The following is a 50,611-nucleotide window of genomic DNA, read 5'->3' as shown; positions in this document are numbered from 1 at the left end:
ACTGAGGTATGCTGGGAAAGGGTTACTACTTCTATATATACTTTTTTTGTTGTTGTTATTTCTACTGTCCCGACCCGCGGGACAACAACGGGGGCACGCAGGAACCACCTAAGAGAATGAATCAAACAAGGAACGCGGAAGAATGGAGGCAAGACAAGGTTCTGATCAAGCCTCAGTTTTATTCTCTGAAATGGCTGTATTTATACAGCAGAGACAAAGGGGGGCAGGGCCGCCCATGCAGGGGGGTCTTTGGTATGGCAACACAGGATTGACTAATTGCCAGAGGCGGTGTGACATTCCAAGGTGCAATATTCAAAGGCTGGGCTATCTAGGGGGGGAGGATCAGGAAGGGGAAGAGGCAGGAAGACAGGAGATGCTAAACCCCAGGTTAATCTTATCTTCTGGCCAAGCCCTCAGGGCACCACACAACCTCTGCTAGAAGGAACCCAATTCCATTTCCTTAAGACTGAGTTGCTTGCCTCAACTCTGCTAGCTCCCAACATTCTACTTAATAATTCCCTGAAGTTCTACAAACCCTCATTTAGTTCAAAGATATGACCTGCTTAGAAGCCTGCAAGTAAGACAGAGTCCTTTCCAATGGGACATAAATGCACCAAAGTAAAGCAATGGCTGTCCAATATGACAAAATTCAAAAAGTGGTATAGTTGTTGATTTAAAATTTAATTGATAAAAACTTTTATTTTGTAACATTGAGACAACAACCTTTTAGTACAACAAACAATTCTATCTAATAAAGAGGGAATATGTTATCGCGTTTACCCTCATGCCATCACAAAGATGGTGCACCCACATCCAATAAGGAGGAATATGCTAATTGCCTGCCCTCAAAGATGGTGACACCACAGGCAAGCCTCGAATGACAACTGCCTAGTCAATGCCTGGGGTGCAGGCAAGCTTCACATGTCCCTGGCCTAGCTGCCCATGGCCAGCCCGAGGCACAGGTAAGCCTCAGATGGTGGCTGCCCAGCCGCCTGGGGCAGCCCAAGACTCAGGTAACCAGGGTCGGCCCAGGTTTGCACTGCCAGAAGTAGCAGCAGCAGAGATGTTGTAGGGGTGTAGCCTTCCCCTGATCACCAGGTCGCCTCCTGCCCCTGAGGGCTCCCAGACTGTGAAAGGGGGTAGGCTGGACTGAGGGGCCCCATCCAGTGCATTAATTTTCATGTACCAGGTCTCTAGTTTGTATATAGAGAGCAACATGTGGCACATGGCTTATTGTAGATGGTTATTAAGCATTGAAAACAATTTATAAACCTCTAATATGAAATGCAAAACACCCGGAGTGTAAGATGCAGAGTGAAAAAGACATCTCACAACTCCCAATTCATTTCACAGAGATCACAATAAAAGTGAGAGGCAAGTGACCTAGTAATTAATGGGCTAACTTAACAGCTGCATCTGGCTGTAACGCTGCTGCACAGTAAGGGGCCATGCCTTCCTCACTTGCAGTGGCCTCACTCTCTGGTATTACTGTCTGTTGCATGCAGAGGGGCTCCCACCCTAGATTTCTAAGGAGTTTGGAGAGTCTTTCTCTGCCTGAGGAATTAACCCCTTCTTAGGTGCTGCAAACCTTTAATCCTGACTTTAGTGAAGCAGATTGATTTAAAAAACCATTCGGACTGGGAGTGAATTCTCTGAAAGGCTAAAAACTTCTACAGGAGTACTGGCAAGAGTGCTAAGGGCTGTTCTTAATTCCTGTTACACTTGATGGGAAGATCTAGGGCCATGCTTATATGCAAGGAGTGGAAAACAATTGACTGGCCTCACCTGTATTAACTCTTGCCTAGAAATTTTCCCTTTATACTAGAGAGGCCTGCACAAATGGAGACTGAAGAGTTAAGCTTAATGGGACCCGGTCTGCAGATGCAGTGGCCTCAACTTAGATCTTCTTTACTGAGCCCATTTGCCTTCCTGCCTCTAAGATAAAATATCTATGAGATGTCTGGGTAACTTGTAACTTCCCGTTTTCTGGAGCCTCTGGGGCACAACCAAATGTGATGGGCACCAGGACAGATGCCTCAAATTCCTTCTTTATCATGTTAATTGTTCCTACACTCACCTAAGTACCTGTCCATCATTTTACTTTTTATCCAACCCCAGGGGTTTCCCATTGCTTTGCTTTCTTCCGCCTCCTTAATCCATCACCAATGAATTTCATGTAACCCACCCATGTCCCTCCTTTGATTGCAATGTATAAATAGAAATGTAACCCACCATTCTTCCGAGCATTATCTCAATCCATTGAGGTTCTGCTTCCCGGCATATGTCGACAGTTTGGCTCAAATAAACTCACAAAAATTCTTTACAGGTTTCAATGTGTTTTTTGTTTGTTAGTTTTTTTGTTTTTGTTTTTTCTTCTCGTTAACAGAAAGAAACCTCTTTTGTCTAAGAAGTATAAAGTTGTTACTGACCAGCCAGTGAGGCTGCTTGGTGAGGCTAGCTGCTGTTAGGTGTTGCTGTATTATGGGGAGGATGTATTACTGACCAGTAGGCTGCTGCTGTGGGAAAGATGTATTGTTACCTAGCCAGTGAGACTACTATATGGGACTTTGCTTTGAAGAACTGTTCTGTCTAGTGGCTCCTTGTTAGCAATGGCTACATGGCCACTGGCTTCTACAATAAAGACTCTCTTATATACCCACAACTTCTCACGGCTTCCCTGTAAAATACTGGCTGTCCCTATGATCCAGACCCTGGCAGAGGGGCTCTAACCTGACAATTACTGTAGTGGAGCAAGGTGATGGAACTGAGTTCCAACACTCAGCTGTTGCAACAATCAAGACATTATCAGAGCTCCCCTGTGGCCTTCATATCCAAAAGCATTGAAATCCGGTGTGCAAAGGGATTGATTGCTGCCTCCCAGTGAATGAAATCCGATGATAAAACGCATCAAAATCAGTTTCATATTGAACAAGACCTGTTTTTGCTCCTTTTGCATCCAACTCTGTTTTCCAAGATGCTTCTCATCTTCCCACCAACATCTGACTCAATCAAACGCTTTTATCCGCATTAAAAATAATAATAAAGTTAAAGATTCTTTCACCTAGCTTGCCAGGTGCCAGTCATCTCCGTAGATGCAAGGGCTCCTAGGTTTTAAGGACCTATTCCCCACCTTTCCTACCGCTGCCTCTTCCCTCACATAAGGCTCCCTGCTTCACCACCGGCCCAGTCTCCAGGTCCCAGCCTCACCACCGTCCCCTTCAAGGCCCCATCGCTGCCTCCTGCCTTCCTGCCTCCTCCTGGGGCACTTGCACCGCTCCTGGACCAGTGGCTGCTGGAACGCCGGAGGGAAGACCTCTTGTGGGGACTGTGAGAACCACATGAGCCCACAAAACCTCATTGCCTTTCCTCCCCTGCCGGGTCACGTGCACAGAAATCGGGCCAGGCGCGGCCTCTGGTGCTCCAGAGCCCCAAATGACCAGGGACACTCCACCTCCATGGATTGGGAGGCCTCGACTCAAACCCCGGGCCACGCCGCTGCTCCGGCCTCGCTCCAGCAGGAGGTGAAGGTGTGGGAGCAGGGCGGTGAGCGAGCCCGTCGGGACGCCGCGGCCTGCGCAGCCCCGAGGGCCTGCGTCGCTCTCCCGAGCCAAGGTTCTCAGGAGCGGGACGCGGAAGAGACGTTGGCGGGCGGAGTTAGCGGTTGTCCGGAGGACGGCTTCACGGAAACAACCGCTTCCAAAGCCAGAGCCATCAGGGGGAGGGGGTGAGGGTGGGCCGCCTTCCTCACTTCCAGGCCCCGGGCGCCGGCCATCCGGGCGCCGTGCCCACAGCGACCGCCCGCTAGGCGGGCCGGGCCCCGCCCGAGGAGCCGCCGCCGCCGCCGCCGCCGCCGCCGGCCCCGCCCGGCCTGAACGCCCAGGGGCGGCGGCCTGGCTCGGGAGCCAGCGGTGAGGAGGCCGGGGGCGTGGCCGGGCGCGCAGGCCCGCTGCGATTGGCGCGGAGGCGCCCGCGAGGCCCGGCAGCGCCGCTGATTGGCCGATCACAGACGCGGGGCGGGGGACGGGGTTGATGGCGAAACTAACCAGCGCTAAGGGCCCGAGCCCGGGTGTGGGCGTCTCAGTTGGAATCCTGCTGCCTCTCCCCCCCTCCCACCCACCCCACTCAGGCGGCCCCTCGCTCCCGGTCCCCCAGAGCACTCCTAGTTGTTGGAGACCAACATGGCCGGGAAAAGCGAGGCCCACTGTGGAGAGGTCGGAGGGCAGGAGCGCCCTGCTGGTCACTCGGAAGGCATTGCCTTACCCGCAGGGATGTATCCTGGTCTTTGCTGGCCAGAGGGCGGGGGATAAGCCTCTGCAGAGAAAGACTCGCTCTGTTTAGACCCCCAAGAAACGTGGCTGCTCTCTCCTTCCGGCCGTCCACCAGGTCTTGGAAGAAAGCCTCTAGGGATTCAAGTCGCTGTTTTGGTTTAAAGCAGCTTTGATAGCTTACGCCCCGTGGCTAGCACCCTTTGAGCCTAATCATTGCAGGAAAGGCCATCGTTTTAATGCTTCCTCTTAGAGCTGTATCCTTGGAGGCCCTGGTGGACGAGGCTGACTAACTGGCTTGTCTCTTTCTCCTTCCTGAGGCAGCAGCCGTGGACACTGAGGTGATGCATCTCAGCAGCTCTAAGGGCAGAGTAGTCCTGGCTCCAATGTCCCGAGGTTCTGATGGCCGTCAGAGGACAAGAGCTCAGCTTGGCCAGGATCCCCCACAAAGAACAGTGCTAGGGGTGCTAACTGAGAATGGACAGTACAGGAAGACCTGTGACCAGGTAATGACTGAGAAACGCTGGGGAAGCTGCTTGTTGAGAAGGGCTCTCCTGTCATGCTGGGAGGTGGGGTTTCTCTTGCAGCTTTACTTACAAATTCTCCTTGAGTATTTCAACCCTGGAATCTGGATTATTGGGACATTGGATATTTTAAGATCATCTTATTGGGCCCTTTTTACACCTAGAAATAGTAAATAATTATTTCCCTTCCAAAATCGAGGAAATAGGTCTAGGAACTATTTGGATTAAGTATATGTAAAGTCATTTACGTGCTGGATAAAAGGAAATGTTAATACCCCCAAAGAAACTATAGAACTGGGGTTACTCCAGGTCAGAGCAGTGTGCAGACTGATTTAGACTGTGCCTAAAGCAATCCTGGATAATCTTCACCTTATTCATTGGGGTGTGTTTAAAATTAGGATTGGATCAGGCTAGACTAGATTATTTCAAAAAGTGATTTGAAAGCAGACCTCTCCCCAGTACTGATAAAGGGCAGTTGGCTATTATATATTGCTTAATTGATTCCTTAGAATTAGATTGAACAAATTCAGACATTTAAATACAAATGAAGGAAGGGGGAGGAGGAGAAGGAGGGAAAAAAAAACACAAATGAAGGGTTTGGATCCTTAAGAATGGATTTTCAGGTTTAGAAAAAACAACAGCAAAAACCACACACACACACACACACACACACACACACACACACAAAAGCTTTCCCAAGTCTGTTATTAGACAAAATCCTGATAACCGTGCTTTTTAAAGCCTGTTTGCACACTTATAGTAGAATAATGCTGGCATTAGTCAGTGAGGTAGGCAGGCTAGATATCATTTCCATTTTTAAAATATATATATTTTTTACTTACTGCTTTTATTTTTATTTTTAATATATTTTATTGATTTTTTACAGAGAGGAAGGAAAAGAGATAGCTAGAAACGTCGATGAGAGAGAAACACTGACCAGCTGCCTCCTGCACACCCCCTACCAGGGATGTGCCCGCAAGCAGTACATGCCCCTGACCAGAATTGAACCCGGGACCCTTCGGTCCACAGACCGACACTCTATCACTGAGCCAAACTGGTTTTGGCTACTTACTGCTTTTAAAGAGAGAGAAAGGGAAAAAGAGAGGAGGGGAAAGGCGGAAGAGAAAAAGAGAAAAAGACATTGATTTGTTCCATTTATTTATATATTCATTTGTTGTTTCCTGTGTGTGCTCTGGCTGGGCATCAAACACATAGCATTGGCATATTGAGATGTTGCACTAACCCACTGAGCTATCAGGCCAGGGCTATTCTTTCCATGTTATAGGTGAAAAAATTTAAAAGGGAAAGAAAGGCCAAGGTTGAAGCAGTGGGAGAAGGCATAGTAGAAGAGACCAAATTAGAAACCTCTCATCTAGTGACCTGAGCATTCATGTATTTTTGTGGCATCTAATTAGTTGGAGAAAAATACCCAAAGTGATCTGTTTAAAGCTTTGGAAAAAATTCAGAAGTTGTTTTTAACAAACTTAATTTGTTTAGCAATGTTTGCTTCTTTAAACTTAAAGTCTAAAACCTGGTTATTATGAATTGGTACTATGCCTTTTCTGACAGGTCTAACCTCTTACATTGCCTGCTCTACCTCTAAATGTCCCTGCTTGATTTTTCTACAACCTTCTTAGAAATTTAATGCTTCACAACCTCCACCTCAGTTAATGGCTTTGTATTCTATTTTCCTAAAAATATGAAAGCAACCAAAAGAGAATTTTTATATACTCTTATGTGCCATATACTCTGTCATCCAGATCCTGCTACATGACTCATGTCCCTACTTATATGCAAGATGAACTCCTATTTGTGCAATACACCTTACTCTTTTTTTTCTTCTTCTTCTCTTCTTTTCTCTACTGCATCAAATGCTTTAGCAAGTATAATTTTTCCATCTTAAATATCTTTCAACTACAAAGCTCTTTGCACTGTCTGTCTCATTTATAGAAATATTTCTTAAGAGTTTGTTTATCCCTGAGAGAACCAAGATGGTGGCGTAGGTAAGCACCTAAGCTGCCACCTCGCACAACAATTTCAAAACAATAACTAAAAGACAGAATGGGCATCATCCAAAACCACAGGAAAGCTGGCAGAGTGGGAAATCTACAACTAGAAAGAAGGAGAGCGGCCCATGGATTGTATTGGGTGCCACAAAGCACAGAGGTAGGGTGATGTGCTCGCAGAGACGAAGTGTGGCCAAATGCCTGGCTGGCGGGAGGGGAAAGGAAGTCCCCTGACTGTACTGAACCCCAACACTGGCTGAAACCCTGTGGATGCAGGCTCCTATGGGTAGCGTCCGGACTGTAGAGAAAGGCACCTGGAGACTCAGAGACTGGGAGACTGGGGGAGATGGGAGCTGCAGTGGGCAGGATCTACAGTTGTACGCGAGTGAGTGTGCACAGAGAGGTCTGAAACAAGGAGTCAGAAGCTCCAGACTACCGAGACCCAACCCAATTCCGGGCAAGCCCCTGGGGCACCCACGCTCTTGCATGGGGAATCTGGATGATCAGGCAGGAACTCAGGGGAGCACACAAGGGCAGGGCTGATGGGAAGCCAAGACTATCAGCTCATCCCTGAGACTCCATGCCATCCAAGTTGAGCACAGAGGCTTTTGCATTCTTGCAAGTCTGATCCTATAAGACTGTCTCCAGTACAGAAGGTATCCCAGAGTAGACACAGCTGATACTCACATCCAATTGGTCTGGAGGTCAATTCCTCCCAGGGATACCAACATCAATCAAGACTTAACTAAAACAAGGCTGTCACGTAGTCCACAAAGGGGAGCACCAAGAGTGTCTACCTCAGGTAACTGGGGAGGCTGACCCACCGGGCCATATAGGACACCAAACACACAAAGCCATCCTTCCAACTCTGGGAAGCAGCAAAAATGCCGAGACAAGGAAATAGATCTCAAACAAAAGAGATGTAAGCGAACAAAAGACTGGATATAGAATTCAAGACCACAGTTATAAGGTTTTTCAAGAATTTCCTAGAAAAGGCTGATAAATTTAATGAGACTCAACTAGAAATTAAACATAAACTGACTGAAATAAAAAATATACAGAGATCCAATAGCAGACTGGAGGAACACAAGAATCAAATCAAAGATTTGGAATACAAAGAACCAAAGAACACTCCTCTGGAGAAGCAAGAAGAAAAGAGAATCCAGAAAGTTGAAGATAGTATAGATAGTATAAGGAGTCTCTGGGACAACTTCAAGTGTACCAACATCAGAATTATGGGGGTGCAAGAAGAAGACAGAGTGCAAGATATTGAAAACCTATTTGAAGAAATAATGTCAGAAAACTTCCCCCACCTGGTGAAAGAAATAGACTTACAAGTACAGGAAACATACAGAACCCAAAAAAAGAGAAATCCAAAGAGGACCACACCAAGATACATCATAATTAAAATGTCAAGGGCAAAAGACAAAAAGAGAATCTTACAAGCAGCAAGAGAAAAGCAGTTGATTACCGATAAGGGAGCACCCATGCAACTATCAGCTGATTTCTCAACAGAAACTATGCAGGCCAGAAGGGAGTGACAAGAAATATTCAAAGTAATGAATAGCAAGAACCTGCAACCAAGATGACTGTATCCAGCAAAGTTATCATTCAAAATTGAAGGGCAGATAAAGAACTTCACAGATAAAAAAAAGTTAAAGGATTTCATCACCAAACTAGTATTATATGAAATGCTCAAAGATATTCTTTAAGAAGAGGAAGAAGAAGAAAAAAGTAAAGAAAAAAATTATGATCAACAAAAACATATATCAACAAGTGAATCTAAAAGTCAAGTGAATTAAAAATCTGAGGAACAGAATAAACTGGTGAATATAATAGAATCAGGGGCAAAGAAAGGGAGTGGATTGATAATTATCAGGGGAAAGTGGTGTGGGGGGTGCAGGAAGAGACTGGATTAAAATCGTACACCTATGGATGAGGACAATGGGGATCGGGGAGGTAAGGGCAGAAGGTGGGGTGGAAACCGGGTGGAAGGGAGCTATGGGGGGAAAAAGAGAAACAATTGTAATAATCTGAGCAATAAAGATTTATTTTTTTAAAAAGTTTGTTTATTCCATCTGCCATTAGGGTGAGAATTTGGGATGTCAGGTTCACTGCTGTATTCTTGGTGATTAGAACAGTGCCTAGCCAAGGTAGCATGCTAATGTTTGTTGAATGAATACTGTCTGTCTCTATTTCTTGTTCACTTTTCACTCAATTTTTAGTCTTTTACCCTTAACTGATCATTCTTTATTTCTAGAAATAGTTTTATTCTTACTCAGCTTGGAGAAGACCACTCTATCCTGGATTTTCACCTATCTCCTTGGCTACTCCTCAGTATTCTGGTTCTTCCTTATCCTGTCTCTCAAAATGAGAGTGCTCCAGGACTTAGTATTTGATCTGAGTTTGCACTCAGTCCCTTACACTCTTTTTATTTTTTATTTCATTGTTTAAATTATTACAAATAGTAGTACATACATCTTCTTTCCCCTCCATTAACCTCCCCCCAGCCTCTCCTAACCCCCAGCACATGCCCTCACTGCACCCCCCCCAATGTCTTGCGTCCATTGGTTATGCTTATATGCATGCATGCAAGTCCTTCAGTTTATCTCTTAACTCCCCCAACCCTCCCCAGCCTTCCCACTGTAATTTGACATGCTGTTTCATGCTTCTCTGCCTCTGTATCTTTTTGTTCATCAGGTTATAATGTTCTTTATTATCCATAAATGATTGATATCATGTGGTATTTATTTTTCACTGACTGCCTTATTTCACTTAGCATAATGTTCTCCAATTCCATCCAGGTTGCTGCAAATGGTAAGGATTCCTCCTCCTCCTCTTTTACCTTTTCCTCCTCCTCCTGCTCCTCCTCTTCATCTTCCTCCTCCTCCTCCTTTTTTGCAGCATAGTATTCCATTGTGTAGATGTACCACAGTTTTTTAAACCACTCATCTGCTGATGGGCACCTAGGCTGTTTCCAGATCTTTGCTATTGTAAATTGTGCTGCTATGAACATAGGGGTGCATATATTGTTTCTGATTGGTGTTTCTGTTTTCTTGGGATATATTCCTACTAGTGGTATTTCTGGGTCAAAAGCAAGTTCTATGTTTAAATTTTTAAGGAAACACAATACTGTTTTCCACAATGGCTGCACCAGTGATTGAGAGTTCCTTTTTCTCTGCATCCTCTCCAGCACTTGTCATTTGTGGACTTGATAAAGATAACCATTCTGACAGGCGTGAGGTGGTACCTCATTATTTTGATTTGCATCTCTCAGATGATTTGTAACTTTGAGCATGTTTTCATACGTCTCTTGGCTTTCTGAATGTCATCTTTCAAAAAGTGTCTATTTAGATCAGTGTTTTTCAACCTTTTTTGGGCAAAGGCACACTTGTTTCATGAAAAAAATCACGAGGCACACCACCATTAGAAAATGTTAAAAAATTTAACTCTGTGCCTATATTGACTATATATAAAGTAATTCTCTTGAATAGGAATCAAATAAACACAAAGAAAGTATTTTATAATTACTTTATTATGAAATATTAAGTAAACAAAATAGTGAAAAATTATAAAATTCTTGTCTTGTCTGCACCTACGGCACACCAGGCAAGTGTGCCGCGGAACAGCAGTTGAAAAACGCTGATTTAGATCATTGGCCCATTTTTTTAAAATATATTTTATTGATATTTTACAGAGAGGAAGGGAGAGAGATAGAGAGCTAGAAACGTTGATGAGAGAGAAACATCGACCAGCTGCCTCTTGCACACCCCCTACCGGGGATGTGCCTGCAACCAAGGTACATGCCCTTGACCGGAATCGAACCCTGGACCTTTCAGTCCGCAGACCGATGCTCTACCACTGAGCCAAACCGGTTTCGGCTGGCCCATTTTTTTTTAATTGAATTGTTTAGCTTCCTTTTGTTAAGTTGTATAAGTTCCTTGTGAATGTTGGAGATTTAACCTTATTGGAGATAACATTGGCAAATACAATATGTTCTCCCATGCAGTGGGCTTTCTTGTTGCTTTGTTGATAGATTTCTTTCCTGTGAAGAAGCTTTTTATGTAGATGTAGTCCCATTTGTTTATTTTCTCATTAGTCTCTTTTGCCCTAGGATCTGTGTCTGTAAATATATTGCTATGACTTACATGTGCAATTTTGCAGCCTATGGAGTCTTGTAGTATTTTTATGGTTTCCCTTATTACATTCAAGTTTTGTTTTGTTTTTAGCTATTTTGAGTTTGTTTTTGTGTATGGTGTGAGTTGGTAATCTAGTTTCATTTTTTTGCATCTATCTGACCAGTTTTTCCAGTACCATTTATTAAAAAGACTGTTTTGACCTCATTGTATGCTCTTACCTCCTTTGTCAAATATTACTTGAGTATATGGCTTGGGTCAATTTCTGGATTCTCTATTCTGTTCCATTGGTCTATATATCTGTTTTTGTGTGCAAGTACCAAGCAGTTTTGAGAACAGTGGCTTGGTAATATAGCTTGATGTCTGGTATTGTGATTCCTCCAACTTTGTTCTTCTTAGTATAGCTGTGGCTATTCAGGGTATTTATTTTTATTCCTGTTGAATTTTGGGAGAGTTTGTTTTAGATCTTTGAAATATGCCATTGGTATTTTAATAGGTATTGCATTGAATCTACAGATTGCTTTCGGTAGTATGGACATTTTAATGATGTTGATTATATCAATCCATGAACATGGTATGTTCTTCTATTTGTTTATGTCTTCTTACTCTCTCTTTTTTCCCCAAAGTCTTGTATTGATAGTTTTCCGAGTACAGGTCTTTTACATTCTCAGTTAAGTTTATTCCTAGGAATCTTTTTATTTTTTTTTATTTTTTATTTTTTTTATGCAATGGTACATGGCATTGTTTCTTTTCTTTTCATTTCTTTCTGTGAGTTCATTATTGGTGTCTAAAAAGGCTATAGATTTCTGGGTGTTAATTTTGTATCCTGCTACATTGTCAATTCATTTATTAGTAGTTTGTTTTTTTTTTGTTTTTTTTTATGGAGTCTTTGGGGTTTTCTATGTATAGTATCATGTCATCTGTGAATAAACACAGTTTTACTTCTTTTTTCCAGTTTGGATGCCTTTCATTTATTTTTCTTGTCTGATCACTATGGCTAGTACTTCTAGTACTATGTTGAACAGGAGTGGTGAAAGTGAGCTTCCTTGTCTTGATCCTGTTCTTAGAGGAATTGGGTTTAGTTTTTGCCCATTGAGTATGATGTTGGCTGTATGTTTGTCATATAGGGTTTATATTATGTTGAGGTATGATCCCTCTATTCCCACTTTGCTGAGAGTTTTTATCAAGACAGAGTGTTTTACAAAAGGATTTTGTAAATACTTTTTCTGCATCAATTGATATGTTTATGTGATTTTGTCTCTCAGTTTGTTTGTGTGATGTATCACATTCATTTATTTGCAAACATTGTACCATCCTTGCATCCCCAGAATAAATCCCACTTGGTCATGGTGTGTGATCTTTCTAATGTATTGCTGAATCAGATATGCTAGAGTTTTGTTGAGGATTTTAGCATATATGTTCATCAAGGATATTGGCCTATAGTTCTCTTTTTTGTGTGTGTGTGGTGTCTTTATCTGCTTTTGGGATAAGGGTAATGTTGAATTCATAGAAAGAGCTTGGAATTGTGCCTTTCTCTTGAAATTTTTAGAATAGTTTGAGGAGGATAGTTTTAGTTCTTCTTTGAATGCTTGGTAGAACTCCCATTGTACTTTATCTCTGCTCTGATCTTTATTATTGTCCTCCTTTTGCTTATGCAGGTCTTTTCTTGTTGCTCTCTTTCTAACTCTTTGAGTTGTGTGATTAGATAAATTTTTACCATTGTTTCTTGTGGGCTTTTTTTGTTGTTTGTTTGTTTGTTTTTTTGAGGTAGACCTGTCAAGCTATGAACTTCCCACACTAGACTGCTTTCTGAGATTCTGAAAATGGTGACTGGCAGGAATGTAGGAAAGGAAGAGAGTGTGAGAGAGTGAGGGAACAATAGAGGAGTCTGTGGATGTTTGTGGTGTGTGTGTATATGAGCTAGGCACAATTAGATTCTGCAGGTCTTCCAAGTGGCTGCCAAACTGGACAGTCTTAGACAGCGGAGCCATGCTGCCACCATGCACACTTGGGACAGCCAGTGCGGGCAGCAAGAACATGCCATCTTGAAAAATGGAGCTGCTTGAGACTAGGATCCTGACCTTAGCAACACAGTCTGATTCTCTGAGCAGGTGAGAAGCAGCACTGAGCACTAGTGACTTGACTGTTTCTCATTGCAAGTGCCTGGCATCCCTGATTCCCAGTGCCTTTGCAATAAGAGCCAGTAACTCCAATTCTTGGTTCATGCACACACAGGGACCCTGGTTCTTGGCATGAGGACACAGCAAGCAACAGACTGTGATACTCAATTCTTGGCGCAGATACTGAGGGACTCTGAGTTAAGGCATGTGCTAGGGGACTCTGATTTTAGGCACCAGCCAGCAGGGCCTCTGTTTCTGCATGGCACAGGTGGGGTCCATGATTCTGTGTGCAGGCATGAAGCCACACTGAGTGCCTATGACTCTGATCCTGGGTGAGCCTGGCTCCCACCAACCCATGGCAGCCACATGTTCAGGTGTCAGAGCTCCGTAGGTACAGTTGGGTGGTGAGAAGCTCGCACATTCACATGGCCCCAGGCCCACACAACTTGATGTTTGAACCTTCTGGTGATAGTCAAAATGGTGAGACTACACAATCATCAGAGAAAACAAAATGAGGAATCACTAAGAAAGAAAGTTAGTGAAATGGAAGTATGCAACATGACAGAAAAAGGATTCAGAGTAATGGAGATACAGAAGATGGATGAGAAAATTGACAACCTATGCAAAAATCAGGAAGAAATAAAAAGTGATGTAGCTATAATCAAAAAGACCATGGAAAGTTTCAACAGTAAACTAGAAGAAGCAGAAGACCGAATCAGTGAGTTAGAAGATAAGGTAGAGAAACAAGCTCAATCTGAACAACAACTGGAGAAAAAAAATTAAAAAGCAGGAGGAGAGCCTAAGTGAGCTTTGGGACAACATGAAAGGAAGTAACATGCATACAATAGGGCTTCCAAAAGGACAAGAAGAGCAGCAAGGATTAGAAAATTATTTGAAGAAATAATGACAGAAAACTTCCTGGATATGGGGAAGAAAAAAGTTACACAAGTACAGAGTCCCAAGCAAGATGAATCCTAAAAACCCCACACCAAGACATGTCATAATTGCAATGCAAATGTTACCAACAAAGAGAGAATCTTAAAGCCTGCAAGAGAGAAACAGAGAGTTTCTTACAAAGGATTCCTCCATCAGATTATCAAATGATTTCTCAATAAAAACACATCAAGCTAGAAGGGAATGAAAGGAGGTATACAAAGTGATGAAAAGCAAAATACTGACTCCCAGAACTCTATCCAGCAAGACTATCAATTAATATTGAAGGGGATATCAGGATGTTTGCAGACAAAAAAAAGGCTAAGGGAGTTTATCACTATGAAGCTTGTAATGCAAGAAATGCTAATGGGAAAGCTGTAAAAAGAAGAAATAGGGAGGGACCCAGGTATAAAGTACAGAAATGGCTACAAACAAGTACCTATCAATAATAACATTAAACCTAAATGGATTAAATGCTCCAATCAAAAGACATTGAGTGAGTGAATGGATGAGAAAACATGACCCCTATTTATGCTGTCTACAGGTGACCCACCTCAGAACGAGGGACTCACATAGACTGAAAGTGAAGGGATGAAAAATATCTATCAGGCAAATGTAAATGAAAACAAAACAAAACAAAACAAAAAAACTGGGGTAGCAATACTTAAATCTGACAAAATAGATGTCAAAGTGAAGACCATAACAAGAGACAATAAAGGCCACATAATAATTCTAAAGGGATCAACAAGAAGATATAACTCTGATAAACATTAATGAACACAATACAGGACCATCAAAATATATTTTTTTAAAAAGAATTTTTGGAACATATCAAGGAAGAGATTGACAGCAACACAATCATAGTAGGAGACTTAATACCCCATTATCATAACTGGATAAATCCTCTAGACAAAAAATTAGCAAAGAAACATCAATCATAAATGACTCACTAGATTAGATGTACTTAATAGACATCTTTAGAACATTCCACCCCAAAACTACAGGATATATATTCTTCTCAAGCACACATGGGACATTTTCAAAGATAGACCACGTATTGGGACACAGGCAAATTCTCTCCAAATTCCAGAGGATTTAAATATCAAGCATATCCTCAGGTCACAATGGTATAAAATTAGAAATTAAAGTAAAAATCACAAAAATTCAAATACTTGGAGGCTAAATAACACATTATTAAACAATGAGTGGGTTACCAAAGAGATCAAAGAAGAAATAAAACACATCATAGAAACTAACAACAATAAAAACACAATAATCCAAAATCTTTGGGACACAGTGAAAGCAGTCCTGAGAGGGAAATTCACAACAATACAGGCCTACCAAAAAAAAAAAAAAAAAAAAAAAAAAAAAAAAAGCCCAGTGTGATCAGAAGGAAGGAAATAATAAAGATCAAAGAGAAAAAAATGACCTAAAGACCAATACATAAAGACCAATGAAACCAAGAGATGGTTCTTTGAAAGGATAAACAAGATTGATGAACCTCTTGCCAGGCTCACCAAGAAGCAAAGAGAGAGGGTCCAAGTAAACAAAACAGAAACAAAAGAGGTGAAATAACAACAGACCCCACAGAAATATGAAGAAATGTAAAAAAAATAATAATACTATGAGCAATTTTACTCCAACAAACTGGTAAACCTAGAAGAAATTGACATATTCCTAAAAAATATGACCTTCCAAAACTCAACCAGGAATAATAAAAAATTCTGAAAAGGCCAATAACTATGGAGAAAAGGAAGCATTAAAAAAATAAAAACTTCCTACAAACAAAAGCCCTGGACCAGATGGCTTCACAGGGGAGTTTTAGAAAACATTCAAATAAGAAATAAAACCTAACAGCCTAGGTGCCCGTCAGCAGATGATTGGATCAAAAAACTCTGGTACATCTACACAATGGAATACTATGCTGCCATAAAAAAGAAGGAATTCTCATCATTTGCAGCAACCTGGATAGAACTAGAGAATATCATGCTGAGTGAAATAAGCCTGTCAATGAAAGAGAAATACCACATGGCCTCACTCATCTATGGATATTAAAAAACATTATAAACTGACAAACCAAAAGATAGATATAGAGACAGTAAAGCAACAAATAGACTGTAAAATTACAGCGGGGAGTAGGGAGATCTGGGGGAGATAAGAGATCAACCAAAGGACTTGTATACATGCATATAAGTACAACCAATGGACACAAAACTCTGGGGAGGGAGGGTATGTATGGGGGGGGGCAATGTTAAAATATGTACACAGATAATAATTTAATAAAAAAATAAATAAATAAATAAATAGTAAATAAATAAATAAATAAAAGATAAAAAAAAGGGGAAAAAAAAGAAATAAAACCTATCTTCCTTAGACTATTCAAAAAAATTCAAGAGGAAGGAGCACTTCCAAGCTCTTATAAAACCAGCATTACCTTAATCCCAAAACCAGATAAAAACAATACGAAGAAAGTGAATACAGGCCAGGGTCTCTCATGAACATAGACGCCAAAATCCTCAGCAAAGTTATAACAAATCGAATCCACCATTACATTAGAAAGATTATATGCCATGACCAAGTGGGATTTATCCTGGGGATGCAAGGATGGTATAACATTCACAAATCAGTAAATGTGATACACTACATAAACAAACTGAGATATATCATATTATCATATCCATTGATGCAGAATAAGCATTCGACAAAATCCAACACCCTTTGCTGATAAAAACTCTCAGTAAGGTGGGAATAGAAGGTTTATATCTCAACATAATAAAAGCCACATATGACATACCTACAGTCAACATCATACTCAATGGGCAAAAACTAAAACCATTTCCCCTAAGAACAGGAATAAGTCAGGGATGACCACTCTCCCCACTCCTCTTTGACATAGTACTGGAAGTACTAGCCATTGCAATCAGACAAGAATAAAAAATAAAAGGCATCCAAATTGGAAAAAAAGTAAAATTGTACTTATATTGTACATAGAAAAACCCAAAGACATGAATAAACTACTAGGCTTAGTAAATGATTCAGCAATGTAGCAGAATACAAAAATTAATATCCGGAAGTCTATGGCTTTTCTGTACACTAATAATGAACTCACAAAAAGAGAATTGAAAAAAGCAATCCCATTTATCATTGCAACTAAAAAATTAAAAATTAAGATACTTAGGAATAAACTTAACCAAGGAAACCAAGGACCTGTCCTCAGAAAATTTCAGGATGCTAAAAAAAAGAGATAGTGGAAGATATGAACAACTGGAAGATTATGCATGTTCATGGATTGGTAAAATCAACATAATTAAAATGTCCATAATACCCAAATTCAATGCAATCTCCATTAAAATACCAACGGTATACTTCAAAGACCTAGAGCAAATTCTCCAAAAATTCCTCTGGAATAAAAAAAGACCCCGAATAACTGCAGTAATCTTGAGAAATAAGAATAATGTTGGAGGGATCACAATAGCAGATTCAAGATATACTTCAAACCAACTGTTCTCAAAACTGTCTGGTACTAGCACAAGAACAGACATATAGACCAGTGAAAGAGACAGAAAACCCAGAGATAGACACAAACCAGCATGCTCAATTTATATTTGACAAGAGGCAAGAGCATACAATGGAGACAAGACAGTCTCTTCAATAAATGTTGGGAAAGCTGGACAGATACTTGCAAAACAATGAAAATAGATCACCAACTTACACCATAAACAACAATAAACCCAAAGTGGCTAAAGGACTTAAACATAAGATGGGAAACCAAAAAATCTTAGAATTAGCCATAAGCAACAAAATAGTAGACATTTTTCATAGCAATATCTTTATAGCTCCTAGGGCAATGGAAACTAAAGAGAAAATAAACAAATGGGACTACATCAAAATGCAATGCTTCTGCATATAAAAAACAAAACAAAACAAACAAACAAACAAAACAAAAAACACCAAAAAACCATCAACAAAACAACAAGAAAACTTTCTGAATGGGAGAACGTATTTGCCAATGTTATCTTCGATAAGCGTTTAATATCCAACATTTACAAGGAACTCATACAACTTAACAAAAGAAAGATAAATAACCCAATCAAAAATGGGCAAAGGACCTAAATAGACACTTTTTGAAAGATGACTTTCAGAAAGCCAAGAGATATATAAAAACATGCTCAAAGTCACTAATGGTCTGAGAAACGCAAATAAAAACAATGAGGTACCTTCTCACACCTGTCAAAATGGCTATCATCAACAAATGACAAGTGCTGGAGAGGATGCAGAGAAAAATTAGCTCTTCTTCACTGTTGGTGAGAATGCAGACTGGTGTAGCCACTGAGGAAAACAGTAGGGCATTTCCTAAAAAAAATTTAAAATGAAACTTGCATTTGACCCAGTGTACCACTAATAGGAATATATATTTAAAAATACAGAAACACCAATCAGAAAATATATATCCACCTTATGTTCATAGCAGAGGAGTTTACAATAGCTAAGATTTGGAAACAGCCTAAATGCCCATCAACAGATGAATGAATTAGAAAACTGTGGTACATCTACACAATGGAATACTATGCTGCTGTAAAAAAAAATAAAAAAAAATAAAAGGACTTCTTACCATTTGCAACTACATGGAGGTTATCTGGAGAGCATTATGCTAAGTGAAATAAGTTAGTCAGTGAAAGATGAATATCACATGATCTCACTCATTTGTGGATAATAAAGGACATTACAAACTGTTGAACAAAATAGAGGCAAAGAAGCATTTAACAGACTGTCAAACTACAGTGGGAAGGTAGGGGAAGGTTGGGGGAGTGGGGTAAGAGATAAATCGAGCCAAAACCGGTTTGGCTCAGGGGATAGAGCGTCGGCCTATGAACTGAAAGGTCCCGGGTTCTATTCCGGTCAAGGGCATATACCTTGGTTGCTGGCACATCTCCAGTAAGGGGGGTGCAAGAGGCAGCTGATCGATGTTTCTCTCTTATCGATGTTTCTAACTCTCTATCCCTCTCTCTTCCTCTCTATAAAAAATTAATAAAATATATTTTAAAAATTATTCTTTTTTTTTTTTAAACATAAACCGAAGGACTTGTATGCTTATATATAAGTACAACCAACAGATGCTAGAAACTAAGGGTGGGGGGATGTGGGCTGAGGATTGGGGAGATGGGAGGGGTGGTCAGTGACAGAAAAAAAGAGACATATGTACTAATATTTGTAATACCTTAATAAAATCTTTTTTAAAATGTTAAAAATAAAAGACTGCTTTCACTGTGTCCCATAAATTTTGGATTGCTGTGTCTTCATTGTTGTTTGTTGCCATGATGCTTTTTATTTCATCTTTGATCTCTATGGTAACCCAGACCTTGTTTAATAGCATGCTCTTTAGCCTTCAGGTGTTTTTGATTTTTTCATTGTAATTGATTTCTAGATTTTTTGCCATTGTGATCTGAGAAGATGCTTGATATGATTTCTATCTTTTTGAATTTGAAGAGACTTTGCCTGTGTCCCAATATATGGTCTATCTTTGAAAATGAACCATGTGCTCTTGAGAAGATTGTATATTATGTGGCTTTGGGGTGAAATGTTCTGAAAATGTCAATTAATTCCATCTGGTCTATAGACTCATTTAGGATTGATGTTTCTTTGCTGATTTTTTTATTACAGTGTTTGTCCATTGGTGATAATGGGGTAGTAAAGTCTCCTACTATGATTGTATTGCTGTCAATCTCTCCTTGAATATCCTCCAGAAGTTTTTTTAATGTATTTTTGTGCTCCTGTATTGGGTGCATTTATGTTTACCAGAGTTATATCTTCTTGTTGATTGCTCCCTTTAGGATTATGAAATAGCCTTCCTTATCTTTTGTTATGTCCTTCACTTTGAGATATAATTTGACAATATATAAGCATTGCTAACTTTTTTTCTTCATTTGTATTTGCCTGAAAATCCATCCTTTCACCATCAGTCTGTATGAGTCCTTTTTTCTGAGGTGGGTTTCCTGTAGAAAGCAGATATATGGGTCATGTTTTCTTATCCATTCAGCTACCCTTTTTATTTTGATTGGGGCATTTAATTCATTTACATTTAAAGTTACTATTGATAGTTACTTGTTTGTCACCATTTTTATTTTTTATGCCTGTGTTCCTTCTTCTCTTCATATTTCTTCTTTTTATAGCAGACACTTTAGCATTTCTTGCATTGCAGATTTGGTGGTGTTAAACTCCCTTAGTTCTTATTTGTCTGTGAAGCTCTGACTTCACCCTCAATTTTTATTGATAGCCTTATTGGGTACAGTATTCTTGGATTCAGACCCTTTCTTTGCATGACTTTGTATATTTTATTCCATTCCCTTCTGGCCTGATGTGTTTCTTTTGAGAAATCAGTCACTAGTCTAATGGGGGATTCTTTGTATGTAACGTTCTGTCTCTCTTTGGCTGTTTTTAAGATTGTTACTTTGTCATTGGTGTTTGCCAATTTAATTATAATGTGCCTTGGCTTTGGTCTTGTGGGGTTCATTTTGTTTGGGACTCTGTGAGCTTCTTGGGCTGGTGTGAGTTTTTTTACTCCTGATATCAAGTAAGTTTCTGTCATTATTTCTTCAAACAGGTTTTCTATTCCTTGCTCAGTTTCATTTCCTTCTAGCATCCCTATTATGTGGATATTGTTTCATTTCATGTTGTCCCAAAGTTCCCTTAGGCTCACCTCTTGTTTCTTAAGTTTTGTGTGTTTTTTTTCCTAGATGCTGCCTTTCTTGCGTATTTTTCTTACCTTGTCTTCTGGCTCACTGATGCAGTCCTCTGCTTCTTCTAGTCTACTGTTGATGCTTTCTGTTGAATTCTTTATTGCAGCAATGACATTTTTCATGTCTTCTTGGTTCTTCTTTATTTCCTCTTGGTTCTTACACATATTGTTGAATTTGTCTTTCAACCTTTTCAGCGACCTTATAACCATTTTTCTGAATTCTTTCTCTGACATATTGTTTGCCTCCATTTCATTTACTTCCTTTTCTGGTGATGCCTTTTTTTCTTCAGTGTGTGGGTTGTTTCTTTATCTCCCCATGATCTCTCCTCGTTGGGTGTCTGGTTATGTAGATCTCTCTCTCTTGAGTTGTGTTAAAGGCACAAAATACAACAAGGCCCAACACACAAGGCAATGAACACAAATGTATTCACAATACTATTGTAATAACTTCAAATAAAGGTGACTGCCAGAGAAAAGAGAATTAGGGTTTAAAAAAGTGCAAAAATTATATTGAGAAGTGGGGGGGAAAGTGAGAGAGAAAAGAAAGAGATTAAAAAATAAGGGAACAAACTATTTTTATGGGGAGAAAACTCTAATACAATAGAACAACAACTAATTCAAAAAATGTACAAACAACTAACACCCAGATATGAATGCAAACTACAAAAAACAACTAAAAACAAGCGAGGAGAGAAAAAAAAACGAAGAGAGAGAGAGAGAGAGAGAGAGAGAGAGAGAGAGAGAGAGAGAAAGAGAGAGAGAGGGTCACACAAGCAAAAAAAAAAAAACCCATAAATATAATCAATAATCAAATAACAACAACAACAATAGGACAGAGAGAAAGAAGGGCAAATCAAAACAAAATAAAACAAAAAACATATATTTAAAAAACTACAACAAAAACAAAATAAAGGGAAGAGATAAAAAAAAATTTGATATTGAAGAAAGAGAAGAAAGAAGTATGTATGGACTTGGAGCAGGGGATTTGAAATTAGATATATAAGTATGATCAATTTTTAACAGGGGGTAAAAGGAAGAAATAGGAAAAATCTAAAGCAGGAATATGGTAAGAGAAACAGGACAATAAAAAGGATAAAAGTGAGGAAGAGAGTGTTGGCATAAAGGTAAAGTTGAGATAGAGTAAAATGCTGCAAACTAAAATTGAAAATAGAATGTAAAACACTAATCCCAAAATAAAACAAAATAAAGAGAAAATAAATTGAAACTTTTAAAAAGGGTAAAAAAAAAATAATGGCAATAATACTGAATAAAAGTAAAAATATAATAATTAAAAAGGTAAAATCAAGTGAGATAAAAAGAAAAAACATAGTTTCTTAAGTAAAAGATAAAAAATGAAAATGTGCAGTAGAGAAAATCATTCACTTCCTCTATTGTTCTGTTTGGCAAGCTTGTTTCTTGTCAAGTAGTCTGGACAGTATTAAAGTTCCCTGCATTCCACAGCTCCTCTGTGTGGTAAACCACAATCTTGTTTTCAGGCTTGCTATTTGTTTCTCAGCCTGCCTGCAGTTGTATTTACACAAGAGTCAATTTATAATTCAACCCTTGGGTGGCAGTGTTTCTGTATTGACATCAGAGGCTACAAGTCCTCTCTACCCAGTATTTAGAATTTGTCTTCCCTGCTGCACTTAATACTGGTTTGGGGGTATGGACTGCCCCAGAGCTGGTTTTCTGATTGTTTCTCTCCACAAAAACACCTTCCCACTGCAGTCTTTGAAAGTGCTTTTAATTGGTTGATCCTATGTACTGGGCTTAGAAATCAAAAGCAAATATTTAAAGAGAAAAAAGAACCAGAGTAAGTGCATAAACTCACAACTTTTTTCACCACTGCACTGCGCGTGACTCTGTTCACATCTCTGTGCATGTCTCTCCCCCCTGGCACAGCACAGCTAGTATACTGGTAAAGCTTCAGACTGCCTTTTTGTGCCCAGTCCAGCTATAGGTTGATTTATAGAGTTTCCTTCTGTCAGCAACCGAGTGGACCCCCTTTCACATTAGCATACTACTCTAGCTCCAAGGGCCGCAGATTTTTGTGGGGCATAGACTTCCTCTGAACCTCTATACCCCACTGTGTGCATTTCTCCCTCTAGCCTGGGTCGCAGACTTCACCTTTCTCAGGGTGAAATATGACCTTTCTGTGTGAAGGTGCAGAGCTCGTTTGAGTCTGTGTATTCACACTCCTTGGTCCTTGGGTGTTGTGGTTGGAGGATCCCAGGAGATATCCAATTCTTCCCAATTGAAGGTAAATCTAGGCTTCAGATCACAGCTACTCTCCCTTTCAAGATGGTATGGTGTCTGCAATGCCAGTCACTCTGAGAGAGATTTCAGTAGCAGTGGGGAGCCTGGTCTGGCAGTCCCCAACATTCCCTTGGAATATAGCTGTTCCTCATTCACAAATAGACACTCCCCATATGTCTACACACTCCGCTTTCATTCTCTCACTAGCACACCATCTTGCAGGCTGCCTTCCCATCAGCAGCTATCTTTAATCTCTCAGTTCCTTACACTCTTCAAGTCTTTTAACATTAAATGCCATGACTCATACTATTTTTTTCTTCTGTCTTGACCTCTCAACTATGTTGCAGGTTCACATATTCAGCAGCCTACTTGACCGCTCCATTTGGATCCTTGGATCATACAATAGGCACTTCAAACATGTGCAAAACCAACCCTACCCCCAACCTGCTCTTCCCAAATCTTATCATCTCAGTAAATATGATATCCATCCTTCCTGTTATTCAGCCTAAAAAATTTTTCATGCTTGACTCTTGTTTTCCTCCTACCCCACATCTAATTTTGCTGAAAAATACAATTAGCTTTACTTTTAAAAGTGTCTATAATATTTCTCATCTTTTACTAATACTACACTGGTTCAAAATCCTGTTTTATCTTACCTGGAGTTTGAAAGTTTCACAACTGGTCATCTTACTCACCTTATTTGCTCTCTATGCCTCTGCATAGCCAGGGTGAGCCTTTTAAAACATAAATCAGATTGTTCTTTGCCCAAAACTCCCCAGTGACTGCCCATCTCAGAATAGAAGATAATCCTTAAATGGCCTATAATAAGGCCTACATGATCTGGCTTCTCTTTTCCTTTTAGTTTCTCTTTCTCTCATGACCTACATACACTACTCTCTCACTCTGCCCCATTTATTTGTTAATGTGTCTCTGATGACACACTTCAATATCAGGGCATGTACCCAGGCTGTTACCTCTGCCCAGAATGCTTTTCCCTTTTTTTAATCTGTGTAATTTACTCTTAGCTTGTTCATATCTTTGTCCAACTATTATCTTCATAGGGGCTTTCCCCAGCCATATTGTTTAAAATAGCAATGACTCTTTTCTTTCTGTTCTTCTTCTCCAAAGCACTTATCATTTGATCTACTATGTCTTTTCTTATTTGTCTTTCTCCTGTACTCCCAACTAGATATAAACTCCATGAGGGCAGTTTGTTTTGAACATTTGGTTCATTGCTAAATTCTGGGCACCTTGAACAATGTCTGGCACATAGTGGACGCTCAGTAAATGTGTAATGAATGTATGTCTTGATCCATTTACATATATATATGCAGCAAAAGTCATGGTAGTAATTTGGAATTATGATTATCTGGATATAGTAACCTGTGTTTTTGGTCCTTTATAGTTCATGTGATTTTACCAGAATTTCCATAAAGATTTTTTTCTTGCCTAGATTGTACATACCTAGATTGTGGGTTCAATCCTGTAGGGCAGTGTTTCCCAAAGTGTGGTATGCATATCCCCAGGGGTATGGGAAGAGTTTGGTGGGGTTAGACGTTGCACCGGAGTTTGGTGGGGATATGCACTGCACCGTGCTTTGCTGCACCTAATTCTACGTTCTCATGAGTATGAGGGGTACTCAGTGTTACGAAAATTATAGAAGGGGTACAAATATGTCAAAAGTTTGGGAAACACTGCTGATTGATGTTTATTTCTCTATCCATTCCCTCTCTCTCCCTTCCACTATCTCTCTAAAAATCAATAAACATATCCTCAAGTGAGGATTTTAAAAAAAGATTTTTTTTCTTACTAGAGTAGACATAAACTACATATTTAATTTACTAGATGGAAGGGAAGTATGGAAACACATAATTTGAAAGGAGTCTTAACAGTAAACACCAAATTAATTATCCTATATAATAAAGAGATAATATGCAAATTGACCCTCACACCCTTGCACAAGATAGCTGCCCCATGTGGTCAAAATTGGCCACCACAAGAAGGCCTGCAGGGGAGGGCAATTGGGTGCAACTGAACCTGCAAGGAAAGGAGAGCAGTTGGGAGGGCAGTTGGGAGGACCATGCCTGCAGGGAGAGGACAGTTGGGTCAACTGGGTTGGCAGGGAAGGGCAGTTGGGGTTACTAGGCCAGCAGGGGAGGGCAGCTGGGGACAACCACGCCTGCAGGGGAGAGCAGTTGAGGGGACCAGGCCTGCAAAGGAGGGCAGTTGGGGGTGACCAGGCTGGCAGGGGAGGGTAGTTGGGGATGACAGGGTCAGCAAGGGAGGGCTGTTGGGAATAGTGAGGCCTGCAGGGGAGGGCAGTTAGGGGCCACCAGGCCAGCAGGGGAGGGCAGTTGGGGGTGGTCAGACTGGCAGGAGACCAGTTAGGGAGTGATCAGGCTGGCAGGCAGGCGAGTGGTTGGGAACCAGCAGTCCTGAAATGTGAGAGGGATGTTCAACTGCCGGTTTAGGCCCTATCCCTGTGGGGCTCCCAGAGTGGAGAGGGTGCAGGCTGGGCTGAGGGACACCTCTCCCAGTGCATGAATTTCATGCACCAGGCCTCTAGTAAATGATAAAATGTTAATGCAATAGCTAGACCTAGCATTTGCATAAATATAACTTAAATTCATAAAGCTTGCCCACCTGCCCTGGTTCAGCTGACCTTCAGGTCATCCAACATGACTCATCTTAATGTGCACTAATATGTAATGCATTACAGTTGGTTATAGAGGGGACAGTTTTTTCCATCATTAATGTTATAGGAATAAAGAACAGGGAGAAGCATTTGATTGACTGTTAAATTTCTCCATCATGTCATACAAAAAGATTCTATGTTAAGAGAATTTAGTATGCCAAAACCGGTTTGGCTCAGTAGTAGAGCGTCGGTCTGCGAACTGAAAGGTCCCGGGTTCGATTCCGGTCAAGGGCATGTACATTGGTTGTGGGCACATCCCCAGTAGGGGGTGTGCAAGAGGCAGCTGGTCAATGTTTCTCTCTCATCGACATTTCTAGCTCTCTATCTCTCTCTCCTCCTCTCTGTAAAAAATCAATAAAATATATTTTAAAAAAAAGAGGCAGCTGGTCGATGATTCTCTTTCATCGATGTTTCTAACTATCCCTTTCCTCTGTGTAAAAAAATCAATAATATATATATATATATATATATATATATATATATATATATATAGAGAGAGAGAGAGAGAGAGAGAGAGAGAGAGAGAGAGAGTTTAGTAGTATGTGTTTCTAATATCATCATATTTCTAATTAACTGGGTATAAAATGGGAACTTTATAGGGGCCTGCTGACTTAAAGTTAACTGTTTAAGGGGGAGGACTGTAGGAACTCAGAAACTATGCATCAAGAACTGTGCTGGGTACTTATAAAATCCTGTAATGCTATATAAGCATGAGAGCCAATGTGCAATCCCTTTGTCCCCCTTTCAGTTTGAAGAAGAGTTTTAGTTTCATTTGAAGAGTTATAGTTTCTTTTTTCTAGGATTTTTAATTCTCTTTGATAAATATTTTAGGAAGATGAAAAATTTTAGATATGTCAAATGTAGAAAGAGATAAAGGAGAAGTCATATTTTGGAAGCTTTATTTTCTGAAATTATATTGCAGAAATAGATATTTCAATTTAAGATTCCTCTTATTTTCCCATCTGTTGGCTTGAGTCACACAAGTTCACATCACCTATTAGTCTTTGGGTGGCCTTTAACAAAAAATCCTTTTCTAGGCGATCACAACAGTTAGGTGTTTCTCTGGATCAGAAAATGTCTTCCCTCAAGCTGGAAAGAAAGCACTCTCTGACTGTGGGGTGCACGTGCCAGCCAAGCAAGGATTTGATATCTACATGGATGAACCTGAACAAGAGGACAAAAACAGCTGCAGTGGGAAAGAGGGGATGGCATTTGAGGATATGTATGAAGTAGACACTAGCACACTCAAGTCAGACCTTCACTTCCTGCTTGATTTTAGCACAGGTAATCTGACTTCCCTATGATGGATGATAGGTACCCTGTATTCATAATCGCCTACAGTATTCAATAGCATGTCACTAGCAAGAGAAAACCATGGAGGGTTAGTGGGTACAATGAGTTTTTAAATTAAATGTCTTACCTAATAATGTTGAATCACTGCAGTTTCCCCTATGCTGGTAGAGTCATCTCTTCATGCTCAGTCTGAAGATACATCAGATTTTGGTTCAGACATGATAAATGTGACTGAATATGCTGAAGAAATTCATCAGTATCTTAGAGAAGCTGAAGTAAGTTTTCCCAAATTCTACTTCAATTGCCATCACCTAAAGCACTTAGTATTAAGTTATAAACTCTTGTCCATAACCATTAATGAATGACATTCTTATGACATCTAAATATAAGAATATCTATGAAAAATAATAGTTGCAAGGTGAGTAACAATTACTTGGACTATTCTTCTGACACAAATTGTTTATATATTAAGCATTTCACTGTTAGGAATAGTCCATGTTGCCATTTCCCTCCCTCCTTTATTTGTCACCTAATTGCATCACTTTCTTTTGTGTCATAGTAAAAATTTATTTGTGTTTTGATCAATTTCCTTCTAACCTTTGCTCATGAGATTTTTGAAATAGCAGCTATACTGTGGTATGATCTTTCTGATACAGCAAGTATTTAAATATCAAAACTCTTTCCCCAAACAGATGCGATACAGGCCCAAAGCCCACTACCTGAGGAAACAACCAGACATCACAGAAGGCATGCGAAGGATTCTGGTGGACTGGCTGGTTGAGGTTGGAGAAGAATATAAGCTTCGAGCTGAGACTCTCTACTTGGCTGTCAACTTCCTGGACAGGTTTCTTTCATGCATGTCTGTTTTGAGAGGGAAATTGCAGCTTGTAGGAACAGCAGCCATTCTTCTGGCTTCGTAAGTGTTCTTCAGCTTAAATAATGTGAAACTACAGTCTCTCAAAACACATGATTTATTCTTCATTTATTGAAAAAATTCAGTACTTAAAATTTATTCATGCCTTCTTTGATAAAATACCATCATTTTTATAGTATTTACTGAGAAACTGAATCTTACCACATGTTCATTCTTCAATTCAGATGTTTATGATATAGTTTCATGACCAACGTGGCTATCAGCTCAAATTCAGGATGCAATTTAACTATTTTATGGTGTAATCTTTGGCTGTATTCTAGTACAAGTAAAAGTCCTATTTAATATTTTTTTAAAAATATATTTTATTGATTTTTGTACAGAGTGGAAGGGAGAGAGATAGAGAGTTCGAAACATCAATGAGAGTCATCGATCAGCTGCCTCTTGCACGCCCCCTACTGGGGATATGCCCGCAACCAAGGTACATGCCCTTGACCGGAATCGAACCCGGGGCCCTTCAGTCCCCAAGCCGACGCTCTATCCATTGAGCCAAACCGGTCCCGGCTTAATATTTTCTTTATATGGAAGTCATCTTCATGGTCTGTTAAATGATCCATAATGCCAATTTATGTGGTTATAGTGAATAAATTATTCACTTTTCCTGTTACTATCAATCATTAATAATAATATCTAATTATGTGGAGAAAAGCTGGGTTGTTGCTGCCTTTAATTAGGGTGAGTAGTAGTTTTCCTTTCCATTCTTTTAGTCTCAGATATTCTAGTTATTAATGCCTAAAAACTTGCCAAAATTTCCCTACATAAAAGACAATAAAAGCAAAGAATTGTAACAGCGAAACTTTATCATTATCATTCTCTTAGATATATAGCATCATTTGCTAATTCTTTAGAGAAAGCCAAACATAATGTATTTAAAAATCTAAGACTTAACAAATTTTTTTTCTACTATGTGTTCAACATAACATTCTTTCCCACAAGAATATTTTAATTAAGAGTAGTTTACACGTATGTCTGTCATTCAGAATCTTTCAGTATATCAGAGGCCAAAACTAAAATTCTTACTGGAAATTGTTTCTGTTACTACCTAACAGTCAACACAACATATTTTTACAATATTCATGTTCTTGTTCTGGAAACAAATTACTATTATCTTCACAGCCCTACACCATTTAGAGACTTTTTTTTTTTTTTTTAAGTCTGCAAGGGTCATGTGAGAGGCAGGGTTTTGATAACACAGGAAGGAGAGCCACAGGTTCCAAGCATTATTTCCAAAGATTCTTTACCTTTCATAGGAAATATGAAGAAATATACCCACCTGAAGTAGACGAGTTTGTCTATATAACTGATGATACTTACACAAAACGACAACTGTTAAGAATGGAACACCTACTCCTGAAAGTCCTAGCTTTTGACCTGACAGTGCCAACTACCAATCAGTTTCTTCTGCAGTACTTAAGGAGACAAGGAGTGTGCATCATAACTGAGAACCTGGCCAAGGTATGGCATGTAACTACCAAGATCTTTGGTGCCAAATTGGATAAAAAAGTAGCGTTTCCAATTATCCTTTAGTTCTTTCCTTTTTATTTATTGTTGTTTTGTTTGTTTGTTTTATCTTGGGCCCAGAAAAACTTTTAGCAATGGAAGAGAGCTAATTTTAAGAACTCAACTTCTGGTTAGGAGACATTACTGTTGATCATGTTTGGTAGGTATGGTTTGTCTAATGACTCAAGAAACTTAAGCTTGGGAAGTGTTTCCTTGTTGAATACAGACCACATGAAAGCAATATTCTTAGGTATACAGAATAGGAACAAAGTAAGTGTGATTTGATTTGACTCTAATCTCCTCCAATCATATTAAGTAATGAAGCATTATTTAGTCATTTGGAGTCAAAGAACTTAGTTGAAGGCACAAAAGTGGATATTGGTTTGGAAAACTTGGTTTCCAACCGCTGTGATTTAGTATATCTAGTATTTATGTGCTATGCAAACAGTGATAAGAAACTCTATGTAAATTTCCAAATATGTTTCTTTTAATCTGATAGATTCCCACTGGTTCTAGCTCTGAACTGCATGATTTTGTCTGATATAAATAACTTTAATATGCTCATAGTTTGCCTTTGGCTTAAGTCTATAGTTCTACTCTAATGGCCAGAGCAATGCTACTTTATCTAACCAGCATAAACCTATACTACTAGTATAAGGTGAGTAACCTATTACATATACTGTGTGCATAGGCCAAATACTTGTGTATTGAAATTTATTACAACATAAATATTATTCTGTTTGTGGACAGGCATGGTAGTTATTAACCTAGGTGCAATTGATATAGTTTGAATAAAAATAAGACACAATTGTTTCCCCTGACTTTTTTTTTTTAACCAGGGATTGAGCCCACAACCTGGGCATATGCCCTGACTGCATGAATGAAACTGTCAATCTCTTGGTGCCAGGATGATCCCTGACCAACTGAGCCACTCCAGCCAGGGCAATTCCCCTGACATTTTTAACTTTACTTGTAACTTGAATTGAATTCCTAATTCCAATTAGCTTTTTCTTTCTTGTTTTTAGTATGTAGCAGAACTAAGTCTACTTGAAGCTGACCCATTCTTGAAATATCTTCCTTCATTGATAGCTGCAGCAGCTTATTGCCTAGCAAACTATACCGTGAACAGGAATTTCTGGGTAAGATTCTAATTAGATAAAATTCAAGGTCTCTCTAAAATTTGTTCAGTAACTTTTAAGGCTTAGAATAGGCTGGCCTCTTATGAGTCTTACCAGCAGACTATAAGAACCTTTGTGGCTTTGACTCCACGGCTTTGCTCTATGGAGACTAGAGATTGCAGGAAGTCGAGAAGATAGTGTTGATATGCTCATTTAACAGAAACAGGCCTGAAAACCTTAATGACAGATCTTGCAGTATAAGCATTGACCACTTCAAGAAAAGTTGTTGACTTTTCCCCTAAAAGTTGTTCACAACCAATTAAAATGGTCAAAAGGTTGGATCATGCTTTCAAGGGAACAGGGAATTTAATGTTGCTTCTTGACCCAAGATTCTGAAGGCTCACTTATGTGCTAAAAGAAGTGGGGTGTCTACTTTTATTTTTTGTCTGTGTTTGGCTAAGAATCTTTTATATTCTATATACACAGGGAGTTAAGTACATTATAAATGTACAATATGAGCAAATTTAGAACTGGTTATTTTTTCTAATATTTTTGTCTAAAAGTCTCTAAAGAAGGATTATGTTGTATTTTGAAATAAATATGTATACAAGTGATTAATTTCCTTTATTTCATAGCTTTAGCTTCAGATTTCTCATATCTTAAAAAGTTATATGATGCAATTTTTCTTTTGTATTGATTAGCCAGAAACCCTTGCTGCATTTACTGGCTATTCATTGAGTGAAATTGTGCCTTGCCTGAGTGAGCTACATAAAGCATGCCTTGACATACCTCACCGACCGCAGCAAGCAATTAGGGAGAAGTATAAGACTTCAAAGTAAGTTCTTGAAATTTTCTTATCTAGACTTACTCTTTAAAGCTTCAAAAAGTCATAGTAATGAACAAACTGTATATCTGGTGCTGGATTGCAAAAACAACGTATATTGAATCAAGAAAATAAGTTAAAAACAAACAAAAGAAAACAAGCAAATAAGAAAATCCATTAAGAGAGATATCCTAGTATATAAAAAACCAGGGTCTTTAATGATTGACCAAAGCCTCAACTGAACACCGGAAGTCAGTCCTGCAGTCAGTTCTGAGTTGCTATGGTGACCCAGCACTGACTGCCACCAGTGTGAGCACAGCGACCCAGCACTGACTGCCTAGTGGACTGCAGCTCAGACCCAGAGAGAGTCCTGGAGAGAGAAGCAGGGTCTGATCTGCAGCTTCCGTGGCAGCTGTTGATCAGCTGTTGCCTCTCTCTTTCTCTCTGGGCTTTGCCAGCAGCTGCACCTCTGTTTCTCTTGGTACCTCCGTGGGGGCTGCTGATCAGACCTGCCTGTCTGATCAAGCCTGGAGATAGGCCCGGAGATGCTGACTGGCATAGAAACTGACCAATCAGAACCAAATCTGGGTGAACTGTGAGGAGCCAATTGCATGCCTAGGAGTTGGAGCTTTTTGATGCTGACTGGCATTAAAGCCAACCAATCAGAACCAAATTGGCCTTCAGGGAGGGCAGTTGTGAGCGAGATCAGGCCAGCAGGGGAGAGCAGTTAGGGGCAATCAGGCAGGCAGGCAGAGGCAGTGAGGGGCGATCAGGCAGACAGGCAGGTGAGTGGTTAGGGGCCAGTGGTCCCAGATTGTGAGAGGGTATCCGACTGCTGGTTTAGGCTAGATCCCACAATGATCCGGCCTAAACCAGATGTTGGACATCCCCCCAGGGGTCCCTGATTGGAGAGGGTACAGGCTGGGACCCCTCCCCTCTGTGCATGAATTTAATGCACTGGGCCACTAGTAGATTTATAATTAGCTTGTAGCACATAGAGTCAACTAGCTTCCTTCCTTTCTACTAAAACTAATAGAGAGTTTTCTGTGGCCTGAGATTTTACAAAACTGAAGTCTTTGTCTTGTGCTGAACTTCCTTTGGGTTTCATTTCAGGTACATGCATGTGTCTCTCATGGAACCACCTGCAATTCTTCCTCTGCAATAAGTTTCAGAACTGAAGCACTTTCAGAACTTAACCTCCAGATCAGCAGGATTGGTCTTAATTTTTGTAGGTTTCTGCAGGTTGAATCAACTAATGTTGATACAATATAGATGACATATTTAAAAAAATATATGAATGTATTTAAGTTCTCTTAGATTTAGTAGTTTGTAAAATAGTCTAACGTTTTAAAAGAATAAACAACTTGCCTTATGACCACGTGTCAGGTTTATTTACTAATTATCGTGGCTTACACACTTGCCTGAATTTTAGATGAGAGTATTAAAAATGTCATCTCAATTTTTTTTTAATCAATCTTTATTGTTCATATTATTACAAAGGTTCCTCATTTCTTCCCCCCTCCACCAGGTTCCCACCCCACCCTCCGCCCCCTCCCCATCCCCCATTGTCCTCATCCATAGGTGCACAGTTTATGTTCAGTCTCTTCCTCCCTCCCTTTCCCCGATAATAAATCCCTTTTCAGATAGTAAATCAGTTACTTAGCATTTTCTCATATCAATAATACCTCCACATGCCCAATGATATACTTCACACAAAAGACATTTCCAAATAGGTCAACCAGCCTCATCCAGGCCCCACCCAAGGCACTCACAGATCAACACCCCAGCGCTATACTAACTCAACACATCCAGATCTAAGCCTTCATCACTTGATTCAGCAGACCCTCAAGTTCCCACAAAAGTTTCCAGCCATGTCTGAGAGGTAGCCGTGGGGCAGGGGCAGGCGAGGAGCGAGCTGTTCCGGGCCTGGCTGCTCCAGGCCTGGCCTCTGTTGCTCTAGTCCGTTCCACAATCAGCTGCTCCGGGTCTGGTCACTGCCGCTCCTGACTTAGTTGCTCTGGACTTGGCTGCTGCTGCTCCGGGCCTGGCCGCACCCGATCCGGCTGCTCTGGGCCCAGCTGCTCCGGGCCCGGCCGCTCCCAGCCTGGCAGCCGCTGCTCTAGGCCTGGCCGCACCCGACCCGGCCGCTCCCAGCCTGGCTGCTCCCAGCCTGGCTGCTCCCAGCCTGGCAGCTGCTGCTCCGGGCCTGGCCACACCAGACCTGACTGCTCCAGGCCTGGCCGCTCCCAGCCTGGCAGCCGCTGCTCCAGGCCTGGTTGCTCCCAGCCTGGCAGCTGCTGCTCCGGGCCTGGCCGCACCCGACCCAGCTGCTCTGGACCCAGCTACTCTGGGCCTGGCCACTCCGGGCCTGGCCACTCCCAGCCTGGCAGCCGCTGCTCTGGGCCTGGCCGTACCCGACCCGGCTGCTCTGGGCCCGGCTTCCCCGGGACCGGCCACTCCGAGCCTGGCCGCTCCCGGCCTGGATGCTCCAGGCTTGGCTACTGCTGTTCTGGGCCTGGCTGCTCCCGACCCGGCTGCTCTGGGCCCGGCTTCTATGGGCCCAGCCACTCCGGATCTGGGTGTTCCTGGACTGGCCACCCTGGGCTTGGCCGCCTCCACCTCAGGCCTGGCTGCCACTGCCCCAGGTCTGGCTGCTCCAGTGCTGGCTGTTGATGCTCTGGTTCTGGCTGCTGCTGCTCTGGGGCCCAGCCGTTGCTGCTCCGGGCCCGGCTGCCACTGCCTTGTGCCTGGCCACTCTAGGCCTGGCCGCTGCTGTTCCAACATTCTGTCCCTTTTTTTTTTTTTTTTTTTTTTAAACGCATTTATGTTGCAATGTTGGCTGGTGAGTTGAGTTCTGACTTAGTCTTTGATTTTTCAAGATCTTCTTTGTATTCTTTCTTAAGTAATTTTACTATCTTTTGCTCTCACTTGATTTCTTCACATTGAGAACTTCTTTGGTTTCTTCCTCCTTGTCCTGGGAGCTCAGCAGGTTGGCCTGTGGTACCCCTTTGTTCTCTGTGGGCTCCTGCACTGCTTCAGCCTGTTGCCGGGGTTGGCGCCACCCAGGAAGCAGCCCCCAGCCTAGGCTCCATTGCCCGTGCTCAGCGGTCGAAGGCTCAGGGGCACCCCCCCCCCCGGGGGCCCCATCGCCCAGCTCCTTGCTGGTGCCCGGCTGGCCGGTGTCTGGCAGGGGCTCCTGCTCCTCGTCGCGTTTCTCCACTCTGGAGCTTTTTTTCTCCTTCCTGCTAGGGGAGTCTAGGATCAGAGTCAATAGACTGTCCTCTGCGCGCAATGTGCGCGACTCTGGGGGCTCTGCTTTTCGCTGCTCCCCCAGGACTCCACCTCACAGCCCCGTCTCCCTCTGCTTGAGCCTGGGTCCCCAGGGATTGGCCTAGAACTGGAGTTCAGGGCAGTCAGGAGTGGGGCTCAGCACCGCCAGAGATTTTGTTTCTTCCCGCCAGGGCAATACAGCATCAGAGTCAACATTCTGTCCTCTGCACGCATTGTGCGCATCTGCGCGCAGTGTGCGCGACTCTGGGGGCTCCGCTTTTCGCCGCTCCCCTGGGATTCCGCCTCACAGCCCTGACTCCTCCTGCCTGAGCCTAGGTCCCCAGGGTCTGGCCTAGGACTGGAGAGCAGTCGAAACTGGGGCCCAACACGGCCGGGGCTCCTGTTTCCTTCCCTCCAGGGCAATCCCACATCAGAGTCAAATGTCATCTCAATTTTAAGAATTCGTCTAATTGGTTTTGATAGTAAAAATTTGGCATGTGTTAGGGTTTGGCCACTGACATGGGCTGTGAAAAAATTCACAATTGAGAGAAGAGATAGATGCAAGGAGGATATTTAGTTTACTTTCCAAGGGAGGAAAGAGTGGCTTGCTCATAATGGTTGCTGTTGCTAAGTGACAAGGAAGGGAGGGAGATTGTGTTGAAGTTGAGCAGATACCAGGGAAGTTGTCTTGAAAAGTTGACATTTGTTTGCTTTCCAGTATATAGCCTAAGGAGGTGTCTTATCAGTATTTTTCCCAAGCCTGTGAAACAAACTTAGACCAAAATTTATGAATAGATCAAAAGAGTTTTATTGGAGGGGTGAAAGGGGGGATAGAGGAGAATAAACCTTTCTACTAACTAGAGACTTTGTGATACAAACTCTCCTTGAGGGAGAAGGTGGATGCAAAAATACAGTCTTGAGAGTGGTTTACCTTCTCTTGCACTTTGAACAGAGGGGCTGTTTAAATCAGAAAAGCTAACACTCTTGGGGTTTAATTTCCAAGTGATTCTCATAGGTAGCGGAAGGTTAAAGCAAGGAAAAGAAAGTCCTGTTTTCTATCCTTTCAACAGCTATTAGGTTTAAGTGTTCTGAGGAACCCAGAGATTTTCATGTTTGGTAAGTGGCTGCCCTGAGGTTTTATTCTTCTATCTCTTTATGTAACTCTCCATAAATTAGCAAAGGAAGGAACTCCGAGCTTAGTCAGATTAGTGAAGGGATGTAAACAAGCACTATTATAGCTTCCTTCTGATACCCAAGGAGGAAAGGCAATGAGTTGAGGACTAAATATGCTCAAGTAGAAATGAGAGGTGAAATGTTTAATGTTAATCCAGGAGGTGATGCTCATTTGGTAAAGGGATACCATTTTGGCAATGCTCTTTTTTCTTTTCTTTTTTTGTTTTGTTATGTTGTATTTCTCTTTTTTATGTTTTTATTGATTTTAGCAAGAGAGGAAGGGATAGATAGAAAAATCAATGATGAAAGAGAATCATCAAGTAGCTGCTCCCTGCATGTCCCCAACTGGGGATAGAGCCAGCAACCCAGGCACGTGCCTTGACTGGGAACTGTACCAAGACCTCCCAGTTCATGGGTTAATGTTCAACCACTAAGCCACATCAGCCAGGCTGTCTTTTATTTTTTCTCTTATTTTTTTTAGTGCTCATTTGTTTTCAATGATCAGTTTTGATTTAGTCACCCATCAAGCATTTTCAAGTATTTCACTCTTAGAATATGCTCAGAGAAGTAACGTATTTTCAGGCGTATAAAACGACCCCCTAATTTTACAGTTAAAACATAGGTTTAGGCCTATATTCACTGTATAAGACTACCCCCCACTTCCGAGGCAACACCAGTTCTTTTTTTAATAGACTAGAACACAGTGTAGCTTCGGGTACAGAACATGTACACTGTGTTCTAGTAAAAACAGTAGAACACAGTGTAGCTTCAGGTACAGAACATGTACACTGTGTTCTAGTAAAAACAGTAGAACACAGTGTAGCTTCAGGTACAGAACATGTACACTGTGTTCTAGTAAAAAGCCTGCTCAGATTGGCCAGAGTCAGAGAAGCGGTCTATTAAAAAAAGAACTGGTGTTGCCTCAGAAGTGGGGGGTAGTCTTATACAGAGAATATAGGCCTAAACCTATGTTTTAACTGTAAAATTAGGAAGTCGTCTTATATGCCCGAAAATACGGTAGAAAAAGCAAATTTCCCCATAGGATGGGACTTCAGAATAATTTAGCTAATCTTTTATATTTATGTCTTGGGAGATATCCATGCTAAAATTTTGCCTTGCTCACATTATTTATGATTCTACATTTCACCTCACTACATATTAAATACTGTATAAGATGGGGAACATTCAAAAAGTAAATACTTAATATTCTTTTAAAGATTAGAAGGAAAATCAAGAGTAGACTTGGCCTTAAGGGAAGGTGTTGCTTAGTGGGGATATATAAATTTTATTAATCTCAAGATCAGTAGTCTTGAACCAGTAAACCTTGGAGGCACTGGGCCTCCTATGTGTATTCTGTCTCCAGGACTGCCCAGGACTCTGCGGAGATAAGAACAATAGGAAGTGTTTTCTACCTAGAAAAAATTAGACCCAGGTAGGTTTTGGTAACATGGAAGTAGATGAACTCCAAATTTTATGTTAATTACAAACTCTAATGAAATTATAAATATAAAAATACAATTATATATTGCACTAGGGACCCGGTGCATGAAATTCGTGCACTGGGAGTGGGGGGTCCCTCAGCCCAACCTGCCCCCTCTCACATACTGGGAGCCATCCGGGGATGTCCTATTGTCTGTGAAGGAGGCAACCGGGCTGATCAGGGGAAGGCACCAGCCTCATCACCCCTCTGCTGCAGCCACTGCCAGTCACCACAGCCACCAAGGTCTTTTCATCAACACGGACTCCAGTCCCTTCACCATGAAAAAATGAAAACTTTCTTTAGGCGTTTTCAAGATGTGTCTTTCATAGTATCTGCATTTCTTTCCTTTTTTCTTTTTCTTTTTTCCTTATTTTTTTTTTAATCCTCACCTGAGGATATGTTTCCATTGACTTTTAGAGAATGTGGAAGAGATAGGGAAAGACAACAACATCAAAGTGAGAGGAACACTTTGGTCCTCCAGCCAGGGAGGAGGTTGCAACCTAGGTACATGCCCTTGATCAGAATCAAACCCAGACCCTGCTGTCAGCAGGCTGAGGCATTATCCAATGAGTCAAACAGGCTAGGGCAGGATATGACATTTCTTAGCCCTACAGCAGCCGACCTTCGTTTTTTCCTCCAGTAGTGTGGTAGAAAAACCCAAGATCATCTTTTCTGATTCTTATTATCCAAGTTACTAAGAATATTACCAGGGGCATACAGGAAGCTTAGCTAACGTGCAGTCAGAAAAGGTGTTTCCTCTATAGTTCACACCAATCGAGGGCTGAGCCCTGCCTAGGCCTAAAGCCTCTTGACATCAGGGCACGAATCCTCACTACAGTTGTCCCTTGGTATCTGCAGGAGTACCCCTGTGCGTACTAAAGTCCTTGGATGCTCAAGTCCCTTATAGAAAATGGTGGATGTATTTGCATATAACTTGATTTACACATAGGCCACACCAGGTCCTACACATCATTTCATTTCTATGAATTCAGCATAGTACTTGGTACATGGCAAACTCAAATTTTGATTTTTTGAGATTTATGGATATGTTCTTTGCTGACAGTAATTTGCACACATCTCATTCCCACCCCCAAATACACCCCACCTGATTTTGCAAAGAACTGGGCTTCAGCTTTTATTTACTTTTCTTATTATATTTTTGTGTCCTTGAAATACTTAAAAATAAAAATATAACTGTTACCTATGCATCTCCCACCAGTTTAAGAGAAACAGCCTTCAGTGTATCCCTCCTTTAATCTCATTATTTTTCTTCCCTGTATTGGTATTGATTGTGAGTGTGAGGATAGGAAAAGGGCCTATTTTTTCTTGCTGTAGCCTTCCACAATTTATAAGAAGCCCCTAATAATTAAACTCCAAGATTGTTAGCTCTTTTTATTCAAATAGCATCCCTGTTCAAACTGTAAGACAAGTTAAACTACTTTCAAGGCTACATTCTTGTATACCCCTCCTCCGAGCTATTTTCACAACTTGGGGATAATTTGAATCAAGAACTCTCTAGTTAGTAGAAAGTTCCCTTCCTCCTTTCTCTTCAAATAAGCCTCTTTGGAACACTTCATAACTTTTACTCTAAGTATGTTTTACAGGCTTAGGAAAAATACGAATAAGACACCTCCCTAGGATATCTGACAGACTATCTCAGCCCCACATCCCCCTCCCTTTCTTGTCACCTAGCAATGGCAGCTATTATGGCTCCAGACACCCACTGAGCAACTGGTAAAAATAACTTTAAGTGTTTATAACAACTGAGGCAGGAGAGGGAAAGAGCAAGAAAGCCATCCCATAGAAACAAACAGTTCAGTTTAAAGCCATAGGTCACCTCAAGGTTGTGTCCCCTCTATTGCAAGTTCAACCACTGGAAGAGGGACTGTCTCAGGGGTTGGAAGGTCCCAAGATCAGAACCTAACCACACAATGGCCTTGAACTGACAGAGTCCAATGCTCCAGTCAGCCCCAACTAAGAGCATCACCTATGAAGGGATGGAGCCAATGAGGAACTACTTGCTCTGCTCTGGCTCTCTTACCAAGGCCTCTTTTTTCCATAACTGTTTGATCACTGGGGTGAACGGACATCCTCAATGTTACCCCTCCACTCTACCCCTTCAATTACAATCTTGTGAATCTCACTTTTAGTCATGTCTTTCAGAGGCTCTAGGGAGGAATACAGCCTCTCCCATTGTAAAGGAAAGAATGTGGCACATTTGAATTCAAGCCACTGGAGGCCTGGGAGCTGCAGTCCTGGGAACAAGCTGCAGGGCCTGGTCCCTCCTCCCTCAGCCTTTTTTCCAGCCTCCTAAAAGTTGTCAAGATCATTACCCCTGTTACAAATTTTATTAAGAAAATTATTTGAATAAGGATTACTTTAAAATCTCACAGAATTTTTAAGATAATAAATAAATATAACTAAAATAAAGGGTTTTTGATAAAGCTTTTCAGAAATAATTATATATGCCTAAACATAATTTTACAAGGTCTTTAGTAACTTAAAACTTTGAAGTATTGCTAGGTTAAATGATACTGTAAGGGTTGCCAAAGGAGGAACACACAAGGCCAAAAGTGGTAAAGAATTATAAATTTATTAGGTCATCTGGAAAACCAGATGAATTGAGCCCCCAAATGGCACTGGCATCCTGGGGAGTCATATATATATATAATTTTTAATTGATTTCAGAGAGGAAGGGAGAGGGAGAGAGAGAGATAGAAATAGCAGAGATGAGAGAGAATCATTGATTGGCTGCCTCCTGCATCCTCCACAATGGGGATCCAGCCCAAAACCCAGGTATATGCCCTAACCAGGAATTGAACCATGACTTCCTGGTTCATAGGTTGATGCACAACCACTGAGCCACACCAGTATGGTGGGAGTTAGAATCCTAGGGAGGTCCAGAGGAGAAGAATAATGGTCTTTGCTAGTAAAATATGGTCTAAGTGAAAGAGATTGTCAGTTGTGAAGTGGTCAGTTGCCCGGGGAGGAGTGGTTGATTTAATTATTTGATCAAACCTAACAGATACAAGTTATTAAACCTCTAGATATTTTTAAATAAACATGAAATACTGAAACATTAATTATTGGACAAGTTTTAAGTTTTCCAGCTTTTTAGCTTTTATTGCAGAGTCTATAAAGTGTACTTGGAACTATTAATGTCTGGTACTTTGTTGAAGGTGGGTTTTTTTGTTTTGTTTTGTTTTGTTTAATTTAAAAATATATATTTTATTGATTTTTCACAGAGAGGAAGAGAGAGGGATAGAGAATTAGAAACATCGATGAGAGAGAAACATCGATCAGCTGCCTCTTGCACACCCCCTACTGGGGATGAGTCTGCAACCAAGGTACATGCCCTTGACTGGAATCGAATCCGGGAACCTTCAGTCCGCAGGCTGACACTTAATCCACTGAGCCAGACTGGTCTTGGCTGAAGGTGTGTTTTTTAAAAGTAGGGGTATGTTTAAAGTACATTAAAACACTAAGGAATTCTGGTCATTTAATTTCGGATTATCATTGAAAAATTGAAATTTCTAAGAGTTAAAAATTCAAATTAAATTGGAAAAAATAATATGGTTGTGATAATACAATAGAAGGCGTAAATTATAGAGATATATTTTTGCAGGACAATGATTGAAATTGAATTATTTTAATGATGGTTATTTCTAAATAGCTTAAAAGATTTGTGAAAATTGTAGAAAAGTTTGTAAAAGTTTTTTAAGTTTGTAGAAAAAAAAAAAAACCATACAGGCTCCAGTCCCCTTCCTCCATCTAGTTTCTCCTAAGGACCTAGATATGCTTTCATTATACTTTTTCATGCCTTCGTTGGTGTGGGGGAAATCTACCTGCCCAGCTGCTGCAGAGTAAGTCCTTTCTCAAAGCAGGGCAATGCTGAGATGAAAGGATTTGGAGTTACTTGCCCACACAACAGTCCCCAGATGACAACTGTGAGTCAGGACCTGATCACCCCAGATGGCTGAAAGTACTCCTCTCCTAGTATTTCTAACAACTCCATTTTTTTAAAGAGGTGATAAATTTATTTTTTAATTAAATCGTTATTGTTGGAAGTATTACATATATTCCATTGTCTCCCCCATTGACTCCTTATAGCAGGCCCTGGTCCTCATCCCAGGCCTTCACCACCCTATTGTCTGTATCTGTGTGTTATGCATATAAACATACTTTGATTGATCACAAGTTCTTTGATTGATCACCTCAGTTTAATTAATATATTTTTAAAGTTATTACCATAAAACTGTACCTAGATTTATTTTACCTACCTACTTGCCCAGTGGCCCCAATTGCCCTCCTGCTGGCCTGATAATCCCTCACTGCCTCTGTGTGCTGGCCTGGTCACTCCTAAATTCCCCCTCCCCTGCTGGCCTGATTGCCCCCAACTTCCGTCTACCAGTCTGGTCACCCTAACTTCTCCCCCCACTTGCCTGGTCACCTCTTACTAGCTCCCTGATGGCCTGGTCACCCTCAATCGCCCCCCTCTGCCAGCCTGGTTGCCACTAACTGCTCCCCCTTGCCAGCAGTTCAGGATGTTTGGTTGTTCCTCACTAACCCTACACAGCCTTCTTGTTCAGTCATTTGCTTATCCCTCACTAAACTCCTGCCAGCCTGGTCATAGATAGCCATCTTTGTGAGGGTATGAGGGTCAATTTGGATATTATCTCTTTATTATATAGGAGGATTTGTTTTAAAGTCTATTTTGTCAGAGATAAGTAAGGCTACACCAGCTTTAAAAATTTTTTAATTTGCATGAAATATCTTTTTCCATTATTTTATTTTTAATCTATGTATGCCTTTTGTTCTGAGGAGTGTCTTTTGCAGATAGTATACAGCAAGTTTACAGTTGTGAAACACAGAGTTGATTCTTGTGTATTAACTAGAGGCCCCGTGCATGAAAATCGTAGATGGGGGTATGTGTCCCTTAGCCCAGCCTGCATCCTCTCCAATCTGGGACCCTCTGAGGGATGTCCGACTGCCCATTTAGGCACAGGGGGAAAGAGGTGTCCCTCAGCCCAGTCTGCATCTTTCTAATCTGGGACCCCTAGAAGGATGTCCTACTGCTGGTTACAGGGGTCAGGTCTAAACTGGCAGTTGGATATCCCTCTTGCAATCTGGGACTGCTGGCTTCTAACCGCTCAACAGCCTGCCTGCCTGATTGCCCCTAACCACTCTGCCTGCCGGCCTGCTCACCCCCAAATGATCCCCCCTCCTGACAGCCTGATCACCCCCAAGTGCCCCCTGTGCCAGTGTGCTCTACCCCAACTGCCCCCACTGCTGGCCTCTTTGTCCCCAACTGCCTGTCCCCCACTGGCCTGCTTGCCCCCACTTTCCCTCCCCACTAGCCTGCTTGCCCCAAACTGCCCCCCACTGTCCTGATCACCCCCAACTGACTTCCACTGACAGCCTGCTCACCCCCAACTGCCCCCTGTCACTGGCCTGATCATCCCCAATGGCCCTCCCCACCAGCCTTATCACCCATAACTGCCATCCCATCCAGGCCTGATCACCCACAACTGCCTTCCCCTGTTGGCTTCTAACTGGCTCTACCTCGGCCCTGCCACTATGGCTTTGTCCAGAAGAATGTCCTGGAAGGTCTCTCAGTCTAATTATTATATTATCCTTTTCTTAGTATAGAGAGAGGCCTGGTGCATGCGTGGGGGTTGGCCAGTTTGCCCTGAAGGGTGTCCTGGATCAGGGTGGGGTTCCCTTGGGGCATGGGGCACCCTGGGTGAGGGGCCTGTGGTGGTGTGTAGGCCAGCCACCCCCATGGGGTGAGAGTCCTCACTGGGGGGCGATGCCAGCCTGGGTGAGGGGCTGAGGGCTGTTTTCAAGCTGGCCACAACCCCTTCAGGATGGGGGTTCCCACTGGGGTGCCTGGCCAGCTGGATGAGGGGCTGATGGCTGTTTGCAGGCTGGCCAGGACACCAGCAGGGACTCTTACTCCATGGGGGCATGGCCAGACTGGGTAAGGGGCTGAAGGCCATTTTCAGGCTGGCCATAGCCTTTTCAGGGCTGAGGGCTGAGGGCTGTTTTCAGGCTGGCCATGCCCCCCAGCGACCCAGGCCTCCAGCCCATCCTTGAGCGGATGCCAGGAGTAGCAGGAAGCTTGGCTTCCTCCATTGCCAGGGGAAATCCAAGACTCCTGCTCACTCCAGCTCCATGGCCACCACCATCTTTGTTGGGTTAACTTGCATACTCACTCCTGATTGGCTGGTGGGGCAATTTGCATGTTTCTCTTTTATTAGTGTAGATTGTATTATTTTCCATACAAACAACTACTTTGCTGCTTTTAAGATTCTCTCTTTGTCTTTACCTTTATCATTCTAGTTATGATGTATCTTATCATGGGCCTCTTTGAGTTTATCTTGTTTGGGACTCTGTCGTTTTTCTTCACCAGTTAGAAAAGCTTTCAGTCATTATTTCTGTAAGTAGGTTTTCAATTCCTTGCTTTTTCTCTTCTTCTTCTGGTTACCCTATGATGCAGATATTGTTACAGTTCAGGTTGTCCCAAAGATTCTATAAAGTATCCTCACTTTTTAATTTTTTTGTTATTGCTGCTCTGATTAGGTATTTTCTTCTACCTTGTCTTCCAAATCACTGATTTGATCTTCGCTTCATTTAAACTACTGGTGATTCCTTCTAATGCAGCAATTTTCAACTGGTCTGCTACAATACTTTTTAAAACATGCAATACCTGATGATTTAGTCAGGGGCACTGACCTCTTTTTCCTTAGATTGTCATGCACCATCCCTCTAGTCTATAAATATGTTTCTATTTTATTTGTTAGTTCAGTTTGTTCATTACATTCCAGAGTATTTTCCTTTCTCTGATTGGCTTATTTCACTTAGCATAATGTTCTCCAGATCTATCCATGCTGTTACAAAGGGTATTTTTTATTTTTTTAAATATATTTTTCTTGATTTCAGGGAGGAATAGAGAAGAAATAGAACTAACAATGATGTTGAGGATAGAGCCTGCAATTCAGGCATGTACCCTGATGGAGAATCAAACTGTGACTTCCTGGATAATAGGGTGGCACTCAAGCACTAAGCCCCACTGGCTAGGCAGGATAATTATTTTTAAAGATCTAGTATTGACATGGAGGGTTTGTCCAAAGAGTGTAGATAATCTTCCTCTTCTTTTATTGTTTAAAATATTACATATGCCTCCTTTTTCCCTGATTGACTCCCTCATCCCCCCAGCCACTCTCATCCTCCAGGACAAGCCCCCACCACACAGTGTCTGTTTCCATTGGTTATGTTAATATTCATGCATACAAGTCTTTGGGTTGACCTCCAATACTCTCTCACCTGCCTTCTTTCTGAGGTTGGATGGTCTCATTGATGCTTCTCTTTCTCTGCATCTGTTTTCATTCATTATATCCCACATATGAGTGAGATCATGTGATATTTATTTTTCTCTGACTGGCTTATTTTGCTCAGCATAATGCTCTCCAATTCAATCCAGGTTGCTGCAAATAAGAATTCCTTCTTTTTTATAGCAGTGTAGTATTCCATCCTGTAGATGTACCAGTTTTCTAATCCACTCATCTGCTGATGGGCACTCAGGCTGTTTCCAAATCTTAGCTATTGTAAATTGTGCTGCTATAAACATAGGGGTGCATATATTCTTTCTGATTGTGTTTCTGTGTTCTTGGATATATTTCTAGAAGTGGAATTATTGGATCAAATGGATTTATGCTCAATTAATATTTGACAAAGGAGGCAAGAGCATATAGTAGAGTTAAGACATTCTCTTTAATAAATGATATTGGGAAAATTGGACAGATACATGCAAAAAAAAAAAAAAAATGAAACTAGACCACCAACTTATACCATACACAAAAATAAAATCAAAATGGATAAAGGACTTAAACATAAGATGGGAAACCATAAAAAAATGTTAGATGAATCATAGGCAGCAAAATAGCAAACATATGTCCTATCCTGTTTCCCCCAAAACAAGACAGTGTCTTATATTAATTTTTGCTCCCAAAGATGTGCTAGGTCTTATTTTCAGGGGATGTCTTATTTTTCCATGAAGAAGAATACAGTACACATTTATTGTTAAATGAAAATAAAGGAAATTTATTACCTGTATACAGTACGGTAGTATGGTAGTTGTCAACACAAACCAGACAAACTGAATCCTACAGTATCAAGAATTTACTCATTTATTCAATGACAATCATGTCATCATCTTCTGGAGCATCATCATAACAATCCAATTCCTGAATTTCCCAGTGAATTTCTTGGGACTCCATTTCTTTGAGAATCAGTGGACCAAATTTCTCATGTTTAGCGATACCACTGTCTTTAAATGAGTACTTCTTATCAAGGTAGCCTGCTCACAGTGCATTTGCAATGCAACTGTCAGTGATTTTCTCCCGTGAATTCTTCACCCAAGTCACAACTTCTCACAGTTTAGGTTTCACAAAGTTTCCATGCTGATTTCTCTCCATTCTATTTTCAATGTAGTCATTAATTTCCATGCGCAAATTGTCTTTGAATGGCTTGTTTATTGCAATATCAAGAGTCTGTAGATAGGCCATCATTCCTGCGGGAATCATTATCTAATCTATTTTTCTTTCATGAAAAAATGTCTTCATGTCTTTAGCGAGGAGAGTGCTGGCTGCATCCCAGACTAGCAGACCTCTTTGGCTCCCTTGCATAACAAGCAGCAGCATTAAATCAACCCACTTCCTTATAACTGCTTGTGTGGCCTAGGCTTTTTCAGTTTCAAGAATAAAAACGCCCAAAACACGTTCAATCTTTTCCTCCTTGCCCTTAGAAATGATGAAAGGTGGGATTTTAGTGCCATCCAAATTACCAAAATACAGGAAACATGTGCACTTTTGTAAGCAGTGGAGGGAATGTACACTAAGGAGGCACCCTGCTGTTCAATTGTTGTTTGAGATGTTTGGTCCATAAACACTGCAGTTTCGTCCATAGCAATCATGTTGGAAAGATTGTATTTATAGAAGTCAGCATCATCAATAAAGGACTTGAATGCAAGTGCTCGCTTAATAACTTGAGTATCTTCCAATCTAAACAATGTTGTACAGGTAGATCTTCTTAAAGACAGTTCACTTCGCTGAAGGAAATTATCCAGCCAGTGTTGTGATGCTTTGAAGTCTTCTGGGGTTATGTCAAACTGTGGTGCCATTGCAAGGGCAAATTCTTGAATCTGAGCCCTATTCCCAACCAAAGCCTTTGCTCTCCTGTCAACAACCCATTCACAGATCAGGTTTTCCAGATTGGAAAATAATGGTTGCCGACCTGATCCATGATCCACACTTGCACTTTTTAGCATTTCCCTTGTCCACTTGTTCAATGAGGTTACCATACTCTGCTCGCCATTTTTGGACCAATCGGATACTCAACACCTTCTCTTTGCAGAAAGCAGTAAGATTTTGGCTCCAAGAGTCTTCCACGATTCCTTTCTTGTACTCCACGGAGTAGCCTTTTCTTTTTGCTCTCATTTCTAGGGGTAAAAAAAAAGAATTGGGGTATCAAGGTGGAGGGGGATCGCTTAAAATGACATGGGCGTGGGGGGAGAATCAGAGGAGGGAATCAAAATGGCACAGGAGAATCAGAGGGGGGGATTACCATTTTAGTAACCCCTTTTGATCCTCCTATGTCATTTTGATTGCCCCCTCTGATCCTCCTGCGTCATTTTAAGTGATCCCCCTCCACCACCCCTGTGCCACTGAACACCTTCACCAGATATCTCCCCTACCCCTTTATCATACATTTACCCCCTGGGGCCTGCCTGGGGACTGTCACTGGGCTTGCTTGGGCCTGGATCTGGGCTGGAGAAGGGTCTGCCACTGACTCAGAACCTTCAGTCATTATGAGGGCGGCCGCGAGCATCAGGTAGTGTCACCAGAGACAGACCAGCACTCGCCACCTTCGCTGTGTCCCGTCTGTTCTAATCCTCCTGTTCTACAAGCATCTGCGAAAGTCTCCTCCTCTCTCCCGCCCCGCGCTCACAGCTCACTCCAACCTCTGCTCTGCCTCCACACAGCAGTGACTGTCAGGACTCCGATTAATGTCACTGGCTGCTAAATGCCAGTTGGGGCAGCCCTAGCGAGAGTTTACAGTAAATTAATTTTCATTCTGAGACAGAACCTAGCAGGGCCTTATTTTCGGGGGGATGCCTTATATTTCACTCAGAAGGAAACCTGTAAGTAGGTCTTATTTTTGGAGGATGTTTTATTTTCGGGGAAACACGGTAGCAAGTGTTGATAAACTGAACCGTGATGCACTGTTGTTGGTAGGGAAAATAGTGCAAATGCTTTGGAAAAATTTGGAATTTTACAAAGCGTTAATCAGCTGAAACCGGTTTGGCTCAATGGATAGAGTGTCAGCCTGCGGACTGAAGGATCCCAGGTTCGATTCTGGTCAAGGGCATGTACCTTGGTTGTGGGCACATCCCCAGTAGGGGGAATGCAAGAGGCAGCTGATTGATGACTCTCTCTTGTCGATGTTCCTCTCCCTTCCTCTTTCTAAGAAATCAATAAAATATGTATTTTTTCAAAGTGTTAAGCAAAATTATTGTATGACTAAGAGTTACCATATGGCCCAGCAATTGCACTCCTAGGAGTGAATCAATAAAAATATGCATGTACATAAAAATTTATATTTGGCCCAGGCAGCGTGGCTCAGTGATTGATGTCAACTCATGGACTAGGAGGTCACAGTTCGAATTCCAGTCAGGGCACATACCTGGGTTGTGGGCTCGAACCCGTGTGGGGCATGTAGGAGGTAGCTCATTGTTTCTCTCTCATCGTTGATATTTCTCTCTCTCTCTCTGAAGTTAATAAAAATATTTAATTGCTCACAGCCAACTGACCTGGAGTTTTTTTAATTGCTTTACTTAGCCACATACAGGGACATTTCACATAAACATCTGGATTTCCTGACTCTGAAAATAATGATAACAGCTGTTCCCACACAGCCACGCCCAGATGGAGCCATCCAATGCCCTCTTCAGACGGTGTGTGCCCTCACCACGTGCACACCTGCCCGCGCCACTCCTTCCTGTTATCTGCCTACGTTTTTATCTGCTTCCCTGCTGTCATGCACCCGTCCCAGGTCCCAGGATCACAGGTGAAGAAGCATGGCTCACAGGCTGGAGCTGGAGGGAATCCCCGAATTCTGTGTCTACAAAACCTGAGATGGAAAACGAAGCAGAAGGGCTTGCTCATGGTCCCGCAGTTCCAGGGACGGTGACAGGCTGCTTCTGAAGTTCTCATCTGCCAGTACCAAACACGTGCCTCCCAACCACAGGAGCCTGCCTGGTGGACTAAGAACTTTATTGTTGGGTGAAAAACGCCTGCTCACAGGTTCCGGGCTGCAGTTCTCGGTTCCCAATCAGTGACCCCCACCTGCCTTGTCCTGGGCTCTTGTCCATTTTGGCAAGATGACCCCGAGGCAGGGAGACTTCCCACGGGCTTTCCCAGGCTGTGGCCCAGGATCAGAAAATACACATCAGTTTCCAGTAAGAGCCCTGAGCAGCTGGAGTCTTTCAGCTCCTCGCTTGGCTCTTCTGGAGTCTGTCCCACAGGAGAAGTTAGCCGCATCCATTCAACAAAGGGAAGAATTCAAGGCCAGTGCGCACTGTCCAGCCATCTTCCCTAAACTCCCAGGGGCTCAGCTTTGTAGTTCGTCTGGATCCTGACTTGGCAGCTTTAGGCCCAGGCGGCTCACAGAACGTACAAAGTAGCGAGGGAGACTGCAGACCAGGTTGAGCTCCTCCTTCCTGGAACCCAGGGCAGGCAGGACGAGCTGGCGGGCATGCAGGTGCAGAGGGAGGTGGCGGGCCTTCGCCTGTGGCAGCCCCAGCTTCCGCAGAGTGCCGGCAGACAGCTTCTGCACAAAGAACAGATGCCCTGTGAGAGCAGCGCCAGCGACAGCGCACCCTTGACCAGATGCATGTCAGAAGCCTGGCATGGAGGCCTCGGACCCAAGCACCCCGGGAGAGGCAGCATGGCAGCCTCCCGCAGAAGCACGGAAGGAAGGGCTGGGACCCAGGTGGGAGCACCCCGCCACAGCAGGGAGGCCGGCGTGGTCAGTTCTCTGCCCACCAAGGAATGGCTGGGGCACCAGGACTGGAAGTGCCTAGCACGGCTCTTCAGCAGCATGAACGGTGACTATGAGCCTTCAGAGAGCCCCTTTCCCCACAGCCTCCTAACAAAACCAGAAACCTTCCCGGCCAGCGTGGCTCTGTGGCTGAGCGTTCACCTATGAACCAAGAGGTCACGGTCAGATTCCCGGTCAGGGCATATGACTGGGTTGCAAGCTTGATCTCCAGTGTGGGGCATGCAGGAGGCAGCCAATCAATGATTCTCTCTCATCATTGATGTCTCTCTCTTTCTCTCTCTCTCTCCTGCTTCCTTCCTCTCTGAAACCAATAAAAAATACACATATATTTAAAAAACCCCAAAATCTGAGACCAATCAAGCAGCAGAAAGGTTTGCTGAGGCCCTGCAGGGGCATGAGGGCAGCAGCGGGCTGCTCCTGTTCTCCCTATGCTGGTAACTGGTGCTGCCGAGTCTGACACCCCTCGGTACGCCCCTCAAGAGCCACATGCAACTCGCAAGCCACGGTTTGCTGCTCTGCTGACTAATAAGTTTGCTGACCACTGTCATATACTACCCTTTACCTCTTTGCACACAATATGCCACAATTGCCTAATCCTCACAGCTTCCAACTACATGGTGACATTTAGTCTAGCAGTGGTTGGCAAACTTATTAGCCAACAGAGTGGCAAACGCAGCTCGCCTGCCGCATGTGGCTCATGAGCCGCAGTTTGCCAACCACTGCACTAGGGGATCACATGGGGAGGCCCAAGTTCTACCCCATAGTCGGCTGCATTTCGGGTCAAATCCGTGTTACCTGAGGGGCCAACTTATTCCAGTCTGAGTACTTATGATCGCCAAGGATTGGGCAATCCAATCCAAAAGACAGGTGAACACGAAGCTGATGTTTTACTCCTTTAAGAAAAAGAGAGAGAAGACTTGTGAGTGGCTACAGAACAGTGCCACTGGCAGCATCTGCTTCTACTCCATTAACTCAAAGCACAGTAAGCTGGCAAAGCCCCAACTACTGGTACATTCAAGTATAAAGAACAATATAACAACCTATAAGCTATTAGGGAGTAAACATTTTAAGTACTGTTACACCCCCAATTTCCCCTTCCCCTCACAGTCCCCTCCCCACCATAGTTAACCATTAGCATCACCCTGGTGTCTATCTCTGCCATGCTGTGTTTTCAAAAAATAGTTTTATTATATAACATAATAGTATTGTTTTACATGTTTTTAACATTTATT

The 50,611-nt window shown here is 41.9% G+C and overlaps 2 protein-coding genes across 3 annotated transcripts in view; one reads left to right on the top strand and one right to left on the bottom strand.

The window, feature by feature from the left end:
* Positions 1-4,200: 4,200 nt before the first annotated feature.
* CCNA1 (cyclin A1) lies at positions 4,201-32,711 on the top strand. The gene is made up of 8 exons (XM_036455549.2): positions 4,201-4,771; positions 26,709-26,955; positions 27,115-27,239; positions 27,657-27,880; positions 29,146-29,350; positions 30,421-30,534; positions 31,215-31,348; positions 32,450-32,711. Exons 1-8 carry the CDS (start codon positions 4,610-4,612, stop codon positions 32,499-32,501), a joined length of 1,263 nt encoding a protein of 420 aa, XP_036311442.1. The 5' UTR covers positions 4,201-4,609; the 3' UTR covers positions 32,502-32,711.
* A 15,432-nt stretch (positions 32,712-48,143) lies between these two features.
* LOC118728721 (mitochondrial RNA pseudouridine synthase RPUSD4) overlaps positions 48,144-50,611 on the bottom strand; it is a 6,668-nt gene continuing 4,200 nt past the window's right edge. The window contains exons 6-7 of one of the 2 annotated variants that reach the window (XM_036455551.2): positions 50,175-50,272; positions 48,144-49,148 (exon numbers count right to left, since the gene is read on the bottom strand). In XM_036455551.2, the coding sequence (XP_036311444.1) occupies positions 48,930-49,148; positions 50,175-50,272 (317 nt within the window). In that variant the 3' untranslated portion in view covers positions 48,144-48,929. Of the gene's footprint in view, positions 49,149-49,711; positions 49,854-50,099; positions 50,273-50,611 lie in introns of those variants that run through there. The other variant, XR_004990980.2, reaches the window with a different exon arrangement.

This window comes from Pipistrellus kuhlii, unplaced genomic scaffold (genome assembly GCF_014108245.1).
Source record: "Pipistrellus kuhlii isolate mPipKuh1 unplaced genomic scaffold, mPipKuh1.p scaffold_m20_p_3, whole genome shotgun sequence".
Classification (NCBI taxonomy): domain Eukaryota; kingdom Metazoa; phylum Chordata; class Mammalia; order Chiroptera; family Vespertilionidae; genus Pipistrellus; species Pipistrellus kuhlii.
Note: the sequence above shows the minus strand (reverse complement) of the source record. Positions and strands in the feature narration are given on the sequence as shown.

Bases quoted from the DNA above. Each gene is read 5' to 3' on its own strand.
- CCNA1 (XM_036455549.2), top strand. From the start codon at position 4,610: ATGCATCTCAGCAGCTCTAAGGGCAGAGTAGTCCTGGCTCCAATGTCC. The intron at 29,351-30,420 runs GTATGGCATGTA...TCTTGTTTTTAG, and splicing joins TAACTGAGAACCTGGCCAAG to TATGTAGCAGAACTAAGTCT. The intron at 30,535-31,214 runs GTAAGATTCTAA...TGTATTGATTAG, and splicing joins CCGTGAACAGGAATTTCTGG to CCAGAAACCCTTGCTGCATT.